We start from the raw sequence: 72,089 nt of genomic DNA, 5'->3' as shown, positions 1-72,089 counted from the left end.
AGTACAATAACATTTCTCTCTTCAAGGTTATCTTTTCTGTCTATCTTGGGTCCAAGGGGGTGTAACTTGTTCCGAACACCACCATGTTTTGTATTCTGATATCAGTGGTTATTTCATTGGTCCTCTCGGTCTCCTGCACTGTTTGGATCTTCCATGTACTTATATTAGTTGTGGCTCTGGTTGTCAGAAGGGGCGTCGGTCTCATGACTTCTGAGAAATCCCGTCTTTCACTTGAGGCCGTCATAACTCCTCTGAATTGAGGTCCTCCAAATGCCAGGAGAGAGTTTGAATGATTTAAGTGATTTTTCAGATTAGCTATTTTCGAGTAAGGTTGTTTTCTATGCGATTGTTTCAATAAACCGATGTCCAAACTTGCACTCTTATCCCGGTCTTGGACCAATAGTGAACGTAGAAGGGATACAGGTGGGTTGAAAGATGGTCTTCCATACACTTGATTTGCACCAAACAGACTGAAGCTAGTATTTTCAGATAATTTATGTTCTACTTTTTGATAATTTAAATATATTTACCATTGATTTCGATCTATAGAATAGACTAATAACAGTGATCAGTGTTATTTCGCAAACCATCATACGATTTGTTAAATATCATTTTTGGAAGCTGTAATGTCTGTTCAGGTTTTTCTTTCAGTCACATTGACCTCAGATTTCTTTCTACGCATTAGTGTTTTGACTAGTTGGTTTAAGATATTGAGTCGTATCTAGTAAATGTATTATTGGGGTTTTGTGTTTCTATTGTGAGCGGATTTTATTTGTGACTGTTTCATCATCTCTTTTCCATATGAATGTGGAAAATCAATGTTTTTTGGTATGTATGCAATGTAAACATAATGTCTGATCAGTCTAATTTGATGATGTTTTACTTGAGTGTAATTTGTCATCCTTATTCATATGATATGATAGTGGTTGATACTTTCTTTCACTGCTCTTAGGAATCCGTGAAAAATTATCGTTCTCCTGCACCTCCACCACCACCACCATTACTTCCGAATCTCGTTATACCTGTTAATGGTAGTGATCCAAACATTTCCAAGTCAAAACATAAAGAATCTCGTAAATCTGATTCACACTTGCTTGTAATGGATAGTAGCCTAGATGATGAATTTACAAAAGAAGGTAAGCCACTTTGTCAATTCTGTGTGCTATTTTTCAACATATAAATTTCGGTACATCTATTCAGACTAAAATATTGTAGATTTCAACTGGTTTGTTCATTTTAAATAGTGGCATCTGGCTGAGTGTAACAATTTTTCTGTCAACAACTGGTGTACATTAATTTTTTTAATCAGTATTACTGGTCAATTTCCACTAGATATTCATATTCAATGGAAATTATGTTTTTGCTGAAATTCACCTGTGTACGTAGAATGTTATAGTATGTCTAAATTATTTGTGTTATAATGGTTTGTAACCTTTATTATTTATGTGCTTTGCTAGGCCGCAAATCAAATAAACGCTCAGCGCCCAAAAATCCTTCTCAAGAGACAGTTACAAAGCCAAGTGTTGTCGATATTGTGAACAATCAATCAAATTCTCATGAATGTAAACCATATACCACAGTGAATTCCATTACAAAGAAGGTTTGTTTATGGATATTGCCTAGAAAAATATATATTCTAAGGAGTGTTGTGTTTTTATTTGAAAGATCTTGGTGAGTTTGTGTACCAGGTCCTGGGATTCGTGTTTGTTCACGCTGAACAAAATCATAAAATGTAATTTGTCAACAATATTGTGTCTTTCGTACTGATCTTGATTACACTTACTACATGAAACGTAACAATATTGCTACATCTGTTACGACCGTTTAGATATTTAATCTGATCAACACTCCATAATCATACTTGTGATGAATTGAGTTAAAGATGTCCAAGACAGTAAATTGGAGAGCGTTAAATAGTTGTAATGTGAACAACGTGGTCTTAGTTAATTACTCTTGTTATCCCTCGTGGAGCATAGGTTTCTGACCAGTATTCTCCAACCAACTCTGTGTTTGGGTGTATTTTTCATTTGTTCATAAGTGCGCTTCATTCTTATGTCTGCTTTGTATTCCTGTTTCATTGTGTTTTTGATCTGCTTCTTTTACTTTTGCCTTCAGGATTCCAAGTTAGAGCTTGCCTTGTGATGTAGTTTGATTTCCTCAATGTATATCCTATCCACCTCCATTATCTTTCCCGATTTCCTCTTCAGATCGAAGTGGGTTTGTCCTCTCCCACTGTAGGTTGTTGCTGATAGTATCCGATCAACGGATATTGAGTATTCTGCGTAGACAATTGTTGATAAATACTTGTACATTATTGATGATGGTTGTAATAGTGCTGGAAGTTTCAGTTCCGTAGAGTAGAATTGTCTTGACGTTCGTATTGAAGATACTGACTTTGGTGTTGGCTGACAGACTGTTGTTTTGAGTTTCGCAGAATAGAATAAAAGAAGTGATCAGTGTTATTTCGCAAACCATCGTACGATTTGTTAAATATCATTTTTGGAGGCTGTAATGTCTGTTCAGGTTTTTCTTTCAGTCACATTGACCTCAGATTCTTTTCCACGCATTAGTGTTTTGACTAGCTGTTTTAAGATATTGAGTCGTATCTAGTAAATGTATTATTGGGGTTTTGTGTTTCTATTGTGAGCGGATTTTATTTGTGACTGTTTCATCATCTCTTTTCCATATGAATGTGGAAAATCAATGTTTTTTGGTATGTATGCAATGTAAACATAATGTCTGATCAGTCTAATTTGATGATGTTTTACTTGAGTGTAATTTGTCATCCTTATTCATATGATATGATAGTGGTTGATACTTTCTTTCACTGGTTTTAGGAATTCCAAAATGAATGTAATTTAGCAGTGTCACCGCCACCTCCTCCCCCACCACCACCACCTCCACCACCACCACCTCCTCCACCTGCTTCATCCGATATAGGTCGAAGCTCCACTCTGCGTGTTAATGTTTCGGATCCATCACTTAAGGATTCAGGTAAGTCTGATTGGTGGTTTGTTGAAATTCATGGTTTATGAAATGTTAAGCTAATCTTTGTTTCGCTGTTATTTGTTGCAAAATTAATTTTATTAATAAATTTCCCACAATACTGGCTTAGTGATGTTTATTATTACTTTTATTGTTAGATTACACTGAACGGCGTTTCTGTGATGTTGTCCTCATTGGTTGTTATTTGTTTGTAGCTGTGTTAGTTGCATATCTGTCGCGTGTTACTTAATGGTAAAATTGTTTTGTTTTTTTACTGCGCCAACTCATTTTTCTGGACTCATATTTTGTGTAATTAATCTATATTATCACGACCTGGGCTACCTCTGCCACAACCGCTTCTGCTCTGATATTTATTGTTTTTGTCCCGTTCTCTGTGCCATGGTCGTACACAACGTTGTCGGATCCAAATTTATACTATGTGTTTGCTTTGTTTTTGACAGACTTTTTTGTATCTTACTGGATTGGGAGACTGTTGTTTCATAAGTCAAGCTCCTAACATTCTTATCTTTCTTCCCCGAAATTCATACACTAGACCACAATTTACTTATTTGCTCGTTTTACCTGACCTTGATGAGGATTTTTATGTTGTTTTCCTTAATATAACTGTATCGTTCTACAGATATGAAATACAAACAGAAGCTCAGTTGCTAGACGGATATCTCGCCTACGCCATAAATGCCGCAAGTTGACGAAAGGTAGACGAGCCTTGTGTATCCGTGCTGAGATTTCGCCACACATCAGACGACATGGGCTGATGAGTCTCTCAAGATAAGTGAAGCGGTCAACACGCTCAACGACTTCACTCCCTATTATTAGTTCAGGTGTCGATGCAACCCAATCCTGAAGTAACATTTTGTACTTCGAGGGGGACAATCGCATCCCGCATGCCTGCATAGTTGCTTATAGTGGTCAGAAGACTTTGCATTTTGTCAGCGTCTTCACCAAGCAGAACTATGTCATCGGTGTATTCTAAGTCAACAAGTTGGTCTCCCGGTAAAAGTTCAACTCCTGGAGATTTAGATGATGAAAGTGATATCTCTAAAAGCATATCAATGACAAAGTTAAACAAGAATGGGGAGAGTGGACAGCCCTGACGAACACCACTTGAGGTAACCAATTCTGATGACAGTTCGCCATATGCTCTAACTCGACCAGTTGTGTTCGAGTAGAGAGCCTTTATAAGGTTAATATACTTCTTTGGTACTCCTTTCACTGACAAACACTGCCACAGAACCTCACGATCAACGGAGGGAAATGCCGCCTCAAGGTCAAGAAATACTACGGTTGTGGGGCGTCTGAATGTATGTCTATGTTCTAGGACCTGACGTAGAGTGAATATCTGGTCTATGCAACCACGTTCAGGTCGAAAACCAGCTTGGTTTTCTCTAGTCTGCTCTTCACGAGCTTTGGTTAGGCGTCCAAGTATTATTGAAGCTAATATTTTAGACACTATATTAGTCAAACTGATCCCTCTGTGATTGTCACAGGAGGACTTTTGTCCTTTCTTATAGACTGGCACAATCAGTGATTGGGACCAGTCAGATGGAATTACGTCCAGTTCCCAGATTCTACCTAAGACCTCAGTCAATCTCGCTGCTAGTACTGGACCGTCATCCTTAAAATCTCAGAGGTAAACCTGTCAGGGCCTGCTGCTCTCCCACGCTTCGAATTTCCTATAACTTTTTCAACCTTGTAAAGAGTTGGTGGACTTACATTAACTTGCCATTCAGGTCGACTGGGGATCGTGGTAAACTGAAGTGTAGCTGAAAGCCAGTTGAACTGATCTCTAAAGTGTTCTGCCCATCGATCCAATCTCCTGGATTGAGAATGAATGAGATGCTCATCTTTGTCTGAGATAGTTTCGCTAATAGTTGGGTTCCTAATGCCGGTTTCTTTAATAAGTCTGAATAGCTGTCTGCTGTTATCTATTGCCGCTACCTTTTCCATCTCTCTTGCTTTCGTTACCCACCACTGTTCACGATCATTGCGTAGGCTTCTTATTAGCTTGCGTTTAGGTTGACTCCGCTCTTCATTATGTTTAGAACCAGATGGGATGAGTTTTCGAGCATGTATCAGTGCGGTAGATGCTGCTGAGATCCAGTGTTTCTCCCTAACCTTATGGTTTACCTTACTAGCGGATATCACTGCTGTTTCCACAGCTTTTCGGATGTCATTCCACGCTGCCTCGGGGTGGGAACAACTTACATGTCTGCCTAACTGTTTTTCCAGTTGTTCTTGAAATGTATTCTTAAGGGAAGATAAAGAGTGTATACACCGACGCCATTGTGATCGATTCTGATCCATGTCACCTAGAGTGTCTCAATAATATTACACTGGAAAGTTATTGTTTCTGTTTTAAAATATGGACTTATTCCTCTTTAACATTTTGGAAATGTTCATTTCATCTATCTAGTATATTATACTACTACTAGTAATAATTTTCATAACCTTTGTCCTGAATTTATGTGTCTTTCTGAATCATATAAAATACATTTGAATTTACTGAAGATTCAGGAGTGGAACCTGTCAGAAAATCATCAACAGTTTCAAATAATCCTAAAAATAATTTACAATCTCCCAGTATAGAAATGCTTACAGAACTGACAAATGCTTTCAAGTCTTTAAGAAAAACTACTAGTCTAATCGATGGCGAAAATGTTGACTTTTCAAAAAAACTTCCTGTTCATCGAGGCAAAATTATTTCAGGTGAGTCATTGCCCTAAACACTTTTATTATGATTTATTGAATTTTTGATTCCAATATTATTAATTCATTACTGTTAATTTAATTATCCTTTGGTTGGTTCATCTTGAAAACTGGTTGTTTGTATCCATTTCAACATGTCCGTTGATTGTCAGGTTACCTGAATGCCGAGCTTCAAGAAATTTCCTCGTTTTTAAGCTTACTGGATTGTATATTTTGACATTTCTATATTTTTAGCCACACATACACTAATCAATCAACTGAGACCTAGAAATGTATTCTTGTTCATGGGCTTCAATTGTGATTTTTCTCAGAAGCAATGTGATATACACTTGTCTCTCATTGATATAACTTTGAGCATTAAACTGGTTATGTGAAATTAGAAAAAGAGTATAATATTACATTACCAGCATCATTTGCGATATACATGAACATTGAGATTGTGCTGTTCTATTACTAGGTGCTTCGGTTGGCTAACATTTCAACATCATCCAAGTATATTATTTCTTGAGTTATTAATTTGTTAATGATGTTGATTTATTCAGTTACTTTTATATTTCTTCTTTCCATCCCTAACATTTTGCTGTGTGTAAAGCTATTCGACAAAATCCACCTGATACTTCAAATAATGCAGATGATAAACCGAACACTAGAATGCCATCGGTTCTAGAATCTGATGATAGTTCTTCTGTGGACACATCTTTGTCGTTACCATAGAGTGCTTTGGATCCTTATTGGTAATAATCAATCAGAATAATATCTACCAATGTGATAAAGTATGTTTCACAATTTACATACTTTGATGTAGATTTATTTTGTGTATTGATCTATGGTTATGCTCCATGAATTAAATGACTTTTATTTCAACATCGTTCTAAATTGTTAACACTAATATTTGTTTTCTAGATAATGCGATAAGTATATAAAGTTTATGAAAACTTTGTTTCCCTTGAAATTAGTGTAATTTACATTGCGTTCATAGATATATCTAAATATCACCACAGAACCAAGTATCTACATCTATATCTATATAGCTCATTACAATAGTCACAGCCGTCGGGGACTGATGCCATGTCTTGGATTGGCGGCCCATAGCTTTCTTCCAGTCTACACCCACATCAGAAATGATTGCGCGTCGATGTAGGGAGTGGTTGTGGATAAGTAACACATGTCCCATCCACCTCAGTTGGTGAAGAAATACTACCTCATCAATCGATTTCCTCTTTTTACCTAGTACTCTATTGCTAACCCAGACATTGCTTACTTTGTAGTCCCATAATACACGATCAATGCTTGTTAGACACTTATAATGGAATATCAGTAGTCTAAGAATATCTCATACTCTTAATGTTCATGTTTCACATCGATAAAGTAGAAGGGAGCGAACTGCTGCCCAGTAAACTCTTCTTTTGTTAGGAGACGGATTTTTTGCTTACGTCATAAACGATGTAAGTTAGTAAAAGCCAATCAAGTATTATGGTTATTTCAATGGGATATAGCCAACGCTCATCTGTACCAAGTTCTACATTGGTCGTATCTGATTGACTGAATGAAGTAACTTAATGATTAAATAGGATATGACAGCCATGCTTGTAAATATTGTAATCGAATTTATAATTTTAATCAAGTTATCATGTAATTGTGAGATTGTGCAATTCTTCCAGTTTCCTAACTAATCAGTGTTATAGGATACATTGTAATTTTTTTTGCAAAAGAAATATTTACATAGTCTAAATGTCATTTTCATCATGAACTACTGTAAGACCAGAGGAACTCTGAACAATTGTTTTATTTCAGTTTGCTACTTCATTTAATAACTAGTTATTATATTGCTTTTTGTGAAACTTAAAAATTATCTATTACATCCTATGTTTGCTCTACTTCCCCACATCTGAAGAATCTCAAGCTAAAACAAAATGTCTATCATTTAATCACAGTTAAATTCCTTTGTGTCAATTTCTATTTTGAAATTACAAAGTACTTTAAAATACTCAAGTAAACATGCAACGCAACTTATTAATTGATTCAATAAGTGAATCTTTAAACCTTATTGATTCACTTATCATCGTTTCGTGAACATCTAGATATTTCGGAGGTCATTCATCATCACCTAATTCATATTGATTTTATTATCATCAGTTGCCAAATCTATCAGTTGTCGTTGTGAAATCATAATGAGAAACTAATCTCAATGATCTACTTACTCACACATTCGTTACAACCAAGTTGCGTGATATGTAACTGCATTATTTGATATTGTTTGCTATTAAGGATTAATATTGTCTTATATAGCTTATGGATAGCTTATTTTCAAGATGTTATTACATAATATACCATTCTTTATTTGTGTTTTCGTTTCAGGTCATGAAAATCTTTCATGGAGCTAGATAATTCAGTTACTTTGTTTACTTGCGCCCACACACACACACACACGAACTCATTTATTTTAATTGAATAAGATGGTTTCTTTTTGTTTATTTGAATCAATTAAGGAAATGAATGTAATTTGGTTTGTTGACTTTAATTAATAAACATAAGATTTGTATTACACAATATATTTTGAAAAAGAGAACAAAAAAGGTACTTCTAATCTAATGTAACATACTCTACTTATTTTGTTATTGTTATACTTTTTTACTTGGAATTCTCAGAATCCTTCAGTTATACTTTTAAATTTGACAATATAATATAACTATTTTGTTGTTGCTGTTGTTGTTCTTGTTCTTGCTTACATACTATATTCATTCCTTATGAAAATTACATATTACTTCTCATATTTTGTTAATTTGTTAAATTTTTTAATGAGATATAATGAACAATCAATCAAATTCTCATGAATGTAAACCATATACCACAGTGAATTCCATTACAAAGAAGGTTTGTTTATGGATATTGCCTAGAAAAATATATATTCTAAGGAGTGTTGTGTTTTTATTTGAAAGATCTTGGTGAGTTTGTGTACCAGGTCCTGGGATTCGTGTTTGTTCACGCTGAACAAAATCATAAAATGTAATTTGTCAACAATATTGTGTCTTTCGTACTGATCTTGATTACACTTACTACATGAAACGTAACAATATTGCTACATCTGTTACGACCGTTTAGATATTTAATCTGATCAACACTCCATAATCATACTTGTGATGAATTGAGTTAAAGATGTCCAAGACAGTAAATTGGAGAGCGTTAAATAGTTGTAATGTGAACAACGTGGTCTTAGTTAATTACTCTTGTTATCCCTCGTGGAGCATAGGTTTCTGACCAGTATTCTCCAACCAACTCTGTGTTTGGGTGTATTTTTCATTTGTTCATAAGTGCGCTTCATTCTTATGTCTGCTTTGTATTCCTGTTTCATTGTGTTTTTGATCTGCTTCTTTTACTTTTGCCTTCAGGATTCCAAGTTAGAGCTTGCCTTGTGATGTAGTTTGATTTCCTCAATGTATATCCTATCCACCTCCATTATCTTTCCCGATTTCCTCTTCAGATCGAAGTGGGTTTGTCCTCTCCCACTGTAGGTTGTTGCTGATAGTATCCGATCAACGGATATTGAGTATTCTGCGTAGACAATTGTTGATAAATACTTGTACATTATTGATGATGGTTGTAATAGTGCTGGAAGTTTCAGTTCCGTAGAGTAGAATTGTCTTGACGTTCGTATTGAAGATACTGACTTTGGTGTTGGCTGACAGACAGTTGTTTTGAGTGTTATATGTGCTCCAGTTGTAGGAATGGTGTCCTTTTTTACCGATTCTCGCATTAACGTCTGCATCGGATCCTACTTGTTCATCGATAATGCTGACCAGGTACATGAGAGTTTTGACCGGTTCCAGAGTTTCTCCATAGAGTGTGATTGGTTTGGTTGGTGTTCTTGGTGTTGATTTTGAGGATCTGGTGTTTTCTTTTGTGTATGTTGAGGCCTGCTGATGCGGAGGCTGCTGCTACACTGGTTGTGTTGACCTGGATTTGTTGATGTGTATGGGCTAGAAGGAGCGGGTGATCTGCGAAGTCCAAATCGTCTAGTTTACTCCGTGCTGTCCATTGTATTGCGTGCTTCCCCTGAGATGTGGAGGTCTTCATAATCCAGTCAACCACCAGAAGAAAATGAGAAGGTGATAGTAAGCAGTTCTGTCTGATATCTGCCTTCACTTGCAGTGGATCTGTAAGCTGCGCTCCATGCACGAGTTTGTAGTGTAGTGCATCGTTAGAACTCCGTATGATGTTGACGATGTTCACAGGTGCACCACAATGTTAAAGGAAACTTTTATCAGTTTCTCTCAACTACATTGTTAATTGATTTCTCAAAGTCCGGAAAGTTGATGTTAATGGATGTGTTCCATTTAATTGATTGTTCAACGATGATCCGTAGTTTCGCGATGTTGTGTGTGCACGATGGAACCTGACGTAATTCAGCCTGTTGAGCGTGTACTCGGCTTCAACGACAATGTGTTGATAACGGTTCTTAGTACTGTTAGTGGTTTGATGCCTGTGTAGTTCTCATAATTACTGATATTTTCTGTAGCTATATGTATGCGTTCGTGGGGGAATATAGTTCCACACATAACCACTTTGTTGAATGCACATAAATTTACAAAACCTCCACAATTTTCGTTCCTTCTCTCAGTCCATTTCGTCCCATGATATCTTCATACCCGATGTTGACCATCCCAACCTTGAGGTTTAGATCTCCCATCAGGACTGTAAGGTCTTTCCGTGAGCACTTCTCTATGATCGACTACAGTCTCTCATAATATTGTTCTTTATCGTATTCGTTGTTATGATTGATGGGCGCATAGCACTGTATAACAATAATTGTGATCCTCTCTTCTTTGTTTTGAAGTATGTTTCGGTGATCCTAGTTCCACGAGATTCCCATCTCATAAGCGCTTCTTGTGCTTCTTCGAAAATCATCAGTACAACTGTTGGTGTGTGCCAGATATTTTCTTCCCCATGACTAGAGTACAATAACATTTCTCTCTTCAAGGTTATCTTTTCTGTCTATCTTGGGTCCAAGGGGGTGTAACTTGTTCCGAACACCACCATGTTTTGTATTCTGATATCAGTGGTTATTTCATTGGTCCTCTCGGTCTCCTGCACTGTTTGGATCTTCCATGTACTTATATTAGTTGTGGCTCTGGTTGTCAGAAGGGGCGTCGGTCTCATGACTTCTGAGAAATCTCGTCTTTCACTTGAGGCCGTCATAACTCCTCTGAATTGAGGTCCTCCAAATGCCAGGAGAGAGTTTGAATGATTTAAGTGATTTTTCAGATTAGCTATTTTCGAGTAAGGTTGTTTTCTATGCGATTGTTTCAATAAACCGATGTCCAAACTTGCACTCTTATCCCGGTCTTGGACCAATAGTGAACGTAGAAGGGATACAGGTGGGTTGAAAGATGGTCTTCCATACACTTGATTTGCACCAAACAGACTGAAGCTAGTATTTTCAGATAATTTATGTTCTACTTTTTGATAATTTAAATATATTTACCATTGATTTCGATCTATAGAATAGACTAATAACAGTGATCAGTGTTATTTCGCAAACCATCATACGATTTGTTAAATATCATTTTTGGAAGCTGTAATGTCTGTTCAGGTTTTTCTTTCAGTCACATTGACCTCAGATTCTTTTCCACGCATTAGTGTTTTGACTAGCTGTTTTAAGATATTGAGTCGTATCTAGTAAATGTATTATTGGGGTTTTGTGTTTCTATTGTGAGCGGATTTTATTTGTGACTGTTTCATCATCTCTTTTCCATATGAATGTGGAAAATCAATGTTTTTTGGTATGTATGCAATGTAAACATAATGTCTGATCAGTCTAATTTGATGATGTTTTACTTGAGTGTAATTTGTCAACCTTATTCATATGATATGATAGTGGTTGATACTTTCTTTCACTGGTTTTAGGAAATCCAAAATGAATGTAATTTAACAGTCCCATCTCCTCCTCCATCAGCACCTGCTTCATCCTATATACGTCGAAGCTCCATTCTGCGTGTTAATGCTTCGGATCCATCACTTAAGCGGCATAATATTTCCACACAAATCTACATGGATCTCACCAAACCACATCACAGAGACTGGATTATGAAGACCTCCACATCTAAGGAGAAGCACGCACTCTAATGGACAACTCGGAGTCAACTAGACGATTCGGACTTCGCAGATCACCCGCTCCTTCTATCCCATACACATTAACAAGTTCAAGTGAACACAACCAGTGTAGCAGCAGCCTCCGCATCAGTAGGCCTCAGCATACACAAAAGAAAACACGAAATCCTCAAATACAACACGGAGAACACTAACCAAACCAATCACACTTGATGGAGAAACTCTGGAACTGGTCGAAACTCTCATGTACCTGGTCAGCATTATCGAATAACGAGTGGGATACGATGCAGACGTTAATGCAGGACCGCCATTACTGAGTTCGTCTTCAGGGCTGGTAGACAGTCATTATGTTAATAAATCAGGGGAGTTCTTATCAACAAGTGCTTGTTTACTATAATTAAATGAGTGATTTGCCTCTGACAATACTTTTTTTACTTACTTACTTACGCCTGTTACCCCTCGTTGAGGAGCATTGGCCACTCACCAGCATTCTCCATCCAACTCTGTCCTGAGCCTTCCTTTCCAGTTCTTTCCAGTTAACATTCATCCTTTTCATATCTGCTTCTATTTCCCGGCGTAGTGTGTTCTTTGGTCTTCCTCTTTTCCGCTTCCCTTCCGGATTCCAAGTTAGGGATTGAGTCGTGATGCTCATTGGTGGTTTCCTTAATGTATGTCCGATCCACTTCCAACGTCTTTTCCTAATTTCCTCTTCAGCTGGAAGCTGGTTTGTCCTCTCCCATAAAACGCTGTTGCTGGTAGTATCCGGCCAATGGATGTTGAGTATCTTGCGTAGACAACTATTTATAAATACTTGTACCATCTTGACGGTGAATGTAGTTGCTTTCCACGTTTCAGCTCCATACAGTAGGACTGACTATCTTGACGTTCGAATTGAAGATTCTCACTTTGAAGTTAGTTGACAGTTGTTTTGAGTTCCATGTGTTCTTCAATTGTAGAAATGCTGCCCTTGCTTTGCCAATCCTCGCCTTTGCATCTGTATCCAATCCTCCTTGTTTATCAACGATGCTCCCCAGGTACTTGAATGTTTCCACCTCTTCCAGAGTTTCGCCATCAAGTGTGATTGGGTTGGTGTTCTCCGTGTTGCATTTGAGAATCTTGCTTTTTCCTTTGTGAATGTGGAGGCCTATCGATTCGGAGGCTGCTGCTACATTTGCTGTCTTCATCTGAATTTGTTCGTGTGTATGAGATAGGAGGGCTAGTCATCTGCGAAGTCCAAATCATCTAATTGATTCTGAGCTGTCCATTGTATTCCGTATTTCCCTTCAGATGTCGAAGTCTTCATAATCCAGTCAATCACTAGAAGGAAGAGGAATGGGGAGAGTAGACAGCCTTGTCTGACTCCGGTCCTTACTGGAAATGCATCTGTCAGCTGTCCTCCATGCATGACTTTGCACTGTAGTCCGTCGTATGAGTTTTGGATAATGTTGACAATCTTTTCAGGAACTCCCTAGTGTCGAAGAAGTTTCCATAATGTTCTCCTGTCTACACTGTCAAACGCCTTCTCATAGTCAATGAAGTTGACGTATAGTGATGAGTTCCACTCAACCGATTGTTCAACGATGATCCGTAGTGTCGCAATCTGGTCTGTGCACGACCTATCCTTACGGAATCCAGCCTGATGATCCGTAAGTTCGGCGTCTACTGCGTCTTTCATCCGATTCAGCAGCACTCTGTTGAAGACTTTTCCTGGTACTGATAGCAAACTGATGCCTCTGTAGTTCTCACATTTGCTCACATCTCCTTCTTTCCAGTCCATTGGCACTTGTTCCTCTTCCCAAATCTTCTTGAATAGAAGGTGAAGCATGTTTGCAGTTATTTCAATGTCTGACTTCAGTGCTTCTGCTGGTATAATGTCAGGTCCTGCCGCCTTCCCATTTTTGATTTGTCTGATGGCCATCTTGACTTCTTCGACCGTTGGTGGAGTGACATCTATTGGAAGGTCAGTGTGTGCTGCTTCGATATTCGGTGGGTTCAATGGAGCTGGTCTATTCAGCAGTTCCTCGAAGTATTCTGCCCATCTTTTCCTCTGTTCTTGAGTCTCAGTGATTGTCTTTCCTTCTTTGTCCTTGACTGGTCTCTCTGGTTTGCTATATCTTCCTGCCAATTTCTTCGTTGTATCATATAGTTGTCTCATGTTCCCTTCTCTTGCAGCTTTTTCCGCCGTCGTTGCTAGTTCTCCCATGTATTTCTGCTTCTCGGCTTTAATGCTTTTCTTCACTTCCCTGTTTGCTTCTGCGTAGTCTGCTTGTGTTTTGACTTTCTCTGCTCGTGTTTGGCTGTTGTTAATTGCTAGTTTCTTGTTCTTCCTTTCTTGAATTTTGTCCAGGGTTCCCATAGAGATCCATTCCTTGTGATGATGATTCTTAGGACCAAGAACCTCCTGACACGTTGAAGTTAGTGCTTCTTTCATCCCTTTCCAGTTGTCCTCCAAAGTAGTTTCTTGTTCATTCAGTAGATCCTGTAGAGCTTGGAACCTGTTGTTGAGAGTTATCTTGAATTCATGGAGCTTGTCAATATCTCGAAGGAAGGCTGTATTGAACCTTTGTAGTGCTGTTTGTCCAGTTGTCCAGTGTTTCTTTAGCTTCAGTCCCATCTTGACCACAACCAGGTGGTGATCTGAAGCTATGTCAACTCCTCTCTAGGTTCTCACATCTTCCATTGATCTTCGGAATTTTTTGTTGATACAGATGTGATCTATCTGGTTCTCTGTGGTTTGGTCCGGTGAGATCCATGTAGCTTTGTGTATGCGCTTGTGTGGGAATATTATGCCGCTTATAACCAATTTGTTGAATGCACATAGGTTTGCAAGTGTGTATGTATGAAGAGTGTTGCTCTGGTTGTTAGAAGGTGCATCGGTCTCGTGACTTCCGAAGAATTTCGGCTCTCATCATGAGACGTCATAATTCTTTCTTCAACTTGAAGGGCAGAGTTTTAATGGTTTGAATTATTTTTTCTGGTTAGTGTTTTTTTAGCGAGTTAGCTTTTCTACGGGATGGGGTCGCTAACTCCATGCCCAACCCTCCTCTTTTATCCAGGCTTGGGACCGGCAGTAACTCTAGAAGAGCTACAGGCGGAGTTGCCTCTGGCAATAAATAGGATGAATATATCGTAAGAATCTTTTTAAAAAGTTTTAAACTAAATCACATCATGACTTCCGGAAACACAAAAGTTAAGATTACTGCTAGCTTCATTCCTTTTTTGTATATCCTCAATATTCTTATTAATTTAGTGGATATATCTATCTTTTCTACAATTTATGACATCACAAATGTGAACTGTCCAGAAATTTTCATTTTCAGTATTCAACTACATTCGTTCTCACCTAATTTCACTTTAAGAGACTTAATAAGACTTTAAAACAAAGGCAGGTTATCTAACTTCGATATGCAGCGGTTGAAATATTATTATTCGTACTCATCAATATTTATGTGCCCGACAGAAACTGCGCACATTTCACTGAAATTTTGAATAATAGTTCCAAGAAGCAAGATCAATACATTTGGTCTTGTTCGCTTGAATTTTCCCATTGATGATTAGCACTGCGATTGATCAGTCTCTTATTGCCATATATGCATCCTGTGTGGATTGCGAAGATGGATAGTGACTAGCAGTGGAATTTACGATGAGCGCTTCGTCCTATTTGAGACTCGTCAGCTGGATGTACCTGCATCATAGATTCCATGTTCACTATGAGCTCCGAACCCAGTACCGTTCTCTTCAAATGTCATAACGTTATCCACTTAGCTACTGAGTCCAGATAGTCTCATTCCATTGCTCAAACAAGTGGCTATCAGGACTCAGTAGCTCAGTCGATAACGCGATGACGTTTGAAGTGAACGGTACTATATTCATGTCACAGAGTGAACATCGAATCTGTGATACAAGTACATCCACCTGACGAGTCCCAAATAGGACGAAACGCGCGTCCTGGATTCAACTGCTAGCCACCCTCCATCTTTGCTCATTAGGCTAATACAAAACTACAAAAAAATATTTAACTCATAAAATGTCTTCTATATACTGAGAGTAATATTATTCATTTCGTATAAATTAAGTGCAAATGTACAATTTAAATGACATTCTGAAACCAATATAAATGTATAAGGTGAATTTATTTACATTTTGATCTTGTATAAGTTCATGTATAAAAGAGAATGATGTAATGTTATTATTTTTACTTATTATTCAGCTGTTATACACAGACTTGAATCTGGTGATAAATCAAATTGTGCATATGGTGTAACTAAATCTACACATTTCTCGTCAGCTTTACGAAAAGTTGCTAAACCAATCAAATCTGTTTCAATCATTCTATGTCCAGTTAATTTATTTAAATCAGGTGAACATTTAAGAAATTGATTATTATTATTATTATTGTTCAAAGGAATCATTCTATGATCTAATGTAACAGTATTCAATTCATTACTATTTTCATTTGAACCAGATATTTTCCAAGTTTGAATGATATCAGATTGTTCACTTTCTATTGTTTTATTATCTTCACCACCGCTACTTGTTTTCCCAGTACCTCTTTGACGTTGTAAAAGTATATCAAATCGATGTAAGTCAACAAATAGAGTATTTTTATGATTAAACATTTTATCATCATTATTATTAATAGTATTATTATTATTAGCATTAGTAGAGTTATGAGGATTGAATATTTCAATAATTTTTTGTTGAGGTTCTTGTTGTTGATACAAAGGAGGAGGTGGATAAGATGGAGGTGGTGGTAGATGAGGAAAAACTAAATCAGTAAATTGAACTGGCAATACAGATTGTTGGTTTATCGATCCGTTTTCCAAATGACCACCACCACCACTACTATTACTACTACTACAATCTGTATTTCTTCTTTTATCATTACACACTACAGGAGAGACTGAATCAATATTATTGTTTACTTGTATTGTATGACTTTTTCTTGTTTCCATCTCAATAAATTTCTGTTTGGGCATTGTTTTAATATGTTCATAATCTGAATTATTATTTTTATGATCAATATCATATAAATAACTAGAATCAGAATAGGTTCCATTGAAATCACTCAACATTGAATGAATTGGACGTTTTATATTCTTTTGTAATTGTTGAAATTTAATTGTATTCTGATTAGTTGATTGTTGATTTTTGATCCATTTAAATGTATCTTGATCATTAATTAATAATCCGTTGTTATTACTATGACCATAGTTAGTAGTATTTAACTTTTTATATTCAATAAAATCTGGTAATTGTTGAGTAGATGATGAATGTATACTAAACAATGGTGTAGATATACTACTTGGTTCATGTTTTTGATTATCTGTATTTAAACTAAATTCACTTGTTTCACATATAACTGGATGTAAATGATCATTATTAATGTCATTGGTTATAGTTCTTTTATTGAATTGAGATAAGTTAATGAATGATTTGAAATTTTTGTTTGTTGAATGATTGAAATCATTTGTATCATGAGTAACATTGTTATCATTATTAGAATAACAGCATATACAATGATTGCAGTAATATGTAAACAAATTTTCTTTATAGGCATTTTCTTCCTTTCTAAAATGTAATATATCAAATTCAAAAGATTTAACTTATGATGATGATTGAATTCATGAGTCAGTGTTAGCTAGAACATCACTGAAAACCTAAAAGCACTAGATGGTCATTTCGTTCTAGTATGAGACTCCTCAGAAGTGCGCATCCTCGATCCTACACTGAAGGGACTCAAACCCAAGATCTCTAGTTTCGCGAGCGAGCAATTAACTTCTAGATTACTGAGCCGGCATCTGACGGTGTTAATGTCTAACTTCAGTCGATCCATTATCAGAGGCTGATGCCTGCCTCTACCCGACAAGGATTGGAAAATGAATGAATGGTTGCTCAAGATCACGGATCGACTGAATTTGGATATTAACACCACCGGATCCTGGCATAGTGGCCTAGAGGTTATACGTTCGTGTGAGAGACTGGAGGTCCTTGTTTCGAGCCTCTTTGGTGTGGAATCGTGGATGTGCAATCCTGAGGAGCCCCATACTAGGACGAAACGACCATCCAGTGCGTTTAGGTTTCCAGTGGTGATCCAGCTTACATTGACTCATGAATTCAACTAATAAAATCCACAGACCTTTATTCAAACTTAACTTATTTTAAGATAGATTTATTAAATATATTATTATAGTTACATACTTTTTATACTTCTCACTTATTAATACTATCTGAAGAAGTCTTGGACACTGAATAGTAATAACACGAAGAAATAGTAGACATCTTACTCTGCTTAGTCTTTCATGATACTCTAGATGATATTAGTATTTGACAATAATTTCAAACTGCAAATTCTTGACAATTAACAAGTTTACTCGAACTAAGCGTGATCCACTCTACTAACACACTTCTTCTAAACTCTAAGATGACTTCACTAAATATATTAAATGTCATGTTTTTAAATCTACCAAAGATCATGGATTTCGTAAATTTTGAAGATTCATGTAGTTACCTTCATTTTAACAGAGAAAAAACCCTTCTTTCTATTAACTAGTAGTTTATACATTTAGGTACAAACTATCTTGTTGTACCATGCAGAATGAATTGAAATCAGTGACCACAAGTAAATATGTTACTATTTATTTGATATATTTTCGTTAGGTAAATAATTAGGATTTTCATAGTTGAAAGCGTGAGTCAATTGAAGCTAGACCACCATGGAAAACCTAGAAGCACTGGACGGCCGTTTTGTCCTATTATTGGTGAACGGTTGCTCAACTTCGTGGATCAGTTGAAGTTAGACATTAACACCATCGGATGCCGGCTCAGTGGTCTACCGGTTAAGTGCTCTGGCGCGTGACTGGTAGGTCCTAGGTAAGAATCTCGCGAGTGCGGTACGTGGATGCTCACTGCTGAGGAGACCCATAATAGGACGAAACGGCTGTCCAGTGCTTCCAGGTTTTCCATGGTGGTCTAGCTTCAATTGACTCACGCTTTCAACTATTAAAATACTAAATCTCCACAAAACCCCTAATAATTTAGAATTCTTATATTCTTGTTAGCTTTCTCAAAAACAAAGCTTACATATGTATATATCTTCAAGAGGATTTCTCACTATTTATTGATTTATACTTGTGTATACAGAAATTCTATTTAACACTGAGTAACTCTTTATATGAGCCTCGAAATCACTAGTTAATTACTTCCAGTAAACATGTAATACTGTCATCATACATTTCTTAGTGGAAATATTCATCTTTCCATAATTGGACACTTAGGTAGACTTTATTCATGATATAATATATCTGGAAAAAATTAGTGAGAATTTACTAAATCAAACTCACTCTGGTGATGTTGAGTAACCTGTTGATTTCAACCATTTACTTCTAGTTTTAATTAGTGTTAATGACCGATAATCTGTAGAAGGATTCATGCTTTCAACTGAACTGATACCGTTTAATAAAAGCGGCTCATCTGTTGAATGTTGATTTGGAAATACAGCAATCGGTTGATTCCAGTTATGCAGCCTGTCTGTATTTTCTGATATCCCTGTAGCATTTTTACAACTAAATCTCTCACTTATAGGTGAAGTAATTCCATTTCTGTTGTGGCATGAATAAGTACAAACTGTCCGACAATTAGAAGTATGTAAAAGTTTATTCTTTCGATAGATCAACATGGCAAATGATAAGAAGATAAGCCCAAATAAAAGAATAGCTAATGATATTCCCATTGCTACGTAGATTGGTCTCGCTAACAACATATTCATACTATAGGATTTCGAATGTGCTGATTTGACTGGATTAAAATAAGATAATTGAAAATTTTTTGTAAGAATACGACTTGAATCGGTTTCGATATTTCCATCACCTGAAAACAAAATGACACATTTATTTGAGATATATTTTTTAACTACTTATTAGTAATTAAATAGTTTGTTATACATTTTAAAATTTTGACTGCGTTTAGTGTTATTACAAGTGATCGTTTGAACATTTGATATCAATACTTGATAATGAGATGATTGGAGCAAAAGAAAGTTTTTGTCAACCTTTTTATTTCCTAAGTATTCTACACGATTAAGTGAAATCATTAGAATGATTTTATGAGTAAGTACCCTTTTATAATATAAAATAACCTATGCAATAAGAATGCGAATTTTAAAGCTTAGATAAATTACCTTCCTGAACATAAATATTTATCTACAATAATCACTAGGATATACTCACAAGTGATTCAACTCTATCAACGTTCATAAGTTTTTTCAGCAATAACTATCAGTAGTACCTACGAGAATTTGCTATTTATCGAGGAGTATCTCTATTTTTAAGTCAAGATGGATAGTGTCTAGCAGTGGAATCCAGGACGCGTGTTTCGTCCTATTTGAGACTCATCACCTGGATGTATCTGCACCTCACAGTTGATATTCTCTCCGGCACTTGAACCTAGTACCGTTTGCTCCAAACGTCATCACGCTATCCACTTAGTTACTGAGTATCAAATAGCTACTTGCGTGTGAGATGGCGTGAATTTATTGATCAATTTTAGTCCTAAATAACAATGGGAAGATACAAGTAAACAACACCAAGTGAACTTATCACTTCTTTTAGTTCAGAAAGTTATATCTCACTGAAGAATAAATGATTTAAACATTCAAATGTATAGGATATTTTTTTAACAAAAAGATGAAATAAATTATTATATAATTTACAGATTTTGACAACAATTACATTGAAATAATTGTCATAGATACAAAAAGGAATGCTTATTGAATTTATTACTTGATTTAGATTAGTATATCTATGTGCATATAAATTTGAATTATTCATCCTTATCCTATTTCCCATAAATAACGATCTGATTGTTTGTTTTTGTTTTGTTTTTTTTGTTTTTTCAAAATAAGTAAACTATATTGATTTCCAAGCAAAGATGGATAGGGGCTATCAGTGGAATCCAGGATGCGCGTTTCGTTCTATTTGGGATTCGTCAGCTGGATGTACCTCCATCTCAGAGTTGATGTTCACTCTGGGACTCAAACCCAGTACCTTTCGCTTCAAACGACATCGCGTTATCCACTAGAACGAAATGCGCGTCCTAGATTCCACTTCTACCCACTATCCATCTTTGCTTATAATACTTGTGAATTAAGGCTATATCAAGGCAATACTCACAGTATGCACATATGGCAATAAGAAACTGGTCAATTACAGTCCTAAACATCAATGTGAAGATTCAAACAAACAATACTATGTGAATTTAATATTGATTTTTGTTATCACTTTATTATATACCACGTCAAGGTATTCTTTCACATTCATTTCATTTATGTTGTATCATTTTGTTTTAACAAAGTATCATGATAATTAAAACTTATTATTATTGTTTTAATTAAATTTATTATTAAAGAAACATACGACTGTCATTAGAATGTTTAATAGGTTTATTTAAGTAATATAGTCATTTCATTCTATTCTTGTATAATGTCACAGTATAGTTTTATAGAATAAGGTGTAAATGTTTTGATATTGAATGTCCGTCAAAGAAAAAAAGAGAGAAATAAGAAAGAAATATATGTGAAATGAATGAAAAGAGTTCTATGATTAATCAACAGAAATTTAATTAATTCTGTTATTTATTACTGATATGCTTTTGAGATTTCTATATTATAAGTAGTAAACTATTGTTTCATATTCACTTGGTATGATTTGTTATTGTTTTTGTTTTTAATCTTCCCATTGATGTTTAGAACTGCTATTGATCAGTCTCTTATTGGTATATATGCATACTGTGTGCATTGCCTCGATATAGCCTTAATTCACAAGCATTATAAGCAAAGATGGATAACGCGATGGCGTTTGCAGCGAACGGTACTGATTTTGAGTCTCAGAGTGAACATCAACTCTGAAGTGAAGGTACATTCAGCTGACGCGTCCCAAATCGGACGAGACGAGCGTCCTAGATTCCACTGCTAGCCAATATCCATGTTTGCTTATAATATTGTTTAATATATTTATATATCTTGACTATTAGTTGTTAGTTTTATTTATTCATAATTATATTGTCAAGTTTTAAAGGATGACTAAATTTTATCAATCAAGTTTACAAGGTACTGATGGGTTTTAATGAATCATTATTGTAAAGTAATTCGTTTAATGTCAAATAGTTGAGGAAAATTAATAAACAGTACCAAACCTACAGTTTTTACGAATCGAAATTCAACACAAGATCATTTGTGAAAGTTTAATGGAACTAGTCTTTTATAAGTGATATGAAACCTACTTTACCCATTCTAACAATCACAGAAGTTATCTGTATTATGTTCATCACCTAGATACATTAGCTAAGTTTATGTTATTTAAACTGTCTCATCACTGAGTAAGAGCTAATGTCATACTGTTTGGTATTTATTGCTGACTGATTTTTTATAATTAGGATAATAAATAATTGAGGATATTAAGTTAAGTAACTCAAAACTGACTTGTCCTATATTAAAAAAAATAGTTTTCAGTTAGTACTTAGAACTAGACTGATTAGTGTAAACATCATTATTATTCAAAACCTTAGTTTGTTTTAATCACATAGAAGTTGTATTTGCTTAACATTCAATGGTTAATTATAAACGTCTATTACCGAATATACTTACATTTATCTATATATATGATTACGAATTTACAAATAAAAAGTAGAACATACGTGCGAAGAAGAGAAGAACAACCAACTTCCTTTTCTAGATATACTGATCAGTAGAAGAGGAGACGGTTCCATCCAACGTTCTATATATAGAAAGCCGACATGGACGGGGCAATACCTTAATTTCCATAGTCACTGCCCAATTCATTACAAACGTGGTTTAATTAAGGGCTTATTCAATAGAATCAATCGTATTTGTACTAGTGATACTATTGAAGTAGAAACGAGGCTTTTGACTAATACGTTAATGAATAATGGTTATTCATTTAAGTTCATTAACCGCTGGAAGGGTTGCAATACGATTAGACCTATGACGCTTCTGGCACCCAAAAAGCGAGTTTATATTACATTACCATTTAGGAGTGACTCTAATAGTCTCATGTTGAGACGGAGACTAAAATTAGCCATAAACAGGACATTCTATGCAGCTCAACTTGTCATCATTGAAAAGACAAGGTCGATTGTGTCACATCCCATTGTGTATACCAATTTACATGTATGTGCGGTAACACGTACATAGGGAGGAGCAATCGTGATTTGCAAATAAGGGTGGCGGAACACATACCTAAATGGCTACAGAACCAAATGAATTCGAATGGTCAAATAAGATCACAGGATAGACAAACATCTTCCTCTATTGCGAAACATTTAGTTGAAACTGGTCATAAGGTTGACATCAAATCAGCATTTGTAGTGTTGTACAATAGCCTTCAAGGACGTATACTAAGGTTTATTGAAGCCTTGGCTATACGGAAATTGAAACCCCCTTTATGTGTTCAGAAACAATTTGTTCTTACCCTTAACCTACCCTGGTAATGCTTATTTATTATCCAGAGTAGTCATCACATTGTTTTTGTGTACTTTATTTATTTTCTTACCTTAACCTGTCTAGTTGACCTTTTAATTTTCATATAAAAATGTCTTAACAAGTATATGTGTGATCAGATTGTTCGAAATGTATTGCGTTAATATATCACATAATTCTGATAAACTTCGTCTTCTCATTGCATTATCGAAATTTATCAAAGGGACTAATTGTTTTAAAAAAAGTAGAAGATTGATTTATTTAATAATACAAAGCCGGTGTTATTATTTATCTGTTATGTTGGAATAAATTCAGTAATAAATACTTACTTATTAAAGCAATAGCCATCCAGATTAAGAAACTTGAGCTATGCGTACAAAAAAACAATCTTGAACAGTTTCTATTTCTTTGGTCAACCCAAGGTTAGTAAATCATTAGTGATCTTACCTATTGAATGACCTAATTTGACTGTTGTAATTACAACCTTCGGTAGAACTAGAAAGGAAGTCTCAGGGCATATTGGGTTGTAGAATGCTGTTCGGTGGCCTATGCTCGATTGGGAGTAACAGGCGCAAGTAAGTATTGATCATGAATAAATAATTATAAATAAAATTATTTATAGATTTAGGCGTACATTTCAGCAGAGAAATGCCTCTCATTGCATATAACTTAACACTCAAATAATGATTGGTAAATACATGTCATATTCAACCTTCATCTACATATAACATCATCCAAAAGCATGTATATTTGGAGGACAAAAATACGGACTTTTACACGATTTATTGATTAAATTCCCAAAAACTTGCACCTCCGAGGAGAAAATGGTCTTCATATTTTGGTAGCACACTACGTGCTAGACAGTGAACACAAAGGGTATTCAAAGTGATCTACAAACAATTCAACATCACCCCCCTGACGAAATGAAGGTACATTAGAAGCAGAGCTCTAACTTCAATTAGAGAATTATGAGTCTGTAATCTACCTTGCCTTATAGAACTTCGTGTACCTAAGCGTTATTTTTAATTTAATAGGATAATTAGTAGTTTACTACTCATAGTAGTATGCCATTATTAAATTACACATGGCAGAATCGCAAGCCGGAATAAATAAATATTGTAGACTGTCATGCACGGCTATATCCATTCGTAAGAGAGATAAATTGTCGTATTGACCCTGAAACAACCTACAAATCTCCATATGTAAATTATGTGAGTATGTTCTTGAGTCTTTGGAAGCGCAGAAGATTTGGTAATCTATCACCTTCATGTTCTTATTTTGAACTTGACCTGATAATCTTTAGTTGTCTCTAGTTTCTTGATTAGAAACAAAGAAGCTCCCTACTCTACTTTATATGTTATTAAATGTTGATTCTTTCCATGGTTCATAAAATGAAATCTAACTCTAAATTTATTAGTTTAAAGTGAAGGGGACAATTGTGAACCAACTTGGAAATAACAAACAGCTGATATGAAACTGTACCTCATAAACTATTCAATTAAATACACTTAACAGTAAATGCATTCATATCCACTAAAAGTTAGTATCTGTTACTGAAATACATTTTGAGATTTACTTCATATATAACTATCCTTGGATGTGAAGCATAATTTGCTGCAAGTTAATCTTGATCGATTTAATGTTATATTCTAATGATTAGTTAATTTCTTCTCGGATAAACCATGTTATTGTTTATTTATGTTCAAGTATTAATGGTTCAAAATTCAATTTAAAACCATTAGACTACCTAACCGTTCCATTGTCATAAGGAAAAGAAAAACAAAATACTTCGTAATGAATACTAAAACAATTGGAAGCATAATAAAATAGTATAAAATAAACCATTGCTAATCTTTGGTAAGGCTATTTTGTTTTAGTATATTAAAGTGAAAGAAACGGTGAAAACCATTTGCCTAACATATGTATTTCTAGTAATATATTTCAATCAATAGGTATTTTCTGTGGCCTAATTGTTATGTAGAATTACTGAGAAGATACAACTTGGTAACGCTTTACCTCTAAATGCCCTGGTAAGGCCGAGGGTGGGGAAAGTTAGCTCTCCCTCTAGAAATGCTGTCACGCAGCCACGCGTATACAGCCACTGTCAGGGGAGTCCTATTCTCTGCCTTCTCGCGATGCAAGTGTTGTTCACGAAATTGAGAGAACGAAAAGCCAACTTCCGGCACTTTAACTGAATTGGTGGATACGGTGGATTCACCTAGTGGTAGTGAGAAAACCCTGATTCCAAACCAATGGTGCACATGTGCTCCAGGATCCTCAGGAGACGAATGGCGTATGAACCTATTGTTGGTCACCGACTACCATGGGACTGTATCTCCTCACGATGCTCCACTGCCTTGTGGATCAGACCTATGGGTTAAAGGCTCGGAGCATGGCCCCCTAAGAAAACTACCTGCTTCGGTCTGGGCACCCGTGCAGTATCACAACTCACACACAAATCAAATGACTTGTGTGGCGAATATGTATTAGATGACCCTTGGTACCAATGTTTATGTGTTCAAATAATAACGCGATAAAGTTTATAATTTTTTTCTACTGTAGTTACTTAGATCTGTTTATATAAAATTATTTGTAACCATGACAAAGTGAAAAATTGTATCCCGCCAAAAATTTCATTATCATTCGTCAACTCTGTCTAAAGTATACATACTTTAAATGTTAATATAGTGCTTAAAAATTTATTAATGACTGTGATGACTTTATTTCTTTTAAGTAGGTATAATGGTAATCACTTCGTTGTCATTCAATCGGAATATGATTTAGAACTATTCATTACAATACTCGTATTATAAAGTAAACTTAAATGTAATAAGTTATTTTGTATATCACGATCAACATTACCGGACAATCATCATACTAGCTGCTGAACGAAATTTCCCTTGGTTCAATCTCCAATAAAATCACTTATTGACTACTTTTCTCTGGTTTTCAATTACATCCAAATTGATGTAAATCCATCATAAAAAATTATCTGTACAGTCAAAATAAATTTTGATAATAATAACCAATGACTTAATTAATTGATTGTGTAGCGAATGATATTTGCAATTGAAGTTAGACCACCATGGAAAACCAAAAAGCACTGGATGGCCGTTTCGTCCTAGTGTAGAACTCCTCAACAGTGTGCACCCACGATCCCGCCTCGCGAGATTCGAACTCAGGACCTATCATTATCACGCCTGAACGCTTAACCTCTAGACCACTGAGCCAACATCCAACGGTGCTAATGTCTAACTTCAATCAATCCACAAAATTGGGCAACACATCCACCTTTGCCTTTAGTGAGTTACTATGTCAGAACAGACCCATTTGAACTCCACTGGTCACTGCTTCTCACTAGAACTCTGGGAAATACCGTCCAGTGCTTTCAGGTTTTCCATGGTGGTATAGCTTTAATTGACTCATGATCTCAACTATTGAAATTACTATAATATTCATAAAACCCCTTCTGATATTAAAGTATAATTGTTTATTGTTTATTCAATATGATGACTTTTATATTTATAACTTATTAGTTCAATATTGAATATAAGATATTTGACCTATAAAGTAAACATGTAATAGTTCAATAGAATACTTGATATATTTAGCTAATATATTTAACTGAAGATAACCAAAGTTACTCTATAATTTTATGCTTGTTATATCAAGTATACAATACTTATTTAATCCTAGATTTCACAACTCATTATTATTATTATTATTCATACAAACAAGCCTTTATACTAGAGTTCGAACATTAGATTGTGATGACCATTGAATGACAGTCACTTGACATTATTAACTGATTCATTCATTAAAGTGATTTACAGGAAAATACATTTTAGTACATTTAAACACTCTACATGAATTAGTAAACTTTCAGATTAATCAATATACATTTCAGCAAACTCTTTAAACCTTAATGTGCAAAGATGGATAGTGGATAGCAGTGGAATCCATGACGCGCTTCTCGCCCGATTTGGGACTTGTCAGCTGGATTTACCTGCATCTAAGAACTGATGTTCACTCTGGGACTAGAACTAAGTAGCTTTCGGTTCAAACGCCATCGCGTTATCCACTTAGCTACTGTGTCCTGATAGCCACCTGCTTGTACAGTGGTGTGAAGTTATATTCACTCAGTAACTATGTGGATAAAGCTATGGCATTTGAAGCGAACGGTACTGGGTTTGAGTTCCAGAGTGAACATCAACTCTGACGAGTCCACTGCTAGCCATTATCTATCTTTACTTATGATGCTTGTGACTTCAGGCAATATCGAGGAAGTCCGCACAGCTTGCACATATGCCAACAAGAGACTGATCAATTGCAGTCCTAAATAACAATAGGAAGATACAAGTATACAACGCCAAATGAATCTTTAAAGCTTGTATTCAAAAGAAATAGTTAATTCATTCTAAATCTAATCAAAGTTACACAAATGAGAATGGGTTAATTTTTATAATAATACATTAGCTTCAAACAAAAATCTCAAAAAAGTACCTAACCTAATCTAAATATTCATTTGATACATTTATCCTTCTACTGTCTAACAAATTAGTTTGACTAGAAGTAATTTATCTTAACATTCTATGATAATTATTAGTTGTTTACTGTTATTAAACACCTAATTTTCTTGTTTTTTTTATAGATAAATTAATTAGTTTGAATCAGAACTAATTAGTTAACATTTTCATAGAATCAAATCAGTAAACTACAATTACAATGATTAGGATAGTGATATTAATGAAGATGATGATGGTGATGATGATCAAGATGAAGAAGAGGATGATGATGATGGTTATGATGGTATTTAACAAAATACCAAGTAAAATGTTATAACTGATTCATACTTGAATCATTAAAATATCATTCTGATAAAAAAAGATGAAAGTTATTGGCAAAGATAATAGTGATGCTCCTTTTTCTTATCAAAGTAAAATGTTTATCTATGAATAAGATAAGCTGAAAGGATGTTATTAATCATTTTTACTTATATTAACACATTTTGTACTGTACTTGGTTCCACTCTTCCTCCTCCTCCTACTATTACTACTAATGGTATTTACTAATACTAATACTACTACTAATACTACTACTAATGGTATTTACTAATAAAGTGATCATATCATTTTAACATTCATATATTGCTGTATGTACAGGTAATCAATGGTTATATACTTCAGTATTTTAACCAAGTCGGTTGTAGAATGTACTTGGTAACAAAATGAGTTTATTTGTTGTATTGTAATGAAACAATAATTGTGATAATACGAATAAAATAGATCCAATTTTTTTATTTAAATGAAGCAAACTAATTAGAATGTTGGACTGCGTTTTTTTTAATACTCATGAAATTAGAAAAGATTGGAAATAAGTTAACTGGCTTAAAATTTAAGTAACAAAGACCTTTCCATCTGAAGATCTATATTAATGAATAATCTAGGTTACTCAGAATCACGATACACCTTCTATGGTATTAAGTAATTGGATTTAATTGATAAAATGATTTGAACCCAGTTTTGATGTTAGTTGGAACTGCGATTACAGTAGATTCAGGAATAGATGTCAACAAGCCATGAACTAAAGTCAGTTACATTAAGCAAGAATGTAAACACCTGAAGTAAATGGGCTATCTAGAATTTGGTGGAAAACAAATGTGTATTAGATTTCAGTACAATAAAAGAGGTCATATAACGATTTAGGGAAAATAACTATAATGAAGCATGTATTATTGTTATTATTATGAATATTGTCATTAGCTTTATTCAATATTATATTTTTGGTACAATAGAGAATTCTCAGCGAAAAGTATATCAACAATTTTCTGTTTCTTATTTCTTGGTCGATCCTGACAACAAATATTGAGTGGTCACCAGTTAGTAGTTAACAGTCCAGTAAATCGAGATCTAAATGATGTACATTCTTTTCGCTGAATATTGCCAGCAACCACGATATCTCTGATTAGGCTTTTTGTAAACTTTACAGCAAAAAGTTGTACACTTTTCAGAAACGCACCTGAAAAGGTTGTGCGATTAATAGCCATAATGATGTATTAAAACAAACAAAATTAGATAAGTTGTTGAGATATCAAGATGGCAGGAACAGGTAACCCAGAACTTTAAGCAGGCCGCCAGTAGTCGTTGAGACATAAAAATGTACTCTGATCTGTATTGGGCTTTTGAGCATTGAGTTGCTCGTTCCAAATAAGTGCCCTAAGTCGGTTAACAATGAAGAATTTATGCCAGATTCGTTCACCACATCAGCAACAGAAATTGGCTTCAGTAAGTTGCTTAACAAACTGATCAGAACTCCCTGAAAAAGTTTGTTGAGTACATGATAATAACTGCACCGCATGTTATTCTAACTAGGTGTTACTTATTTAATTGAAGAACCGTAATTTCAGAAACGTACTAAAGTTAGTTTAGGTAAAACGTGAGATCAATTTAACATATCTTATGCTGAATCGGTGAATTATACATTTAATTTCTTTTTCTAGGAATAAACTACATGTCTGTTTTTAATTTAAGTTTGAAAGTCTGACTTTCGGATTCCCTATGACCACCATTTAGTTTCGAAGAATGAAATTATTGTTAATGCTTAGATTCACTTCAATGAAAAAAGAATATAAAAGTATTTAATAATCATTTAAAGATAATGGCAATCATTTTAAATACCTTTATCTCCTTTCCGTCGTATTCCTCTCCTAGAATTAATCATATCAGACCGATCTTCCATTATTGTTTGTTTAGATACATCTTGATGCAGTAACTTTGAGTTTAACAAATTTTCAGAAAAATCTTTATCAGTTAAATGGAGATCGCTTTGTAAATTTTGAAAATCTTTTGAATTTGTCAACAGTGATGATGCTTCTGTTCCTGTTTTAAATTGTGTTTGTTTAGCGTCATAGTTAGAATAATCCCCTGGTGTATAACGTTTTGTTTCATGCAAAGACCAATTACTTTGAGCGATCTTAAAATAAATAAACAAATAAAAATAACATATTTTTATTATTTTTACAGATATTATATCAGAAGGGATTTTGTGGAGATTTCAGTATTTTCATTAATACCGTTGGATGCCGACTCAATGCTCTATCGGTTAAGTGCTCTGGCGCGAGACCGGTAGGTCCTGGGTTCGAATCTCGCGAGTGCGGGATCGTGGATGCTCACTGCTGAGGAGTCCCATAATAGGACGAAACAACCGTCCAGTGCTTCCAGGTTTTCGATGGTGGTCTAGCTTCAATTGACCATGATTTCAACTATGAAGATATTATATCACTAATAGTTAATCAGTCAGTATATTTTTGGGATTGTAATTGATTGTAGTTGTGATAGTTCAAACATTATTATTCTCACTCTAATACATAGACATCATACTTAGTGTACATCATATTACGTACAGAGTAAGGTAATTTTTACTATTTTAACGCCACTGAGATCGAAGGTCCTATGTTCGAGTTCCACGTGCAGGATCGTAGGTGCAGTCTACTGAAGAGCCTCATACTGGACGAAATGACCACCAAATGCTTCCAGGTTTTCAAAGGAAGTTTAACATTGATCAGCTGATTATATATAAAAATATAAAATCTGTTTTTAGATTGAGTAGAATGCTTTATAATTAGTGCGGACACTACAGTGAACACATAATTTTATAATACACAGAAAGAATTTCATACTCTTTCCCCCAGAAACATTTTTCCTGTCCTAAATTCTATAATTAAAAGCTTTAAAGAGGCAAAAAAAACCTCGTTTTTTGTTTTGTAGTGTAAAAGTTATGTATCAAACTATATAGAATAAAGTTAATTTAGGCTGTATGACCTATAGTTATTGTTCTGACTTTCTTAAATGTATCAGTAACTAAGGAAGAGTCAGAATTCACTTGGTATTGTTTGTTTCAATCTTCACATTGATTTTTAAGACTGCAAATGTTCAGTCACTTATTGGCATATGTGCATACTGTGCGTATTGCCTCGATATAGCCTTAATCCACAAGCATTATAAGCGAAGATGGACAGTGACTAGCAGTGGAATCCAGGAAGCGCGTTTCGTCCTATTCGGCACTCTTCAGCTGGATTTTCACTCCGGGATTCGAACTCAATACTTTTCACTTCGAACGCCATCGCGTTACCCACTCAGCTACTGTGTCCTGATGGACTCTTGCGTGTGCAATGGGGTGAAGTTTAAATTCACTTGATATTGTTTGTTTGAGGAAGAGTCATATTAAACATAAGTAAAATCGATTTTTAATGTATTTTTTACAGCAAATTTCACAACTAAATCTTTCAAAATCTTTGGGTGAACAATGGAATACAGTTTGTTGGTTCCAAATAATAGCTGTATTCCATGTACTCAGTATTCTGTACTATAATCTTTACATTTTATTATGATTAATTCAAGCATTTAAAATGATAATTTACTAAAGATATAATCAGTTAAGTAACTGATACTCATTAATTCAAGCTCGATGTTAACAGTAAACTTGAGTAAGTATCTAATGTGTTCTCCAATACAGGTTACCTTTTAGATACTTACAACCAACCAAAAGAAGCTGGCACACAATTTACTAGGAAGAAAGATCATATTCAGCTTGTAAATCTAAGGTTTTAAATGTGACGTTTTAAAAGATAAAGTTTAGGTTTTCTTGTTTGCTTATGTGATATTAGATGACTTGAGATGATCAATATATATGTCTTGAGATTATCATCAAACTGTATAAACTAGCTTTAATAAATCGTATGGTGCTTCTGTCTTTCAATTTCATTATGTTTACATTATAAGTAAGTGCCTTGTCTACTAACTCCGTCTGTAGCTCTTCTAGAGTTACTGCCGGTCCCAAGCTCGGGTGGAGGAGGGGGGTCGGGCATGGAGTTAGCGACCCTGTCCCGTAGAATAAATAACTCGCTACAAAAACGCTAAGCAGAAAAATGATTCAAACCATTTAAACTCCGCCCTCCGAGTTCAAGGAAGAATTATGACTCCTCATGATGAAAGCTGAGATTTTTCGGAAGTCACGCGGCCGATACCTCTTCGTAAAACCAGAGCAACACTCTTCATACATACACACGAACAAATACAGACAAAGACAACTAATGTAACTCCAGCCTCTGCATCAATAGGCCTCAAAACACACAAAGGAAAAAGCAAAATTCACAAATACAACACGGGGAACACCAACCAAACCAATCACACTTGATGGCGAAACTCTGGAAGAGGTGGAAACATTCACGTATCTGGGAAGCATCATTGATAAACAAAGAGGATCTGATGCAGATGTAAAGGCAAGGATTGTCAAAGCAAGGACAGCACTTCTACATTTGAGGAACATATGGAACTCAAAACAACTATCAACTAATTTCAAAGTGAGAATCTTCAATATGAACGTCAAGATAGTCAGTTCTACTGCGCGGAGCTGAAACGTGGAGAACTACTACATCAGTCGTCAAGATGGTACAAGTATTTATGAACAGTTGTCTACGCAAAATACTCAACATTCAGTGGCCAGATGCTATCAGCAACAGCGTTTTATGGGAGAGGACAAACCAGTTTCCATCTGAAGTCGAAATTAGGAAAAAACGTTAGAAGTGGATAGGACATACATTAAGGAAATCACTAAACTGTATCACGAGGCAATCGCTAACTTGGAATCCGGAAGGGAAGCGAAAAAGAGGAAAGCGAAATAACACATTACGCCGTGAGATTGAAGCAGATATGAAAAGGATGAATGTCAACTGGTAAGAACTTCAAAGGATTGCCCAGTACAGGTTTAGATGGAGAAAACTGGTAAGCGTTTTATGCTCCTCGACGAGGGGTAACAGGCGTTAGTAAATATGTAAGTTGTCTACTACTATTTTGTTTTAGAGATAATTCCTTCTAAAGTAAAATCATTCACTCAAATTGAACATTTTAATTATTCATTTAAACTATATTATTCATTACAATCAATAGTCAATAGTTTCACTTACTTTTACTTTATCTGTATTACACCATGCATCTCTACAACAACGAGTAATTAAATATGGTGATTTAAATTGTTTATTATATTGAATTTCTTTTTTTGTACACATTGTTATAAAACTATTTGATATACAACCACGACTAATAGAGATACCAGTAATTTCTGTTGTATGATTTATTAATGGTATATGTTGATTTGTTATTGAATTTAATTCATAAATACTATAACAATAAAATTCTGCTTTACATTCTTTATAACCAAATGCACGACATTCATCAGTATCACAATGACAAAATATATAACCTGTAGAAAGAAAATTTAAAATGTAAATCAGTATAATTTGTAAATTAGTTCAAAGTTTATTGAATATTATTGATGAAGACGTTGGGTTCCTGGTACTCACTTGGGAAAGGTTCTAATTTTGTAATTTCATTCTGAAAATTTGAAATTTGTGTTTTCGCGCCAAAAAACGCTTAGTTGACCTATAGCTTAAACTTCTCACTCGGAAATCGTTGACTGTCATCAGTTGATAGACTTTTTTAGTACGGTATTTTGTGGCTCTCCTAAGGGCGTTTCTATCATTGTATAAATAAACCTGATTTGTGTGCTTAGTGACCTCGCGCTTGTAGAATACATTCTCTAAGCCTCATCAAGACTTCTTGATCTAGTAAGCAGGGCCAAGGACAACGATTTAGAATAGCCTAATGTGTCACTGTATATTTGACCTTCGTTCCGTTTACAGAGTAAGGTGAACTCGTAAGTGCATCAAGCATATCATATATGCATTATGTATGAATTCTATGGCTTTACAAGAAAGTTACAATGTATATCGAAATGAATAATCCACTCTCTCAGTTTGAATAATATCTTTTACAATTCATTAAGATAAAAGACTACTTCTCACCAGTTTAAATAAGTTTAAGTACTTCATAAAGCTGATAGTTGAAAGCGTGAGCCAATTGAAGCTAGACCACCAAGGAAAACCTAGAAGCACTGGACGGCTGCTTCGTCCTACTGTGGAACTCCTCAGCAGTGCGCATCCACGACCTCACCTCGCAAGATCCGAACCCAGGACAGTTCTGGTGAGAAGCTGTGACTAACAAAGTTCAATCCTTGTCGGGTGTGACACATATATCCATATCAGGTAATAGATGAAGGGTTGCACAAGATCATGGATTGATTGAAGTTAGACATTAGCACCCTTTGATACTAGTCCAACTGTCTGGAGTTTAAGTATTTGCGCAAGAGAACGAATGTACTAGGTCCGAGTCTCCTTGGTGTGAGATCGTGAATGAGCACTTCTGAGGAGTCCCATGCAAGGATGAAACGTTGGAATAGTGCTTCACTCGATTTGCAGTGGTGGTTTGCCTTAGATCAACACTTCAATTAAAATTTGGAAATACCACAATCGGCACAAATCCTCGTAATTAAAACTATATAAGTTAGAAAATTTCGCATAATTAAGTTTAAAGAATGAATATACAATGATTTAAATTTTTATATATACTGAGCATACTATTCGAACTTCATTTTTTTTGCGGATATTTTAAACCCATCTTATCCCTGGTTGATCTGATTAATTTAAATAATGCTTATCCAATAGAGTGAAAGGTAAAACAACTTAGTACATATATAACGGAAAACCTATTACAGTAATGTTTACCGTTATTGTTCTACCGTGACAGTTTTTTTTGTTATCTTTCTTTAGTTGCAAGTGATTATAATCTAAACTTCTTCCTCATATTATTACACTTTATAGGACACATATCCTCACAAAAGAATTTATGAACCACATCCTTTTAGACAACTTAACCATATATCTAATATAGATTTTTATATCAACCTGACGATGCTTGTAAATTAACTTATATTTTCTTATTATAAAGGTAAAACAATGTTTGAACATGTAAACTGGGAATTCAAAATTATGAACTTTAGGCAATAAATAATCTTTTATATTTTCAGTTATGCGAATCATTTATTTCAAGTATACTTGGTTTGTATATCAGACAGACAGACCGCATCACACCATAAATAATATTTGTACAAGATCAAGCCGTATGTGGCTGTGAACGTGGGATACAATAATCAATAAACTGGATATAATTTAGGGACAGTAAATCGTATAATAATAATTAATAGGTCAAAATAAAGCTTACAATAATATGAATATAGGTATGTATAATCTAATTACTCAACAGTTAAACAATAAGAATATATGTCGAATAATAGTCCATTAATAGGTCCCAGAAGTTACCCGTACCTATGTCTTCGCTAAGATATAACAATAACAAATTAGGTTATTTCTTCAAATGTATCCAAAATAATATTTAGGCCTACTTTACACACACAACACTCTTCACAAATCTACTATTAGATCTCCATACTACAATGAATTTTCAGAGATAGCGTTAGGATCATTATGATGCAAAAATATCATTTAAATAAAATATGAACTTTACAAGATTAGTAAAATGTAACTAGAGAGAAATTTTATCGAATTTATAGTTGACAATTTGAAAAAGGGGAATACAAAACAGAACAGAGAACTTTAAGAAACTTGTCAACCAGAACAATCACTAATCAGTAAACTTATGGAAATCAATTCAATTTACTAATGAATTAGAAAAATCATGGACAATTATTGTATGAAAAATCCGATCAGAGGGTAAGACAAGCAAAATAAATAATCAGACAGTGAACGAACAAGAACTAACAACAATCAATCAAGATCAAGGAAGTTAGATCAGACTGTCAGTCATATGTTGAGAAATTCGAATAGCTTACATCTATCTGCAATTTATATTGATGATATTGTCTAGAAATACTACGAAGCTTAGTTACTAAACAATACAGTTCACAAAACACTATTCAACCACTTGAGTTACAAATCTTCTCCATCAATTCAAATTATCGAATAATTAATACAAACTCTAAAATGTTTCCTTGTCAACTTTTTTCATTATTTATAGAAAAGTATCTCAATAAATGGATGGGTAATTCTAATGAAAATGGATATATAAAACCAATAAGTTGTTAGTATTCACTATTTCCCAATGTTTGAGTTATTTGTTAAATACAGTAGTTTAAAAAAAAACACTTTCTACTGTCAGAAGGGGCTTTTGTGGAGATTTCAGTAATTTTATAGTTGAAATCATGAGTCAATTGAAGCTAGACCACCATGTAAAACCTGAAAGCATTGGACGGCCGTTTCTACTGTTCATATGATATTTGGCATATTAAATTATGTGGCCAATTTGACTGGTATCAAAATGCTGATAATCTGAATTCATAATAATGCTAGAGATCAGATTATGAAAAGTACAAATTAACGGTTATTTTACTTTATATACACTCACTTTTAGTTTGCAATCAATTAGTTGCAATTTTCTTTAACTCATCTCTGTTTCAATTCGCTTAGTATTGTTTGTTTGAATCTTCACATTGATGTTTTTGGACTGTAACTGGTCAGTCTCCTATTGACATATGTGCATACTGTGCGTAATGCCTCAATTTTGCTTTAATTCACAAGCATTATAAGCAAAGATTGATAGTGGCTAGCAGTGAATTTAAGTGAATTTAAACTTCACCTCATTGCACAAGCAAGTGGCTATCAGGACTCAGTAGCTGAGTGGATAACGCGTATGGCGTTTGAAGCGAAATGTACAGGGTTAGAGTCTCAGAATGAACATCAACTCCGAAATGCAGGTACGTCCAGCTGACGAGTCACAAACAGGACGAAACGCACGTTCGGGATCCCACTGCTAGCCACCATTCATCTTTGCTCATCTCTGTTTCGTTTCATGTATATAAATAGTCTACATTAAAATATTAAATGAGTCAGTCAGAAACCAAATGTTTACCCCCAATTGCCTTAGAACTACTACGTATTGAATGAAGTTAAATACAGAAAGTTTCGTTCGACCTTTCATTTTCTGTATTATTATTTTGTCTCCTTCGGCCTAGAAGAATGAGAAACTCTACACTTTTATTCAAATTCTAGTGACGTATGTAGCATATCTTTCACATGCTTAAATGAGATATTAAGTTGATTTGCTAATGTTGATCACCAAAACTACCAACTGTGGTGCCACTATGAAATAAATTTTTTATAAAGTTTTTATTTAAAAATTGTCTTAGAAGCAAGGGAGGTGCTTTACTTTGAAGGTTAACTCATGAACAAAAATAAGGGTATTTGTTGTAATACATATCACTTTAGGATTCCAGAAGCTTCTGGTGAGCATTTGAATACTGATACAAAATTTGGTAATTATTTAATCAGAATAGTAAATGTATAACCAGTCACTTCACAGATCTCTCTCAGAAATTTCCAATGAGTGACGATTAGTCAAAGTATTTTCGGAATTCCACTATCTTATAAAAACTCTTTCCAGCACCTACCGCGGAATTCAAGCAGTTTTTATAAAAACAACACAAAGAACATTTCAATTACTACAATGAGGATGATCTTATCAGTGAAGTTGGATGGTGTCTAGCGGCAATACCAAAGCTTTCGTTTAGTCCTAATTGGAACTTATCAGCTGAATTCACTTGCATTTTAGTGTTTGTATTCATACTGGGACTTAAGTCACAGAATCTTTTGTTTCAAAAGCAAACCTTGTATGCAACTTTAACAAAAACGTCTCACTTTCTGAGAATACAGAGGCAATCCACTCGTGATGCACAAATGGTAATGAAAACTGTCCTCAACATCATGTACAAGAAAAATATAAACCGCATACAAATAAAATTATCGTATTCTAAATAAACAGTTGAACAGCGACATACTAGTTCAAGCATTCCGATTCCGGCAACTAGGTCACATGTTTCAGTCACCGGGTGATATAATTAATTAAGTGCAATATCGTTTAAAGGCGAATGGTTAAGCTGTACTTAACTAGTAAATTGCATTGTTTAATAATTAATTAATTGGTTAATAGACATTTCAATGACTCTATTCATTATATTTACATGGATAATTTTTTAATTTATTTTTGACATGTGTACATAATACATATTAAAACATACGCACAGACTACTTCAAAATCTTTTAAGTAATATTGCTATCTAACTAATTACCTACTTTAATTTAAATGACAGATAATCAGTCTTAATATGGATTAGAAACAAAACTTAATATACACATGGAAACTGTTCAAAATGGAATTAATTTACAAGACATTAAAAAGCATGTAGAAACTCTTCAGACTAATACATATATCTGTTGGTAATTAGAAGGAGATTTGAATTTTATATGATGAAAAGAAAAATAATTGAAATTTTGCTTTTAAAATCCGAAAATGGTGAATTGTAATAGTTGTCCCAAAGTATATGGTGTAAGTATGTAATATGAATTTGGTTCACTGGTGAACATGCGAAGGAAAATAAGTGAAGTTATATAGCAACTACACCATACAGCTAGCTGACTTTGGAAGATTGTGAACCAAAGTAAAATTCAAAAAAATTTCAATCAGTGAAAATAATGCAGTGATACTGTTAATTGAAGACAAAAATAATTTTTACTCAACCCCCAAATGCCCTGGTACGGCCGAAAGTGGGAAGAGTTCGCTCTCCCTCTCGAAATGCTTTCATATGGCCACGCGTATATAGCCTCTGCTAGGGAAGTCCTACTCACAAATTTCTCGTGGCATTACTGTTGTTTACGAAATTGAGAGGACCAAAAGCGAATGTCCGGCGCTTTAACCGGGTTGGTGGACATGGAAAGTCCATCTAGGAAAGTGGTGCACATTGGCTCCAGTATCCTGAAGTAACAAATGGCGTATGAATTAATCGCTGGTCACCGACTACCATGGAACCGCATCTCCTCACTATGCTCTACTGCCTTGTGGATCAGATCTTTAGGTCAAAGGCTCCAGGTGTGGCCCCATAAGAAAACCATCTGCTTCGGTTTGGGCACCCTCGCAGTATCACAGCCCTCACACAAATCAAATGAGATTTGTGTGGCGCATATATTTTCGGTGCCCCTTTGTACCAATATTTATGTGTTCAAATAAATAAATAAATTATTATTATTCGATGTATGACTGCGAATACAATATGTTTACATTCAGTGAAAACTAGTTACTTTTCAATCTATACTTAAAACAGTATTGAGGTATCATGCTGGTAATATATAAGACAATATACTTGTTATGGAATGATAATTGTCAGATAGTCTATTTCTTATCGATGATATACACTGTTAATAATTGAAATAAAGAATTGATCTTCTGATTCCTATCATAACGTTATATTCTTAAAAATTGGTACACTAGTAAAAAGAAAATAGTCGATTATTTCGTTGAAAGAAGTACACTGAACAATTTAGTTAGTAAACCGAAAACAACGTTTATTAGTCAGATTCTCAAAAAAGAAAAACAAACTCAAAGTTAACACATATTACTTTTGACAAATACAATTGTTCACTTGAATATAAAGATAAGTAGCCGGCAACGGAACCAAGGACACACGTTTCGTCCTATTTGGGACTTGTTAGTTGGGTGTACCTGAATTTCAGGGCTGATGTTCACTCTGCAACTCGAACTCACTACCGTTCTCTCTAAACATCATCGCCTTAACCACTTAGCTACTAAGTCCCGATAGCCACTAGCCTTTGCGATGATATGAAGGTTAAATCCATTTGGTATTGTTTGTTAGAATCTTCCCATTGATGTTTAGGATTGCAATTGATAAGAAAAAACGCGCATCCTGGATTTCACTGTTATCTAACATTTATCTTTAATTGTAATGCATGTGACTTAATACAATATCGAGGCAATTTGTGCACAATGCACATATACCAATAAGAAACTGATTAATTCGCAGTCCTAAACATCAATGGGAAGATTCAAACAAACAAACCAAAATGATTTTTTTTTAAGAAAAGGTGTTTGAATTTCAAATAGTCACAGCCTAAATTTAATCACTTTTACTCTGGTAACTTTCGTAAAATGAAATAAAAGATAATCTCTAACATGTAAACAATATATAAATGAATTTTAAGCGAGGACGTTACTGTGAGGATTATAACATTTAGAATAGAGAAAACTAGGTGAATGGTTACTACTAGGTAAGAACCCTTGTATTCATGTTAATAGGGTTTCATTGCTTTACTCAAAAACATAGATTCCATTTGTGTTGTTCATTTGATTGAATTATTTTGGATAGGCTGGTCAACGGTAAAGAACTTACATGTTCCATAGGTGAACTACTATGGATTAATTGAGCCACTTTATTATACTATATTTTTAAAAAAATGTTTTTAACATACAATTCACTAACATAGCGCGTCCTCATACTGCTTGGTCACTACAAGAATAAATTAATAAGATGTGTAGTAAAATGAACTGGAATAATGCAGTAACAATTATCATTTGAAAACCAAACATTAAGGAATGCGTACGAAAAGACAGAGTGCAAGCGCATATAGTATTTTTGATCATACTGTAGATTGTTAGCGTGGTGATTATCGGAAGGAAAAAGATGTGTCTAGCGTGTTTATTTAGATGACATCTATATCTGTCTAAACTCAAATAGACAAATATTCTGCTATATCTAAATCACTTGCTCGTTATTTTAATTAATAAAACACTAAAGACTAGACTACTTAATATAGTGAGTTCCTGTTTTTTATTTCTCGTTATTTAAATGTCAGATATTCGGTTACTATCACTTCCTAATGAAGATTATCTTCAAACTATATGAAATCCCAGAAATTCTTCAACTAAAAAATGTACAGTTCTGGATATGGAAAATCCATATCCTTGATATGATTATTGATTTCCTGTTTACTATAGTAACATTTTCACTACCTTAGTTTATGTGACAGGTATTATAAATTAATCAAAAATAAATTTAAGCATAATGAATGAAACTAAATACGTGTCATCTAACCACAAAACGTTTACCTTAATCACCGTTTTTATTTATTTTGATATAGTTATTCATCATCAATAATTGAAATTCGGTTGTCAAGCCAATGAAATATCTTAATATATACAAATTTTAAGTGATATTCATTCAATAATGCACTTAAGTAAAAAGTATTACAACAAATGTACAGTTGATATACATTATGCCAAGATTGTTTTGATTGGTTAGCCTATTATTTTATTCGCTTAGTAACTAATGTATTTATTTGTATTTAATCGGTCTAATATAGATTTAAAATGTAACACAATTCTGAAAAGTTAGGCATATATGTATATATGTATACATATCTGAAGATTTTGTGCGTAAACCTACGGTTAAAACGTTTCCCAAAGCCAAGTTTAAAATATCTTTACTCGCCTTACATTCATGTTTTGCTTCCATAATAGAAAAATTTATTTCACATAAAGTAACAATGAAGCACAGAAAGGCTTTTTATGCTATATGTTTTTATCATATGTCTACGTGTCAAAATGTAAGCCAAATATCACATACCACTTAGTAGAAAATTACATTACAGAAACAATTTGTTTTTATCGAAATAAAAGCCATTTCAAATAAATTAGAACTATCAGCCTAATGTATAAGAACAGTGTCACAGTATTTGAGCGCCGAGTTGATGTAAGACATTAAATAGGAATAATATATATTTGTAAAATCTCAGAGAATGAATTTGAAGTAAATCTAACGTTTCACCTGACAATCTGGTCCAAGCTTTTTCAAGGAATTATCAGCCTAATGAATATTGCCTTATTTCGATTTATAACTAAGTAAATTAATCAGCGAACACTTGTTAATTTGCCAGCTGCAGTAAGCAGTTGATTTTGTGAGTTTAATCATCAAATTAGTTGATACATATATTTTACTGAACAAAACACGAGTGGGGACAATCGAATGTATTTAAGCATAAATTACAGACTATCTCACTAAATTCTGATTACCATACAGTAAACAATTAGTTTGCAAAATAACAGTCATTTGTCTCAATCTTAACTGTTCCTTCTGCAAATATCAGTCCATCTTCTCTGATTTCACTATTCATGCATTTTCATACCGATTGCGCTTTATTCCTGTTCGTTCCTTATCGCTCTTCTGCCAAAATACATTCTATGTCTGACCATCACCATACACTACTTATATGGATATAAGTAGACCACACCACAATATGAAAACAAGTAAACGGAACATAGATTACACATATCTTAGTTTTGTTTTCAGTACTCGTCTAATAGATGTATCCAGATTCTAGATAGCCGAGATTTTGTTTCAGTTATTTTCAATTTATAATAAAGATTAATGGCTTTCAAGTTGTTATCGGTTTTTAATACCTAACTTTTCGCGTGGTTGATTAATAACTGTATAAAACTATTAATTGTTTTAACAGTGAGAAAGTCAGGCTTACAGTTTGAAAGATGAATTGACTTATGTGGTATCAGTCTTCGTTTTCTACCACACTTATTCATTTAGAAAACTATCACATTTATTTATATCATTTCTAATTAATTTCCTTGATAACATTAAAATAAGCGCATTTGAATGTCTAGATGTAGGGTTATTTCAATCAATTTTCACTGTTGAAAATGTCAATGTGAGTCAATTATCGATACAAGTTATTAGATTCAATGAATAGTTATCATCTAAGCAATGATCATCAAACAACAACATTCTATGGATGATTTCACTAGTCAAATTACAACAATATTAGTCATTTGAGATAATTTATATCTGAACAATTACATTGATTATTATCCAATGAGTGCTAGATAAATCAAAATGATGGAATGGTGGAAAAGATTTGTAGCTCAGATGGATGATTTTGATAAAGTTTTGTTATCTGAACTGGATGGGTTTATTGATTCATTAAATTGAAAACTTAATCATTAAACTGTATGAATTTTATACTAGAGACCATCTGACATATGTAAATTATTTCTTGATTTTATATAGTTGAAATCATGAGTCAATTGAAGCTAGACCACCATCATAAACCTGGAAGCACTGGAATGCCGTTTCGTCATACTGTGGGACTCCTCACCAGTGCGCATCCACGATCCTGCCTCCCGAGATTCGAACTCAGGTCCTATCAGTCTCTCGCGCGAGCGCTTAACCACTAGACCACTGAGTTGGCATCCAGAGGTGTTAATGTCTAACTTCAACCAATCCACGAAGTTGAGCAACCATTCAGTGAATTGATATGTCTCAACGGATGTAGTTGAACTCCGTCTTCTTACTAGAACTCTAGGAAATTCCTCATGGAGCCAGTTACTAGTGAGCATATGATCATTATTAGAAGGAGGTTCTTGGTTTGTTGATTTTGATGAGAAATATTCTTAATTCAAAAGACATTACACATTTCGGAATATTTTCATGAAATATGTGACTACTTATAACATTTATTCCCTGTATTTAATCTAACATTTCAGTCAAAATACCAATATCTTACCATAATTGCGGTTCAGTATTTGTCAGTACTCAATTATTAGACTTAACTATGTTCAACCTAATAGTCTTCAATAGCTTAATTCCAATTAAACGTAAATAAATAAAAACGAACAAATTCCAACATCACCATAGAACTTCACAAAAAACGGGATTAATTCAACAGATCAATAAGATAAAAATGGATTTTAATGTAACTGTTCTCGTAAAAATACATTTTTTGTATAGAAGCATTTTAACTTTTCTGATCATTTTGACTGATATAAACATTCTTATTCATATCTGTGGCTATATATATACTAGCTAGGCAAATTCTTAACTATATATACTAAACGGAATTGTAGAGCATGAATGAAGAAAGAAAGAAAGAAGAGAGAGGTAACTGTCGGCTTCAGATAACTAACTGTATTGTTTATAGAAACTACAATCAATGTAATAACATTTTTCATCCGTTTTTATGACATTTTTGTGAAACATACGTCAAGTTTATATAAAGGAATGCAGAAAATTAATGTTATATTGACGATATATAGATATACATATATATAATGTAATCATAAATAGTATCCTTGAGATTTCCATTGTTTATATTTTCTCATGACTCTAACCTTTAAAATTTCAAATATAGATATAACACAAACCAGCTTCCATCTAGAAAGGAAATTAGGAAAAGATATTGGAAGTGGATAGGAGACATAGTGAGGAAATCCCCAAACTGCATCACCAGATAAGCGCTAACTTGGAATCTTGAATGGAAACGGAAAAGAGGAAGAACAAAGAACACACTACTTCGAGAATCGGAAGCAGACATGAGAAAGTATGAATGGCGACTGACAACAAGTGTAAAGGATTGCCTAGGACAGAGTAGTATGGAGAGTACTGGTAAGTGACCTATGCACCTCCATGGATGAAACCAGGCGTAAGTGAGTAAGTAATATATGTAACACTGAAATCATTTTAATACTACCTATAAAATATGAAATAAAGCCTTTTTACTTGTGAAGTATTTTCGCATACCAATGGAATCCTTGCTGATCTGTCAGATAATTGAATTTAATAACGCGATAATCATTGAATGCGCATCAAACAAATATAATTATATACTAACAAATTATGACGTTTCGCTCCATAATTCCACTTGAACCAAGAAGTTTGTATTGTCGTTTCGAATAAATATATGAATATATGAATATGAGTGATAAGCGTAAGTAAGTAAGTAAGTAAGTAAATCTTGTGTCAAAGTTTTTTTAGTTGAATCATTACTCAAAGATTTAGTTTAACATTTGAGTACAGGACAAATGCTATGATTAAACTACAATTAGTTTTAATATATCATCAAATTGAAAAATATTTTATATTGTTAAGATCATGAGTCAGTTGAAGCTAGACCACCATGGAAAACCTGGGAGCACTGGACAGCCGTTTCGCCTTATTGTGGGACTCTTCAGCAGTGCACATCCACGATCGGGCTCGCGGGATCCGAACCCAGGACCTACCAGTCTCGTGCGAGAACACTTAACCTCTAGACCACTGAGCCGGCCGGCATCCAACGGTGTTAATGTCTAACCTTAACCAATCCGCCAAATTGTGCGACCAACTTTTTTGTGAAAAATATTCATTCAATCATTCACTAAAAGTAAAAAAATCATTCACAAAATGGGTCCAGCATTGTTTCATGGACAATTCTAAATTTCCAGAAATTGGTAATCATTAATACGAAGAAAATTTAGCTAACAGAACTCTATAAATAGGCACATACATTATTTACACTTCATTTAAAATCATAGTCTGACTTCTTTTATTTAGATGATTTCAAGCTTAAAAATATACATTAAAATTGAAGCAATCTCTTCTACTACAATCAATGGAATAGCTTCCTATGATAACTGTCATATAAACCATATGTACATTTTATCACAAGTGAACTTATTGTTTTTAATGTTTGTGTAGACTGTTTGTTTGTTTCCTTAAAAGTTTCGAATAGAGTAAGTAACTCATTTGGTGAAATAATCATTTATCAATTAAATTTCACATGTAGGTATCATTACCAAATTTTGATTTATCCTCTGAAGAAGTGATTTACACTGAGTCACGAAACATCAGAAAATCTAATTTTCCATTCATTAGATTATTACAATTATATTATTATTTTATTTAAATTTCACATGGATAAAATCCGTTATTATTTCCAATCCCATTTCCAATAAAATTATTCTCGTCTGAAAGATAAATCATACATTGATGAGACTTATTGTGTTTACTTCTACTTCAATGGAGATTAGGATAAATAAATTTTGTATAACCAAAGGATAAACTAGAAAACGTATGGAAATTGTCTCATTATAAGTAATAATGTATACCCTTATTTATAAAATATATTCATATACTATTCATATACCAAATTTGTATTGATGAGAATACATACATTTCTCAGTCTATTATAATGTACACAAACTGTACGTGAAACAATATTTCCTTCACTACTTTTGAGTACCAAAAAAGTTGTGACGAAGGGAAGAAATACTTATCAGGACGTGAAAAACAATTACTTCTCTGACATCGCTGAATTATAGTAGAATTCTAATTAAAAAAAACACAATCAGTTTGTATTATTCAGAATCATTGATAAAGAAATTACAATTCGATGATTATAATTCAATAAATGACTAGAAAACTTGGTGCTTCCAGGTTTTCCATAGTGGTCTAGCTTCAATTGACTCATGATTTCCACTATGAAAACTTGCTATTATTTTGAAATAAACAAACAACGTATAACCCTCTCAAGTTCAAAACTGTATCCTTTAACACTGTAGATTAAACGAAGGCAGTAGCCATTAGGATGAAGTAACCGGAGCTATGCGTACAGAAATAATATCTCCAACCCCTGCTCGTCCCTTGACCAACCACAAGGCCAATTAATCAATAGTAATCTTAGCTATTGGATGACCTAATTTGACTATGTATTTACGACCTTTCGTAGTCAAATGTAATTTTCTCTCAAATCTTTATTAACAAATCTTTGTATTATATTATTATTATTGGTTAAACATCATTAATAATCTCCTCTAGACATGGTTCATTCACTTCTTATTCATCCCTCCTTATTACGTCTTACTAATTTTTCACACAATTGAATCTTCCACTTGATCGAATTGTAATTGCACTATGATATCTCTCTCTCACTCTATCTGACCCATATTTGTTCTGATCACAGATCTTAAATTTTCACCTAACAGATATACAGATTCAAGTGTTAACATTCTATATGAGTCATAACAACATTAACAATTTTATTCTATTTGGTTTGGCAATCTTAAATTTTCATAGTTAAAATCATGAGTCAATTGAAGCTAGACCACCATCGAAAACCTGGAAGCACTGGACGGCCGTTTCATCCTATTAAGGGACTCCTCAGCAGTGCGCACCCACGGCTCAGTGGTCTAGAGGTGAAGCGCTCGCGCACGAGACTGATAGGTCCTGGGTTCGAATCTCGCGAGGCGAGGTCGTGGATGCGCACTGCTGTTGTATTTTCATATGATTCTATTAGGCTGAATATTTCATAAAATGCCATTCAATAGGTAAACTTCATACCAACCTACTTATTCGTTAATTTGATTTATAACTAACTGAAACGAATTAAATGTAGGATGCCTGTGAAAATTCTTCGAATCAAGAATAGATTACATCAATGAACAGGTTTTACAATCAAGAAAATTATATAATATACAGAAAATATTGGTCATGCATTCGTTCAGAGTTCGAATCATGACAAAACCATGGATAGTCAGCTGAAAGGAATTGGAAACTTATGTCAAATGTTTACTAAATCTCAATGATTTATAAGTTGAAATTAGTATTTGAGAGGAATTGTCCTACCATTTATTATTAACAAAATCAGTCATCATATCATGATAACGAGTACATTTATCAGTAAATGTCGGATAATGTTAGTTAAAAAAAAGCTTGATTCAAATAAAGCCGTATAAAATTTATTAAATCATATTTAATGTTTATTTATTTAAACACATAAATATTGATACAAGGAAGCACCAGATACATATGCGCCTCACAAATCTCATTTGATTTGTATGAGGGCTGTGATACTGACCAGGTGCCCAAACCGAAGCAGGTGGTTTTCTTTGGGGGACACACCCGGAGCCTTTGATCTAAAGGTCTGGTCCACAAGGCAATGGAGCATCGTGAGGAGATGCAGTGCCATGGTAGCCGGTGACCGACGAACGATTCATACGCCATTTTTCCTTCAGGATACTGGAGCCCATGTGTACCATTGGTTTGGAATCAGGGTCTTCCAACTTCCCTAGGTGGACTTTCCGCGTCCACCAACCCGGTTAAAGCGCCGGCCATTCGCTTTTCGTCCTCTCAATTTCATAAACAACACCTCCGCCACAAGAAGGTAGTGAGTAGGACTTCCCTGTCAGAGGCTATATATGTGTGGCCATGTGAGAGCATTTGGAGAGGGAGAGCGGACTCTCTCCACTCTCGGCCGTACCAGAGCATTGGGGGGCTTATTTATTTAATGTACCAAGAAACATTTATCTCCCCAGTGATACAATCTGCATGTATATTTATGTGCATGCTACTTATGTCTGTCGATATAAGTAGTATGCAACACCAATGAAAATTTCAATGTCTTGCAACAGAAGACTCGTAAGATTGTATTGAAGAAAACAGAAAAGGAAATAGAAATAAATTTTGAACTAAACGAATCACGGAAGGCGTAAAGGATACTTGATGGAATATTTACAAAGGAAGTATTTAATTTTGTGTTCTACAATTAAATTGGTTGTCCCCCCCACCCGAGTCCTCATTTACTACATTTACTACTATAAATAATAAATTATGGATGAAGAAACTGTGAACAAAATATATTTTATGCAGCGATTAACTAAACCATAAATATATTTATTCAGGTAATCTACACACATAAATAACCAATAGTGTAGTTGTGTACATTGATTTAATGCTTATTATACATTACGTTTATGTGATGAAGACAAAAGGTAAACACATGTTTACAGATAACACACTATAAAAAAAAAGAGATAAGCAATGAAGTAAATCTTTTTTACGTTACTGTTTACATTATTTAAGCTGAATAAGAAGTATCTCATTTCATTAAAATAGATTATCAATGAAAATGTTCTGTATGTTTCAGATTCTTCTTAATCAATCACTAATGCACTTCAGTAGTATATTCAATGATAAGAAACTTAATCTAGTTTGAGTCTATTTATCTTGTTTTTCTAAAAGTCAGTAATTTATTTTCAAGAAGTTTATAGAGTTGAGATCATGAGTCAATTGAAGCTAGACCACCATCGAAAACCTGGAAGCACTGGACGACCGTTTCGTTCTATTATGGGACTCCTCAGCGGTGCACATCCACGATCCCGCACTCGCGAGATTTGAACCCAGGACCTACCAGTCTCGCGCCCAAACGCCCAACCTCTAGACCACTGAGCCGGCATCGAACAGTGTTAATGTCTAACTTCAATCAATCCACGAGATCGAGCAACCATTCACCAATGTCTTCAGTGAGTTGATATCTCCCAACAGACCTGGTTGAACTCCCTTGGTCACCGCTTCTCACTAGAACTTCAGGAAATACCTCATGGAGTCAGTCACTAGTGAGCACATGATCATTATCAGAAGGGGTTTGGTGGAGATTTTAGTAATTTTATAGAGTTGAAATCAGTTGAGTTCAACCAGGTCTGTTGGGAGATATCAACTCACTGAAGACATTGGTGAATGGTTGCTCGATCTCGTGGATTGGTTGAAGTTAGACATTAACGCTGTTCGATGCCGGCTCAGTGGGCTAAAGGTTGGGCGTTTGGGCGCGAGACTGATAGGTCCTCGGTTCGAATCTCGTGAGGCAGGATAGTGGATGCGCACTGCTGAGGACTCCCACACTAGGGCGAAACGACCGCCAAGTGCTTCTAGGTTTTCCCTGATGGTCTAGCTTCAATCGACTCATGAATTCAACTGTGAAATTTTGTTAAATGAAATCGATAATTTAGTTAATTATCCTCAGTTGAATTGTAATCGCCAGAAACAGCGACTTCTTAGAGTATGAACAAATATGTTGTAAGTATTACCATTGTTTGAACTTTCAACATATATGAAGTCAATGACTTATTACTATTATATTTATACAAAACAAATAACAAATAATATTCAATCAACTTAGTCATCCATTTATGTCTAAAAAATGAAATTGTTACAAAAAATGAAAGGAATGGCAAATATAAAATTCATTCATTGTGTGTTTTCTTTGTCTTTAATTACAATATCGAATTTCATCTTAAAGTCAAGATTTGTTCAGTTCAATTACGTTGTTGATATAAAAACTAAAATATGGTAGCCATAATTTAAATAAACTAAGTTAAGAAATCAACAGAAATATTTTTGATAATTGAAGTCATTAGTAAGCCAACATAGAAGACCTAAAAATCACTGGACGGCAGTTTCTCCTAGTGTGTGAATCCTCAGCAATGTGAATCCACAATTCCACCTCGCGAGATTCCAACCCAGGACCTATCGGTCTCGCGCTCAAACGCCCAACCTCTAGACTACTGAGCCGGCATCTAACGGTGGTAATGTCTAACCTCAACTAATCCACAAAATTGAGCAACCAATGTCTTCAGTGAGTTACAACCTCACAACAGACGTGGTTGACCTCCACTGGTCACTGCTTCTCACTAGAACCCCAGGAAATGCCTCTTGAATCCAGGCAATAACGAGCATATTTTAATTAATATCAGATGTATTAATGTACAAAAATAGTTTTAGAAAATCAGTAAAAATCTTTTTTATTCACAAAAAATTTTCATTTCTGTAAAGCAATGTTATAATCTTAAGAAAAATGTTTAATCGTATACTAGTTGTTTAGATCGTAAAATGGGGTAATCTTTATTGATTATTTGACTACTCATTAGTGTACACACACTAGCCTTCAAGATTATGAATCTAGGATACTGAAACCGCGAAATTAAAGCCTTATTTGTAAACTGTTTAACTATCATCCAAAAGTTTACATTTTTTTGATTTTGAGATTTCCTATTTGATTTATTTATTTTCAAACAATCAAAAATCTGGATATTTATTCGTTTTATCAGAAACTTTAAAGACCAAACTTTATTGATTTCAAGTTCCAAATTACCCACTCAAGTTAATCATTAGTATAACATTGTTCAATTTTGCTGGAACGAACTGTTTCAAACAGTTATATTTCCATTTATTCAGCATATATGTAACCAGTACAAAATGTGGACTGTGGATGAGAGTTGTGATTAATTAAGAAAATTTATATTCAGTCTACACGAGAAGCAAGTACCAAAAAAAATCTATTTTCATTCATTCATCTATTATGGATTGACACTATCAGCAATATTCCACTGTGGGAGACAACAAACTAGATTCCATCCAGTGGAGGAAGAAATCAAGAAGAGGCTCTCGAAGTGGATAGGACACATATTGAGGAAATCACCCAACTGCATCACAAGACAAGTCCTCACATGGAATCCTGAAGGCCGAAGGAAAAGAGGAAGACCAAAGTACACATTACGTCGAGAAATGGAGACAGGCATGAGAAGAATGAACAACAATTGGATAGAAGTATAAAGGAAGGCCCAGGACAGAGTGGGTTGGAGAATGCTGTCGGGCGGCCTATGCTCGATTGGGGGTAACAGGCGTAAGTAAATAAGTAAGTATCTATCGTCAATTAAATTCAAACTGAGTTGTTATAAATAATTAAGATCTAATTAAGATCTCTATCCTGTTCTGTTTTTTGTTTTTTTTCTCAAAATAAGATTCATATAATTGAATGAATTCAATTTAAAAAAAAACAAAAAAAAAGATCAAAATTCTATATTCTAATTAGACTTATTTTCTAATCTTTTGACCAGATACAATGAACAAATGTCTTTTACATGAAAATGTTCATCTAATGATAATCTGTTTCATATTTACTAACCAACCCAATTTTTGTTTAACTAGTTGAAACCACTTCTTTTTTTTCCTTTCTTTTTCTTTTCTTTGTTTTTCTTTTTTCTTTTTTTTTAATATTTTATTCCTGTAGTCAGTAACAGTTGTTCATTAAAACAAAACTAAGATAATAAGTTTCCAAAAAGAAAAAAAAAACGTTTGTGAAAATTTATGCAGAATCATTTATAGAGTAGGAAAGTATTTAGTTAAACAAAAATAAATAGAAATGTCATTTATATAAGTTAAATATACTGGTCAGTTTAGGATTGTTGTTTTCCCTCCTTTTCTTATATTTTAAAAGCAGGTTACTTTTCCCTTTAGTGTCTGTTAAATCTCTGTTAGGAAGTATAGTGATGGAATTAATTTAACTCGTTATTGTAACTAGTTAAATTTTCAGATTAGCTATTACAGATATGTTGTACATTCTTTAGTGATATACCAAACATTTCGATTAAAATATTACTTTTTAGATTTGGTGAAATTAATGAAAAAACTTGACTATCATAAGTAATTGGTTCTAGTAAAATTATGATTATGTATATAAACTAAGGACATTGTTTATAAATACTTGTAGCTTCTTGACGATGATTATAGTAGTTCTCAACGTTTCAGCTTCGTACAGTATGACTGACTGTCTTGATGTTCGTATTGAATATTCTCACTCTGAAATAAGTTGACAGTTGTTTTGAGTTCCATATGTTCTTCAATTGTAGAAATGCTGCCCTTGCTTTGTTAATCCCCGCCTTTACATCTGCATCCGATCCTCCTTGTTTATCAATGATGCTGACCAGGTACGTGAATATTTCTACATCTTCCAGAGTTTCGCCATCAAGTGTGATTGGTTTGGTTAGTGTTCTCCGTGTCGTATTTGAGGATTTTGCATTCTCCTTTGTGTATGTTGAGGCCTATTGATGCAGAGGCTACTGTTGCATTTGTTGTCTTCATCTGTATTTTTTCGTGTGTATGAGAGAGGGAGGCTAGGTGATCTGCGAAGTCTGAATCGTCTAATTCATTCTGAGATGTCCATTGTATTCCGTGCTTCCCCTCACATGTCGAAGTCTTCATAATCCAGTCAATCACCAGAGGAAAGATGAAGGGAGAGAGTAGACAATCTTGTCTGACTTCTGTCCTTACTGGAAATACATCTGTCAGCCGTCATCCATGCACCACTTTGCACTGTAGCCCATCGTTTTGGATAAGGTTGACAGTGTTCTGAGGAACTCCATAGTATCGAAGAAGGTTCCATAATGTTCTCCTGTCCACACTGTCAAACGCCTCCTCATAGTCAATGAAGTTGATGTGTGGTGGGAATTCCACTCAAATGATTGTTCCACGATGACCCTTAGTGTCGCAATTCGTTCTGTGCTCGACTGATCCATATTTATTACGGCCTGTTGATTTTGAAGTTGAGCGTCTGCTGTGTCTTTCATCCGGTCGAGGAAAACTCTGTGTAAAACCTTTCCTGTTACTGACAGTAGTGTGATGCCTCTGTAACTGTGTTCTCACATTTGCTCAGATCTCCTTTCTTTGGTATCTTGATGAGTTGTCATTCTTTCCAGTCCGTCAGAACTTGTTCTTCCTCCTAGATCTTCTTGAACAGAAGGTGGAGCATGTTTGTAGTTACTTCAATGTCTGATTTGGGTGCTTCAGCTGGTATATTGTCAGATCCTGCTGCTTTCCCACTCCTAATTTGTCTGATGGCCATCCTGATTTCCTTGATCGTTGGTGGATTGACAGATATAGGAAGGCGTGCGGGTGCTGCTACGATGTCCGGTAGATTCAATAGAGCCTTTATTTTACTCAGAATGTTTTCTTTGATACTATGATTTTTATATAATTAAGTATTATTATACATTTCATAACAGGTAAACTTTTGTACATTGAAAAATATTTCGAATTTTCAACTCAATTTTTCTGCTTATCTGAAAAGAATTCTCAGCACGAGGTATTCCAACAAGTTTTTTCTTTACCAAAAAACAAAAAATGGAACAAATGAAGGTGAAAAAAAAGGTGAGGCTGTACAACTTATCAAATTTGAGACATGCTTAAAAATATAGGTTATTTACTAGGTTAACTCTAACAATCTGTTCATCACAGAGTATATTTGCTAGGTAATGTATTACAGAACTTTTATAGATTTACTTGAGTGTATGAATTTTAATGTAATTGCGTCTCGTTCTACCAGAAGATATACAAGGAGAAAGATATAAATGAAGTGGATGGTTAGTGTCTGATAAGAATACACCTGCTAGAAGTTTGCAAGACCTAAGATATCTATCGACAGGCATATTAATAATGACCTCAAAAGATTCATCACACTCCTTGCTAACTGCTTTCAGAACTCTCCGCAGTGCGGCGAAGTCTTTTCTCAAAAGCCCGGGAAAGAATAATGAAGAACAGTAAAGAATAATAGGTATTATGGAGGAATTTACAAATTTTTTTTAAATAACTAAAGCATCCATTTATCTCCAAATCATAAATGTTAGAAAATATGTATAGTAAGTACGGTACTTTTAAGGATATAAGTTTAAAATAATTCAATCAGAAATAAACAAAATACCAAAAGTAAAATATAAAAGGACAACAACTAAAACGATACAACGGCCAAAAACAAAAAGAAATCCAAACTGATGTCTATGGAAAATGATGAAATGTCAAAATAGCGGTAAATTAAAAAGTTGATTTCAATTAAATCTAGATATAGATTATCAAAATAGTTTTAAAAAAAACCATTTGGAGCTGATAATGAATATAAATAAGAAGAATAAATGTTTTTACGTATTTTTCTTGAAATTCAAATATTAATATACAATGTTTATTATGGTAAGCAAAGATGGATAGTGGCTAGCAGTGGAATCCAGGACACGCGTTACGTCCTACTTGGGACTCGTCAACTGGATGTACCTGCATCTCAGAATTGATGTCCACTCCTGGACTCGAACTCAGTACCCTTCGCTTCAAACGCCATCGCGTTATCCACTCGGCCACTGAGTCCTAACAGCTACTTGCTCGTGCGATGAGGTGAAGTTTAAATTCATTTAGTATTGTTTGTTTGAATCTTCCCATCGATGTGTTAGGACTGCAACTGGTCAGTCTCTAATTGGCTTATGCGCATACTGTGCGTATTGCCTCGATATAGCCTAAATTCACAAGCATGGTTGCAGTTGCATAGTTGCAGTCCTAAAAACATCAATGGGAAGATTCAAACAAACAATACTAATTGAATTTAATGTTTATCATGATTTAGTTGACATACAAGTATAATTTATCTAAAGAATTTAATGAAAGTTATTATTGATCATAAACTAACGAAGTCACAATGAAAACAAAGGAAGGGGTGTAAGCTGTTTTGATTAAGGTCATGAATCGATCAGTGTTAGACCATCATTGAAAACCTGAAAACACTAAACGGTTGTTTCGTCCTAGTATGAGTCTCTTCAACAGTGCGTATCCACGATCCCACACGTGAGATTAACACCGTTGGATGGCGGCTCAATGGCCCAGAGATTAAGTGTTCTCGCACGGGATTGACGTTTTTGCGTTCGAATCCCACAAGTGAGATGGTATATGTGCACTGTTGAGGAGTACTTTACTAGAATGTAACGGTTATCTAGTGCTTACAGGTTTTCAATGGTGGTCTTACATTGACCGATTCATGATCTCAATCAAAACTCAACAATTTCCACAATTTTATACTGATAAGTCAGCTGTTTTATTAGATTTTGGACCTCTTAACAACGACCAAATATACCGCAAGTTTGTATTAACTAACTATGAGCACCACCAATATAAAGGATTTTAAAATTACTTCTCCATGTGGATTTCCGAGTACGCATAACTATAAAGTCAGAAACTAGTAAGAAATAGATGGTCCTTAAGACGATAAGAGTTTTTAATAAACACTAATAACGAAGTGAAGAAAATTTTAATGATAGAAATTGAATGAGTGTAGAGTGAAAACATTCAGAACTGGAACAATATATTTATTAAGTTAAACGCCTTTCATATGTTCACTAATAGAAAATAAACAGAAATTCTTCACCTACCATTTATTTAGGTTAAATGACTGGTATTTATTAAGCTTGAAAAGCATCATATACAGTAGTTTCAAACGCTTGATATTCACAAATATAGGAAGATACAAAGTCATATTTGTACAATTATATTGCAGTTCATTGACCATTGAACAGTGGCTAACGTCATGTTTATCTAGTCCTGTGGTATCACTGAATTTCTATCGTTCAAGTCCCAATGCGGCCACTAGTCTAACTGACTCAACTTCACATGGACTATGTTGAGAGGTTAGGTAGCTGGAAGTAATTAGCAGGATCCTGGACCCAGATTTCGAGTTAGCTGACAATCGTCAGAGACGTCCACGGCTTTCTAGCGATTACCCTTGACCATCTAAAATTCTTGCAGTGTGGCCACTGGTCTAGGTGACTGGACATTGTGTGCACTATGTTGCAGAATACATACTGAAACAAACAGCAAACTACTTTGAATGGAATTTTAAAAAAATACATTTATCAATCAAATAGAACAAGTGTTTAATCGATCTTATTTCATCATAAAATCTCAAAATGTTTGCATTTTATTCTATATTTATCGGCTAGATAAATTTGCCTACATGTCATTCAATCAGTAATCAGTCTTTGAATTGAAACGAAAACTATCAGATACATAGATGATTGTTAGATGAAGATCTGCATTTTTTCCATTAGGCCACACAACTAAACCGAACAAGAAAACTAATTTATCTACTATATACCTTAAAGAGTATATTGAACTACCTAGATAGTATTGTAATGAATGAAAACACTGGTAGGGGACAATCAAATGTATTTAGGCACAAATTACAGACTATCTCACTAAATTCTGATAACCATACAATGAACAGTTCATTTGCAAAATAACAATTAATTGTCTCAATCTTAACTGTTCATTCAGCAAATATCAGTTCATCTTCTCTAATTCCACTGCTCATGCGATTTCCTACCAATCGCGCTTCATTTCAGCTCTTCCGCCAAAATACATTCTATGTCTGACCATCGCCATATACTACTTATATGGATATAAGTAGACCATACTACAGTATAAAAATTTAAATTAAAACTAGGCAAAAAGATTTCTCGCTTAAGCCTTTCTCCCTGACAGACATTATCATGTATACTTTCGGTTAAACTGGTTGTAACTTGAATACATATCCATTTATTATATTAAACTTTTTAACGAAATTTTTTACTGATAATCCATTCAGAACAATCTACTTTATTGAATATTTCACCATCAAAACATCATATCAACTATTTTGTTTTATTGGAATGAGTGTATATATAGAAACTTAGTATAAGTTCTACAGACGTTAAAATGTCAGACGAAAAACCATGTATTTCACAATCCAGTATAGACTGGATTAGTTAATGTATTTATTGAATTCTTCATATGTATAGTTATATATAGTTATAGCAAGTAATATCAGTGCCTAGACTTAGTAAAAAAGAAAACTGTATTACTGTTTAAGTAAAAACATGTTGATTCTTTTTTTGAAAAGTACAAACTAAACAAGATTAAAAGGGATTTGATTTATATAAGATTAGAAAATTCAAACATACCACTACTGTTTGTAAGGAATTAACTTTGTTAACATGAATGAAATCAGTCTTTTAAAAATTTTGTTGTTTAGTGTTAAATTCATAAAGATTACTTCTGCTGCTACTACTGCTACTATGGTGTATGCTACTAATATCGACAGATATAAGCAGTATGTAGCTTTGATCGAAAGTGGAATGCATGCCAGCAAAAGGATGAGAAGATTCATTTAAAAAAGATAGATAGGGAGGCTGAAAGTAATTTTAATGGTAACGGAATTTAAAGAATGATAAAGCATGTAAAGGACAACTGATCGAAGATGTGCAAATGATGTATCCAATGTATGGTTTTCATATTTTCTTAAAGCGTTGTAATTATGTATTAAGAATTATATTGGTGATCCCCACCTGAGTGTTTGTTCACTACACTACTACCAATATTACTACTACTAGAGATTTCCAGCATTACGGTAATTAAGAAATCATCTTGTTCGCTCGTGAAGATCTGATTTCCTACATTCTAAAATAAGATGTAAAATATGAAACTGACAAATAACTGAAAGTAATAAATGAATTATCTTGTACAAGCGTGTGCTTAGCAATAAAATGTTATTCAAATCTTCATCACATTTAGTGAAACGTTAGCTATTTAGACAATCGATGTCATGACGTTTACACACCTTTCTTAAGCACATCATGTAGCACAGTCAAGTCATTGAGAACTTAAAAAGGTTCTAATGGTAAATCTCCTTCAACAAGTAATAAATATTTTGTCCACAGTTTTAATCAGTGAGTGCTTAAATTAAGTACGGAATGATGAAAAAGTGTGAGTCAGTCTTTTTAAATAATATAAACCTACATCTACATAAAAAGAAAGTAATGATGAGTATTCGAGTTGTTGAAAATTGTGAATCGAAGAAGAATGTTGGTGATTAAGTAGATGGATATTAACAATCAGCTTTAAAGTTCATGTAACACTATGAGTAATGTAATATTACTATAAGAATATAACTACATAATTATAAAAACAGTAATAAGAAAATCACAAGCTATACCTTTATGAATGAATAATGAGTAAATGAATTAACTAAGTAAAATGTAGAGTGCTAATAAAACATATAATAAGAGTTTGGTTATATTTTCTACGTACGTACAATTCAAACTTCATAATTAACATATTGGCTACTTCCAGTTTTTATAGACAACTGAACGAATAACAAACCAAACTCAACTTTCAAGCCTCATTCACTGAATTAAAATGCCCTTTAATAGTTATATATATATATATATATATATATTGAACCAATAAAATATTTTTTTTCGGAAGTGGAGTCAATTATAACTAATGAGTATTCTGATAATATGAACTTGAACGTAATTTTTTGATGATATACCTAAAACAGAACTGTTGAAAAGGATACTATCGGCAGCGCGTCAAAATCAGTATTGTCATAACAACATATTGCTGATGAATCAACAAATAGGATAAAACATCTCTTCAGTGATCCGTGATCATTGAATAGTTAAATTATAAGTCAATCAACACAAAATTAGGATAAAACATTATACTCCCACAGGGTTCACCCTTAAACTATTTCCTAGCCCTGTTCTACTAGAAAATTGTTTCTCGGATTAAATCTTGATCGGTACACCTTTTCAATCTTCTTTGAACTATATACGTGACTATACAACAATTAAAATTATCACTGTCATACATGTACTGATGCATTAATGTCTATTGATGTTAGTCTAATTTCTATTGTATTGTCCTAGTTGACTAGACAAGAATATACACTTAAATATGACCACACACACATTCTTACCATCATCAATCATTATTATTATTTTGTCTATTTGAAAAGTACAAAATAATTAAAAATGTGGGCGCTTTTTTCCGCTTGGAGACAAAAAAAAGAGAGAGGATATAATGCAGTGTAAAACAGTTGTTATCTACATTGTATACATTTTTGTTTTATGAAAACAAAATGACAAATAAATAATATATCTGGATGGATACCAAAAAAATATAAAGAAGTAAGGCTCCAAAGATATTTTATAAAGATTCAATAACTTCAGTTAGATCTTCTATGATTAGACTCTGGTTAGTGGCTAAAACATTCTCACATCTATATATGACCCCTAAGTTTATAGAATATATATATACATATATATATATATATCCCGAAATTCGTATTGTCTATACTAAAGCGAATACCCTGATTACCTCTATTTTGTTCAATTACTATAACAAGTAAATACTATTTTGTTCAATTACTATAACAAGTAAATACTATGCTATTTCACGAGTTGAATCTAAGACATTTTTCTCTTCTGTTTAGTGTTCTCTTTCCACAAATTATGAATCAAAAGCGCCGTAATTCCTGCCCAAAGTTGATAATCTTATTTTCATTGGTTTCAACCTTCATTGAATATACAATCAACCTTTCTATTTTCTTAAATCTAAGAAAATAACAGAAGACAATTGTGAGAAATTTATGAATGTAACACAATTCAACTTGTCTAATTAAAACAATATTCATTCCCTATCCTTGATTTTAACGTCAATGCATGACTATGTTAAACATCACGTTTTATAATTGACTTTATATCTTTGCCCATTACTTGGAAGTTTATAAAGAAATATATATATTTAGACATTTATGACAGTATGTGTGAAAATATTTATAATCAACCAACAGCTGAGTTTTTTTTAAGAGACTTTCACAATGTAATGACAGTTTCCTTCAGGATCTTTTAAATCAATTAAGAAACTCTTGTGACTCGAACCAGTAAGCAGCTGATTAGCTCTCAACTTAAAGGTTAAGTTCTTGATCACGTGTACTATAACTTTTAAAGGTCTATTCGAATTTTCAAAGTTGAAATCATTAGTCAATTGAAGCTAGACCACCATCGAAAACCTGGAAGCACTGGACAGCCGTTTCGTCCTATTGTGGGAGTCCTCAGCAGTGCTCATCCACGATCCCGCACTCGCGAGATTCGAACCCAGGACCTACTAGTTACGAGCCAGAGCCCTTAACCGATAGACCACTGAGCCGGCATCCGACGGTGTTAATGTCTAACTTCAACTGATCCACGAAGTTGAGCGACCATTCGCCAATTGCCTTCAGTGAGTTGTTATCTCACAACAGACGTGGTTGAACTCCACTGGTCACTGCTTCCCACTAGAACTCCAGGACATGTATCTTGAAGTCAGTCACTAGTGAGCATATGATTATAATCAGAAGGGGATTTGTGGAGATTTCAGTATATTTCAAAGTTGAAATCATGAGTCAATTGAAGCTAGACCACCATCGAAAACCTGGAATCACTGGACGGCCGTTTCGTCCTATTATGGGACTCCTCAGCAGTGCGTATCCACTATCCCGCACTCGCGAGATTCGAACCCAGGACCTACCAGCTTCGCGCCGGAGCCCTTAACCGATAGACCACTGAGCCCTTCTGTCCCCTTCTGTCTATTCGAATGTTATTGAAAAGAAGTTTTGAACATTAAAACCGTTGGTTATCGGTCGGCTCAGTGGTCGAAAGAATAAGTGTTCACTCGCGAGACCAAATATCCCAGATTTGAGTCCCTTTGGTATGGGACCGTGGATGCACACTTCTGAGGAGTCCCATACTAGGATGAAATGACAGTACAGTTCTCCCGGGTTTTCAATTGTTGTCTAACATTTATCGATTCATGATCTTATTTAAAATATTTATTCATATTATTGATACATTATTCACGATCAAAAGTTTCCAAGTTGAAAATATATTAAAATTTTGCTATATTGTTAATTAGGACAATACATATAAACGAATAGTGTTGTTTCAAAGTATAACCTTATTGAACTTCACTTTTATGTACGATAATATTTATAGACACATATGAAAATATCTAATCAATCAAAGCTGTTTATGAATCAATGATAGTAGTGGAATACATTACATAACTAAACGTAATCAATAGCACGTACAGATTGATAGTGTGATGACTGATGTAATAGTTATGACAAAAAAAAACGACTTGAATCAATGCTTCATAATAAAAAGTATGTCAAAAATCTTGGAAAAATGAACACTAGAACATCATTTATCGTTTAAAAATCCCAATCATATTAAAAGACTAATATTTGAACGAAGAATATTCTTTTCGATAAATTCTCTTCAGGTTCTACAATCATCTTAGCTATTGTATGACCTAATTTGACTATGTATTTACGACCTTTCGTAGTCAAATGTAATTGTCTCTCTTATCTTTATTAACAAATCTTTGTATTATTATTATTATTATTGGTTAAATATCATTATTAATCCCCCCTATACATGATTCATTCACATCGCATTGATCCCTCCTTATTACGTCCTACTAATTTTTCACACAATTTAGTCTCCACTTGATCGAATTGTAATTGCACTATCATATATCTCTCTCACCCTATCTGACCCATATTTATATTCTGATCACAGATCTTAAATTTTCACTTTACGTATATACAGATTCAAGTTAACATTCTATATGAGTCATATCAACATTAACAATTTTATTCTATTTGATTTGACATTCCTAAATTTACATGCATTAAACGATGTACTTTGCCTTTAACTTGGCCAATTTTTCGGATTATTAATTTGGACATCATTTATCAAAAATTATTAAAATTGAGTACTGTGTTCAAATAAATGGGTAGTGAAGTGCATTTTCGAAAAAAAAGGTTTAAGAAAAATAAACAAACGAAGGATATGGGAAAATAATAGTTGTAAGTAAAATTTTTTGCTAAACCTTATTCAGCCATGGAAGTGATAAGTGTTACAAACTTCTGTTTTGTACAAATATTCGATTTGTTAGCTTAAACCGTTAAACCCCATGAAGAAAAGTAGAAGTTATAAGATCAATTACTTCGAATGATTTGGTTTGATTTTCGAGATGACAATTATCAACCAAGTATGAATAAGCGGAACAACATATTGTTTTTTTTCTCAAACTCTTTCTCAACTACGAAGGTAAGTGGTTGACAAATCACTGGTTGACTTGTCTAATTGTATTCCGAGAAAGCTGTGACTTGTATACAATCAGACAACATAGCCAACACAATCAACAAGAGTATGAAAACTGAGAATTTGAATTTTTTAGGAAAACTAATATTTTAGCTACCTGATTGGAATTCGATCCTAGTAGTTCATATCTACTTGATTTTCCGTTCACACTGAGTGTTCGTTCTCAGTTTACTACGAAGCATCACAAGGTTCATTTTTAGATTAGAGCCTGAAATTACTTGAGATTTATCACCGAAATTGACCCATTAAAATGTATCTTATCCAATTCAGTTTAAATTTGTAGAAACCACTTAGTCATCGAAATAAATCATAATTTTTAGTTACATATATAATCAGAAGGGGTTTTGTGGATATTATAGTAATCCTGATAGTTGAGATCATGAATCAATTAAAGCTAGACCACCATGAAAAACCTGGAAGCACTGGACGGCCGTTTCGTCCCATTATTTGACTCCTCAACAGTGCATATCCACGATCCCGCCTCAAGAGATTCGAACCCAGGACCAATCAGTTTCGCACGCGAACGCTTGACCACTAGACTACTGATCCAGCATCCATAATAGGACGAAATGGCCGTCCAGTGCTTCTAGGTTTTCCATGGTGGTCTGGCTTTAATTGATTCATGATCTCAACTATCAAAATTACATGTATATATAAGTTAATTAATAAATCAGAACAGTTTTATTATCGTTATAATGAATATTTTCTCTTAAGAAATAACTAGACAGTAATTGTCTGAACAATTGACCTCATATTTATCACTTTGTATTTAACCTATTGTGTCATTAACTCAAGGCATAAAAACGTCTAAATTTTAACCAATGTCTGTACCAATATCAATTTATTTGTCCATTATATTCAAACAAAATAATCCCCCCGACGTAGTGAGGGATTAGTTAGTAAATTATCTACGAATCTGATAACCAATTTTTCGGTTATAAATACAAAACTCTTTTTTTTATTTATGCACATAAATTTACAAATTAGGTTAAACAGTTTTATATTAATTAACTTATATTGCAACTATTACAACTAATAATAATTAATATTCAGCTAATGGAATTACCTAATTTCATAACTGAACAGAGAATTGCTTTCATTTAACATTAATGGAAAAAAGGAATTGTCTATAGACCGTTAAAAAAAAATTTAAGTTCTATCCTTTAAAAACAGTTGCGAGGTGAAGATATATATATATATGTAGGTTACAAGTATTAAGTAAGGGTACAGAAATCTTATAAGAGGTGTAAAATACAATGAAGCGGTATATCATACTCTAAGACTTGTAAGCTAATTTATACATATGATTTCTTCATAAGTAAAAGCCATGATATATTTAAAATAAAATACTAGACTTTACTTCCTACAACAGTTTTTCTAAAGTGTTACTAAAAACAATATAAATTAAAGTCATATTTCATCATGGACTGATATTAGGTAGAGAATCAGCGAAAAAAAAAGAGACTTTGGACAATTAAATCATTCTAGTATGGAATTCTTTGACAGTAAATAATATCCCTATCTAGTTCTCTATTGTCACTTATAGTTCCCCACCTGATTTTAGTTAATGACGGAGATTATTTTCAGTTTAAAATGATCTATTCGAGGTGTGTAAATATTTATAAGATGACTGAATGTAAAACGTTTTAAACCATCAAACTCTTAAATTTACTTAGTATTTAAATAAAGACAGAACAAATATTGATGCAGAATAATATGAATTCATTATATTTCGTGGTTTCTCATCAGCTGCTTACAACCAAATATGAGAAATCACGAAATATAATGAATTCATATTATTCTGCATCAATATTTGTTCTGTCTTTATTTAAATTCATAAAGGGAACTAACTGCATGAAATTACTTAGTATTGTTTGTTTGGATCTTCCCATTGATGTTTTTAGGACTGCAAATGGTCAGTCTCTAATTGGCATATGTGCATACAGTGCGTATTGCCTCGATGTGGCCTAAATTCACAAGCATGGTAAGCAAAGATGAATAGTGGCTAGCGATGGAACTCTTAGTAAACTAATTTTTCATAACCATGTGTACATTCAAAGACTTTGATAAACTTGAAAAAAACTCTATAATCTAAGGTTCATAGTTTATTTTATTAAATGCAACTGTCTCAAATTACATCGTTCCTTCATTGTTACTCTCTATTCACACTTCTTTTCTCTTCAATTCAAAGTTCTTAACATTCTGCTGACAAACATTAAACTTCTGACTGACGATACATACTACTTATGTCCGTCGACATAAGTACCATACACTACGGTGTTTGATATTCTTAAACGAAGTCATAAAACAGCATTTTTATTTACTTTATACTTATTTTAAAAAGTCGTTTTCCACATCTTAAGGACTGCAAATTGATCAGTCTCTTATTGGTATATATGTGCATACTATGCGTATTGCCTCGATATAGCCTTAATTCACAAGTATTATAAGCAAAGATGGATAGTGGCTAGCAGCGGAATTCAGGACTCGCATTTCGTCCTAACATGCTTTATATTGAATAAATCAGTGTTTGAAATTTAATTACTTACTTACTTACGCCTGTTACCCCTTGTGGAGGAGCATAGGTCACTCACCAGCATTCTCTATCCAAAGAAAAGCTTCAACATGTCATAAATTAATGAGTAGATAATTAAATTTCAAAGCTTCTTTTTTCGACAAAATTGTTTATATTTTTTTTACTACCTGGGATGTATTCTATTAACCACCTATGTGTAAATGTAACTTGATGCACAATACACTTGAATAAATCATAAAAATTACTGTTCACTTTTTTTAGTTACATAGACGGGAGTACACTCATTCATTCATGTGAGAATAAACTGAGTCATTAATATATATAAGAAGGCTAAAATGTCAATCATTTTAAATAATATAGAATCTTCTTCTCTATCTATAAATGTGTAATATAACTGATGAATCTACTTATATTGAAGTTGGCGACATTTAAGATTTAACATAAAAAGTCTGAAGAGCTGATATCATGAAACAGATAAGCATATATATATTTGTATACTCATCAAAAATTATTACATTTTCTTATATCAAATACTATTTACAATGTAAAGGTAAGTCATTATCTTATATATTTATTAAACAGCCTAACACTTCAATCATTTTCAAGAAGACGCCAAGCTCTAATGATCAGTCAGTAACACTGAACAAAGTTGACAATCATACAATCTTAATAATAATAATGATGTTTTCTATATTCGCGATGAAATTTAATGTGAAAGTTAGTCATTACTTAATGTTAAGGTAAATTAATGAATGTGAAATTCTGATATATGATTGAAGAATATTCTTTTCAATAATTTCACTTCAGATTCTACAATTATTTATCTAAATCAATTATCCTGAAAATTAACCAGGTTTAAGGCAAGGTACATCATTTAAAAGTACAACATGTGAATTAAGGATTATAAACAGAGATAGATGGTGGCTAGCAGTGGAATCCAGGATGAGTGCTTTTTCCTATTTGGGATTCGTCAGCTGGATATATCTTCACCCGGGAGTCGGTAATCACTCCGGAACTCGAACAACCAATATAAAAATGAATTGAATCGAAGATTGTTTGTCATATAAAATCAAATCTTTAATGCTGGGATGACTAATATGAAGTGTTAACTTGAATAAGTTTATACATTATATGAAATTGTGAGGTAAATGATCAAAATAAATATGGTTAACATGGGATGACAGCGATAATAAAGTAACCACAAATCAGAAATCACTTAATATGCTGAATAATATGAATTGGGTACGAATCAGTAAATAGGGGTGGACGCTGAATAAATGGATGGCAGTTGTTATAATCATAATAACAAAGATAAGATGCGTGAATAAGTTTAGGTTATAAAAATGAACATTAGTCAAATTACGTCACTACATCGTAAAAATGATTATTAACTGATTAGTGCAGAAGCTAACCAAGGTAAAAGGAACGGTTGAACACATTTCCACTGAGTGAAAAATCCCATGTGGACATCGTCCTCCATCCTCTAGAACTGTCCGATACACTTAACGAAATCTCTGTAACGTACTATAAAGTATCACGTTCCCAAGTATTTTAGCTTATTCTTGACTTTAAATAATTAATTACAAGGAACTCAAATACAACTCAAAACTTATAAACTCAACAATCTAATACTATTCTTACATTAGTATTACAAATAAACAAATCTGTCACCTGAAGATGATATGAATATCAATGGAAAAAAAAAATCGTAAACAAATAATTCATACATATACTTGAAATCATGAGTCAATTGAAGCTAGATCACCGTAGAAAATCTCAAAGCACTGAACGGCCATTTCATCCTATTGTGGGACTCCTCAGCACTGCGCACTCACGATCCCACCTCATAATTCATATATGTATTTCTCTTACACAATAGCCTTAAATATACCATAATATTGGTACAATGTTATGATAGACTTTTCACATATTTTTTTCTTTTAAACAAACTGTATCAAATTATGCGGTAGATCAAACCATTGATGGTTACAAAAGATATTTTGATAAAATATTCAAGATGGATATTTGACAAGATTATGATTTATTTATTAAAACAACAACAACAGCAAGAACAACTACAGCGACAGCAACAGCGACAACAACAGCGACAACAACAATATGGAAAAATACCGAAAACACGATAAACATTATTATTATCATTATTATTATGCACAGATGTTTAAATAGTTTCCAAACAAACAATCATCTGTGAATCACTTTTTCTGTTCTTTTCTTTTTTTGTTTTTTAAATAAAAATTATTATTTTCACTGAATAAGGTTTAATATATTTCAATATTCAATTTTATAGGGAAAATTAAAATAAATTGTTTGAGGAAATAAAGTTTGTATTAAAAAAATACAATGATGTCCTCCCTCAACCCACCCCCCCTACTTATTCCCTTTTATATCACTCTGAATTTTCTTCTCTCCTTTTTACCTCAAATAAATGACTTTTTATTTATATAGTATTGGGTTTATTAATTTATTGTAAGCATGTGGGTGGTCCAATAAAATTATTTTGTTTTCACTGAAAAATTCGAATCTCTCACTCACTCTCTACCTCCCCCCTCTCTCTCTCTCTATATATATATATATATAGTCATTTGTTTTAAAGAAAGCAAAATTTGTTTCCCTCTCTTTTATACTTAATATTAGGCTACACAATATATGCACCATGTATGTTTATTCGCTTATATATCACCATGTTCTAGTGTACACTTGCAAATACATACATATTTGCATATATGGTGTACTGGATAGATATGTATTAAATTGGAAGAATTTTTCTTTATATTTTAGATTGAACGATTAAACCAAGAAAAAAAATGTTTATCGTTCATCAAACAGGTGTATGAGACAGTTTAAACATGTAAACTGAATTTTGTTTATAAAGGAGCGAATTTAGATCAAAATAGATTTTACATATTAAATCAGATCTTATATATTGATTTAGGGTCTATTTGAATATGAAAATTTTCAGTCCCTTTTTTTCGCTTATTTAGTGAATGAGTGCTGAATTCTAGACTGTAACTTTCATTAAAGACTTGACTTCGAATGATAGCTTTTACAATATTTGTGTTTTCATTCTACTCTATATTGATATATTCATAGTAGACAGCTACGAATATCTATAGTTTCTGGAATTGAAATCTTTGCTGAAATTCATAGTCGAATATTCAGTACCCTACCCCCTAAAACACAGAAAGGTATGATATACTTATTAAATATCGAAAGGGTTTTGGAAAACCCTAGCCAAATCTATAGAAGTACTTATTTGCGGCTTATGTTTTAGGACTCAAGGATAGATAATTTATATATTTAATGAATCAACCGATCAAAATAAGTTCCCTTCCACAACTATTCATGAAATTACCAAATGTTGATGCATAAATCAAATTTTAAATAACATATGCCACTAGTGATTTATCTTCATTGGAATTAGTGACTCTAGTTAAAACCACCCAGTGGTGTGACTACATAAGCATAAGAGTACATTTCCGGAGTCTACGTTCTCACCTCCGATTTACTTAATCTTCACTAGTCCTTGCTTCCAGTGAAACCTTGCGGTTCCTGGTTCGTATTTGTGTTCAATGGTGAACGAGTACTGATAGAGATTGCTATACAACTAAGAACAATTCATAATTAATAATAAAGTAATACACATCACGGTTAATAATCATCAACCGAATAACAGTTTCTCAAATGAATTGATCATATATATATAATACAATGTTCCTGTCACTTTTAGCAAAACATAGTGTTAACTATAAAAAAAAGCAATCAAATTGGCTATTAATAGTGGACCAGAAAGGAATTGTTCCATCTTTGTTTTATTTTAGTGACTAAATATATCAGTAAATATTCTATTAATACAGAGGATTTGTTGAGATTGTAGAATTTTCACAGCTTAAATGACGGACTGACCTTACATAAACAACCACTAATGACCTGGAAGCCGTCAAGTGTTTCTAGGTTTTATTGACAGTCTAGCTAATATCAAAAGTTGTTTGTTGTTTATATTAACGATTTCCATTTGAGTAGTCTTTGAAAAGTCAGACACTCATTCATTATATCATTGGTCTTTATGCATTAATGAAACTTGTTTTATTGTTCAAGAAAAACTTTACATCAGTTATTTCTTACATAATTATTCATAAAACAGAGTTGAAGGTTTTAGTAATTTTAATACACAGCATCATAAGTTGTAACTATTTAAAATTGTTTTCTAAGATCACTTTATCCATCAAAAACTATCGTGATCTAACGGTATACTTACTCATTGTAAAGAATCAATGATAACTGTTTGCCTCTTCTGCCATCACCGGAAGGCAGCTTAGTATTTAGTTAAACAAATATGTAAACTGACTGAATTTGGAAGAGAAACAGTTCAGGAAAATAACAAGTAAGTTAAAAAAAATCGAAATATCTAAAACTATTTCAAAGTAATTATCGTGTTTTTATTGGTCACACTAGAAATTATTCATTTAAATAATTTGAATCAATAGAATTTTCTTAAAAAGCAAACAAATATAAAATTATAATAGTGGAATTCATGAGTCGATCTAAGCTTGACCACTATTGAAAACGTAAAAGCACTGGATGGTCGTTTCGTCTTAGTGTTGGACTCCTCAGAAGTGCCCATCCACGACTCCATACCAAAGGGACTCAAACTCAGGACCTTCAGTTCGCACGCTAGCGCCTAACCTCTAGACGCCTGATCCGACCGACATCCAAAGGTATTAATATCTAAATTCAATCGATCTATGATCTTGCTCAACCCTTCATCTAGCTTTAATTTACTCATGAGTTCAATTATTGAAATAGAAACGAATCAACTAATAGAACAGGAATAGTGGATGAGCACCACTGAGGGATCCCATACTAGTACAAAACAGAAGTCCAGTGCTTACAGGTTTTCACTGATATTCTGACCTAGATCGACTCATGAATTCAACTATTAAAATCTCCACAAATCCCTATCCTGAAAATATGAAATTAGTCGAAATATATTCCTTGAAATATAAAATATTAAAAATTGATTCAGTGAGAAGTTCTCTTTTCGGCGACTTTAGTTTCAGTGCTCTACAATTGAAAAAATATATTTATTTTCCAAGATTATAATTATGACAACAATCTCCTTTTTAAAATTCACGAATGATGGCAGACTAAAAATATTGAAATATTGTACATTCATTCAACTGATCTAAGTAAACATGTCTCGGTCGGTAACTCTGTTTCGTTTCTTGAATGTATTTTTTTCAAATTAACCAGAAAATTTGCATGATCATACGAACTAACTCAAAAAACCACACTACTTGGTCACAAAAATAGTAATGTTTCTTTTACCATGTTATTAATAACGCAGATAGTCTTCTGTGGAGTATAATATCGGTAAAATCATCAGTCTAAATAAATAAGCCTTATATTTTATTGTAAATGTTATTTACTAGTTACTAGAGGTGGTCTGTAGTTCTGTGATCAGGGTTTTCAAATTTCTGATAACCATGAGCAAATTCTAATCTTTAACCTTGAAGAGATACTGCTTTTCTTAAGAATTTGATAAATCATACTGTTTAATTATTTAATACATTAAATTTTCTTGATTTGTTATATCGATTGCATGCTTGCGTACGTTCTTGCCCGGTTGATATATATGAAAGTGATGATCCCCGACAATCACAGAGAGGAGTGAATTATCGATTGGACCAATGATACACAAAAGCCGTATGAGCAGTCTAGAGCACTTTCGGTCCTGTTATCTGTCTATCCCAGCCAGTTAAGTCCACAACATCAATAACAGCTTCTACAATATGAATCATTATTCTCAAATATACTGAGTTTATATACCAAACAAACTGACCACATCGTACCGATAAAATAGAAAATAACATTTGTACAAGATTTGACCAAATGTGACTGTGAATAAGGGGAAAAGTAATTAGTAGAATGGGTATAACTCAGGAATGGTAAATCGTATAGTAATAGTCTGTGGGTCAAAATAAAGCTTATAATAAGAAGGACACGAATATAATTAGTTTAGTTACTTAACAATTATACAATAGGAAGTATACATATCATATTGGGTCATAGATAGTTCTCAAAGTTACCATTCCTAAATCTCCACGGGATATAACAGATTATGGTCAAGTGAAGGTGCCTTTTTTTATCTATAGATACACATATTTTGTGGCTAACGGAATTTCTTGTTTTAGAGTTCATATCTCTGACTCATAGGTTCAAACGTCAACTGATGGAAAGAAACTGGGCTAAATCTTCATTCAATAACTGGCGTATATAGATATATATGCATATTGGTTTAAATATTGACTAAAACGTAGTCTAGATATACTTAATTTATTTACAAGTTTCATTATTCCTGAAAAATTCTATGTCCAAATCCTCCTTCATGTTCATCACTAAATTAGATAATTATTTATTTATATAAAGTGATTAATTTTAAAAAGTTCACCTTAAATCATATTCATCATCAGAAGGGAACATTAACACCATCGGCTGCCGGCTCGATGGTCTATCGGTTAAATGCTTTGGCGCGAGACTGGTAGGTCCTGGGTTTGAACCGTGCGAGGCGAGGTCGTGGATGCGCACTACTGAAGAGTCCCAAAATAGGACGAAACGGCCGTCCAGTGCTTCCAAGTTTCCCTTGGTGGTCTAGCTTCAATCGACTTATGCATTCAACATTCATCATCAATTTTTTTTTATTTCTTAATAATTATATTGCTCAATTTCGTGAATCAGTTGAAGTTAGACATTAACACCGTTGGATGCCAGCTCAGTGGTCTGTCGGTTAAGGGCTTCGGCTCGAAACTGGTAGGTCCTGGGTTCGAATCCCGCGAGGGTGGGTTCGTGGATGCGCACTGCTGAGGAGTCCCATAATAGTTATATTACCCTTCATTAGAAACACAGTAACAATCCATCTTAGATTCCTTTTCATGTTTTTAATTTTAAGCGGTAAGTTATAAATGACATTGACATATTAAATGAAATATCTTTAAATAAATATGATAAAAACGATTTATTATGTGAAAGTTAATTAATTAATTTGTTGCTAAGTCTAAAGGCAACAACACAATTGATATATATGTATATATATATGAAGCTCATGCTTTGCACAATCCATGTGAATCAATCTTAACAAGTAGCAAATATTTGGTAGGTCATTGGTTAGTTGTCAAAGAATGTGAATCATTTAAGTTAAATAAACAATATCAAGAATTGTTATTCTTATGAATCAATTTTCAGGTGATATTAA

At 33.7% G+C, this 72,089-nt stretch overlaps 2 protein-coding genes across 2 annotated transcripts in view, besides 1 other annotated feature; one reads left to right on the top strand and one right to left on the bottom strand.

The window, feature by feature from the left end:
* Positions 1-6,426, top strand: part of Smp_152110 (hypothetical protein) — a gene marked incomplete at both ends in the record, with an annotated part of 20,214 nt that extends 13,788 nt beyond the window's left edge. The window contains 3 exons of the mRNA XM_018795137.1: positions 2,838-2,994; positions 5,515-5,712; positions 6,305-6,426. Coding sequence (XP_018649480.1) covers positions 2,838-2,994; positions 5,515-5,712; positions 6,305-6,426 — 477 coding nt within the window. The remainder of the gene's footprint in view (positions 1-2,837; positions 2,995-5,514; positions 5,713-6,304) is intronic.
* Positions 6,427-16,022: 9,596 nt separating this feature from the next.
* On the bottom strand, positions 16,023-41,584 carry Smp_152090 (hypothetical protein; the record flags this gene model as incomplete). Its single annotated transcript, XM_018795136.1, has 5 exons — positions 16,023-17,223; positions 19,164-19,689; positions 29,992-30,286; positions 33,279-33,574; positions 41,566-41,584. 5 exons carry the CDS (start codon positions 41,582-41,584, stop codon positions 16,023-16,025), a joined length of 2,337 nt encoding a protein of 778 aa, XP_018649479.1.
* A 27,485-nt stretch (positions 41,585-69,069) lies between these two features.
* Positions 69,070-69,099: a sequence feature (Short protein (Smp_196340, CCD76607.1) was converted to a misc_feature.).
* Between the last annotated feature and the right edge of the window lie 2,990 nt (positions 69,100-72,089).

The sequence above is a fragment of the Schistosoma mansoni genome, chromosome 1 (genome assembly GCF_000237925.1).
Source record: "Schistosoma mansoni strain Puerto Rico chromosome 1, complete genome".
Taxonomy (NCBI): domain Eukaryota; kingdom Metazoa; phylum Platyhelminthes; class Trematoda; order Strigeidida; family Schistosomatidae; genus Schistosoma; species Schistosoma mansoni.
This window is presented reverse-complemented; position numbering and strand designations above follow the sequence as displayed.